At 39.3% G+C, this 72089-nt stretch overlaps 6 pseudogenes; 1 reads left to right on the forward strand and 5 right to left on the reverse strand.

Annotated features, from left to right (window-relative positions):
- Positions 1–7685: 7685 nt before the first annotated feature.
- Positions 7686–8228, reverse strand: LOC149234991 (alpha-dioxygenase PIOX pseudogene; annotated as a pseudogene).
- Positions 8229–8446: 218 nt separating this feature from the next.
- On the reverse strand, positions 8447–13477 carry LOC149234992 (uncharacterized; annotated as a pseudogene).
- Positions 13478–15678: 2201 nt separating this feature from the next.
- On the reverse strand, positions 15679–16221 carry LOC149234993 (alpha-dioxygenase PIOX pseudogene; annotated as a pseudogene).
- Positions 16222–16439: 218 nt separating this feature from the next.
- On the reverse strand, positions 16440–28348 carry LOC149234994 (uncharacterized; annotated as a pseudogene).
- Positions 28349–30553: 2205 nt separating this feature from the next.
- LOC149234995 (protein STAY-GREEN homolog, chloroplastic-like) lies at positions 30554–59372 on the reverse strand (annotated as a pseudogene).
- A 10305-nt stretch (positions 59373–69677) lies between these two features.
- Positions 69678–72089, forward strand: part of LOC149234996 (putative metal-nicotianamine transporter YSL7) — an 11286-nt pseudogene continuing 8874 nt past the window's right edge.

The following is a 72089-nucleotide window of genomic DNA, read 5'->3' on the forward strand; positions in this document are numbered from 1 at the left end:
TTTGTGGACAAGGTAACTATGGTTATGCTATAATATAGGGTTAATGGATTGGGATTTATGAATGTTTTGGTATATACTTAACATTAATTTCTATAATGGATATTCACGTCTAAAAATCCCTCCAAAAGATAAGCACAATATTTCTCTTCCTATGTGGGCCTACCAGGTGATATAATGGCTCATGTCAAATCATTCAAGAACACACGTCAATTCAGTGCTCATGACATCATAATATATATGGGCCAATCGCTATAAAGAGGGTGGAAACACTTCACATAAAACAGGGTTCACAATTTCAGATCCTTATATAGTTTTGGAGGGAAGTTACAATGAAGTATTTCAAATGTCTATTCAGATGTAAAATTCAGATAAGGGTAAGGACAATGAGGAGATCTAGGAATAGAACCTCATCGATATCTGTGATTTTTAGATGTATAGTAACAAAGGCAATTTCTGGAATATATCTCTAAAATTTTGGTGAATAGATACATCAAAGATTCAGATCATCTATATTCTCAGTGAAAGGACAAGACTACAATTATGTGGAAAGGTATTAGAATCCATATCTGAAGTAGAGAATAGCGGCAGTGAGGTAGTATATTGGTGGATATATAGACCATAGTCCAAAGCTCTTGAAGTAGTGACAAATTCATGTTATGCTACAATGATAGGGCACTATCTAGAATATATCATGAAATCACGCTTTTAACCAACATATAAGCAGAATAATAACAATGATAGAACAACCATTAAAGCCACATAATAACAATTATAAATACTCATGAAATACAAGAGGAAAATAGATCTTATTAACATATGAAAATCCAACCATGTCAGGGACTTCCACATAGCACTGACCATAGATTGGGATGAAATAAATATATATTTCAGTCAATCACCCTCGTGCCATATCTGAAGAATGAATGTGGGATCTCATGGAATAAACCAAGAAAAACTAAAACCACGGCTTCCATTGGAAAAACCACATCAACCCTAAACCAGTGATTCAAACTAAGGTTGGATATTACTAACCATCACCAAATCAATATCTACCCAAGTTGTTTAGGGCTCCAAACTGTTTGTTCCAACCCAGCTCCATGAGTAGTAACTCAACGCACAACGTTTGCAAGGCTTTAGAGGCCATTTATTCAATAATGGATCTAGGATTAGTAACTCAACCCACCAAGGGCTCCAAAGCATTTGTATAACAAAGGCTCCAAGAACTCATAACGCAACCCATAGCCATATGAACATGAGCACCAATTAGAAAACAATCATGTGGTAAACCCACCACACCATGGCTATCAACGAAATGCCAAGACTAGGAAAACCAATATCAATCTAGGAAATCCTCCATGTCCATGACACATCATAACCAAATAACCAAATGTGTATACCACACATGCCAAAACTAGCAAGGAAATCATACATGCAACTTGGTACCTATAAGGAAAACTAGTTATAATTGTTCATCGGGATGCCTCCTTGCAGTTTCATATTTTTCCTTTTCCTTCTTTCTCCAAATCCAAATTATGACAAAATCCTCCAAGAGTGGTCGAAGAAAAATATAAGTGTGTAAGAGTATGAGAGAGAGAGAATAGAATGAGAGTGCCAAAGACTAAACTGAAAAGAGCTCTAAACTGATGCTCATAATTCTTTTTATCATTGAGGCCTCTATTTGCTTCATTTTCTTTTGGTTTTACTTCAATTTACCTCACATGAAATTTTGCTGCCTTTCACCTTCCTTTTCTCCTGTTTTCCATTATTTTCATAAAGAAATGCCAATTAATGCCTCTTTTGCTTTTTCATTGCCTTTGCCAATTTTCATAACCATTTATTAATAAAAAATGATCCCCATCACTATGTTTTCGTCCAACATTAAGTTTGGAATACATGTCCCATGACCCTGGCATAATTTTTCTTTTATTAACTTTATTACATGGATTTTTAACAGGGGTTGTTAGATGGTTATTCAATGATTTTTATTGATGAGATGATATATTCAACGATATTATTTGATAACATTATTCAATGCTATTCCATGAACAAGAGATCATTTATGACAATTCATGGAAATATTGAATACATTATTCTCAAAATACTTTGATAATTATAGAATGTCTTTGAGTATATTAGTTATTGTCTTCTTATTTATTTAAAAATACTTAATGAAAATATGAAAGTATTTGTTGCTTGAAGATATTGGACCATATCACACCTTATTTTAATGGAGGTATGCATACCTGAACCAGTGCATGGTGTAGGATTTTACCAGACTACAAACCCATGGGGAGGTGCATTGATTTGAATTTAAGAGACATTGTAGCACATGGAAGGTGACATTTTTAAATTCTGGTGGAACTACAAAATTTCCACTACTAGGGATGTGGTAGTACCATGGCAAAAATGGGTAGAGTTCTTATGAACATTATAACCTTGTAGGGAGGTGCATTTGTATGAAGTTACTAATTTATCATTAGAGGAATTCACTAGTTAGCAAGCCACAATGTCCTACATTAGCCCATTCGAAGTGTTTTGATACTATAGCCAAGGGAGTGAATTATTCCTTATGACATTATAACCTTTTGGGGAGATGGTGATATTCCATTGGAGGTTGTGTTCTTGTACTTATTAAGGATTTATATTTGGGGGGGGGGGGGGGTATTATAACCTACTAGAGGTGAAGACCACCACAACTAGAAGATGTGGACCATTTATCATGCCATGATATTTCTTATGTTTCTCCATTGATAAGGAATTAGAACATATTGAACATTAGATTTGATAAATGTCATTCCTATACATATTCTTTCATCTAAAAATTTGGAATAATAAATATTTAAGATGTATACAAAAACAAAAAACAAAAAAAAACTGAATCTTAGAGAAGTATGAGAAATGATAGGGTTGATGTCAATTGTATTGACGGGGAACATAAGACCCCTTATGAGCACTATTTACCTTGCATATTACAACATCTCATTTATGATTATATTTATATGAATCCTTGAAAATTATTATATTACCTTCTTATACTATTAATGGGAAAATATGCTTGATGTATGTAAACTTCTCATTGCTTTGCACTAGGATATGCACTAACCAAAATTAATTTTCAATAGTATCTCAAAGAATTTGATAAGGAATTAATTTATGTCAATACTAACATTAACTACTAGAGTATGGTTTTCACTATCCACACTAACTTAAGCCAAAGGATGGGAGAAATATAAAAGGTTATTAATCTTGTTGTGGTTTGAAACCTAAAGGGAAGGACTTTAGTGAAACATAGATGACTTCACCTCTCTGCTATTAGTTATTTTTTTGGTATAAAGTTCAACTCAAGCTTTGATTTGGAAACAATATTTTTGTGATATGTTATTAGTATTTGTAGCCCGAAGGGAGATGGGATTTGAACAATAAGTGAATATCATGTGACGTATAAAAATTTGCACTAACCCTAGTTCTCCCTAAACCCTATTTATTATTTCTAATTAACATTTTATGGGGGTTAATTGGATTAGCTTATGAGACAAAAACAATTTTTCTTGATGTGCTATGGTGAAAAAAAAAGAAAGTACTATATTTTAGAGTCTATGTTTTCTGTAAAATCATACTTGTATGTTCTTAGAAAGAGTGGTGGTCTATTCGCTTGATTGTGGAATAATTATGATAGACTAAAGACCACTAAATTTTTTTTTGGTGATATAATAATTTTCCCCAAATTAATTACCAACTCTACAAATCATGGTGATTCATTAAATGGCTCATTATACGAGTTTGCCTGAAATTTTCAAGTATATGCAATTAGTAAAAACACCTAATTTCTCTAGATATATGTCCATAATTTTTTTAAATAAAAATATGAGTATGGAAGCAATACGAATCTCTACAAATCTTGTTTTTACTATAAAGCAAAATATTTTAACAACAATTTTTTTTCCAATTCCTTTTCTTGCATATCGTGTTTGTTAATCACTGTGTGGTCAAGTGAACTATGGTTATGTTATAATATAAGGTTAATGGATTGGGTTTCTGAATGTTTTGGTATGTATATAATGGATTGTATATTTGAAAGGAATATAATGAAAATTCAACCTCGTTTTCTCAATTTATTTTGTGGTCAAGGGAACTATGGTTATGCTATAATATAGGGTTAATGGATTGGGGTTTATGAATGTTTTGCTATGTATATAATGGTTTGTATCTTTGAAAGGAATATAATGAAGTCAATCTGGTTTTCTCAGTTTTGGGTTTGACCATAAATCTTTGTGCATATTTTTATGTTCTTGAAATTGTATATTTAATGTTTTTGTTGTATTTGTTACAAGTAATTTTGTATAGGGTTAAAACCTACAATATTGAACTATTTTTAAAACAAATAAGAATTATACATCTTCCTCAGTAAATAAATGAGGAAAAAAATCCTAGACTTTAAACTCTTATATGAAATTATGGAATTATTCCATGATTTCAATTAAGATATACTTAACATTAATTTCTATAATGGACATTCACATCTAAAAATCCCTCCATAAGATAATCACAATATTTCTCTTCCTATGTGGGCCTACAAGGTGATATAATGGCTCATTTCAAATCACTCAAGAACACACATCCATTCGGTGCTCATGACATCGTAATATATATGGGTCAATCGTTATAAATAGGGTGGAAACACTTCACATAAAACACAGTTCACAATTTTGGATCCTTATATAGTTTTGGAGGGAAGTTACAATGAACTATTTCAGATGTCTATTCACAGTGAAAAATTTGGATAAGGGTAAGGACAATGAGGAGATCTAGGGATAGAACCTCATCGGTATCTGCGATTTTCAGATGTGTAGTAACAGAGGCCATTTCTGGTATATATCTCTAAAATGTTGGTGAATAGATACATCAAAGATTCAGATCATCTATATTCTCGGTGAAAGGGCAAGATTACAATTCCAGGGTAGGGAATTAGAATCCATATCTGAAGTAGATCATAGTGGTAGTGAAGTAGTATATTGGTGGTGTTAGCGCTCGAATCTGCCTCAGGCTAAATGAAGGCGAGGTTCAAGGAAACATCAAACCAAGCTCAGTCTCGTAGCTAGCCCTACCAGAACAGGAGAGGGTTCTCTCTGAGTCTATCTCAATAAAACTATCAATAGAGTCTGAGATGACTTAAAATGGGAACTGATTTAGGCTAGTAAAATGAATAGGAAAGGGGTGATTTGACAAATGACTGGGTTTTTTTGGCAGCGTGGGATCAAGAATAGCATGAGCAGGGAGACTAAATCCGAGACACAGATTATCTCAAGAGTCAAGACAGGCAATAAATTTAGCATCCAATTTTGAAATTATATGGAATGAAAAGAATGCTGAGAGGTTGACAAGGGCAATAGATGAATCCTTATCAAACAGAAGAAAACAAAAAACATGAATACCTTCCCAAGGCAGAGCAACAAAATGGATTCTGCCTTTATCACTTAAGAGTATTCATTTAGAAATGATTATGAAATGAAATGGAAACATAACAAGCTACATATGAAACAAAGGAAAAGAAAAATGCTAAATTCACCCCACAAGAATCTCAGGAGTCAGAGCTGTATCTTTTCATTAAATCCCTGTGAAAACTGTATAGTGAAGTTTTCCTTCACAGCTCTCCCACTATTTGCCAGAACTCAGAACCGTTTACACATAATTTTCATACAATAAATAGATTTCATCTGAGGGAAAACAAATCGATGAAAAGTAGGGAGCTGAAAACCAATCGACGAAGATAGGGAAAGAGTTGTCCATCTGTGCTGGGGCAGAGCAGCGTTACATTATTCCATTTGAAAATTTTTGATGATCAATAAAAAGATGACAACTGTAGCTACATATCATAACTGAAGTGAAAAATAGGAAATTGAATCGTGTTTCCCTGCCCTGGTAGATGTCTCTGATTTAAATTTTGGCTTTTCGATTTCTAACTTTTTTCCTTCCATGTGCCTTTTTCACCACTTGGTTTTCGACCTTTTCACCTTTTGATTCTATTCCAGGGAGACCTTTTCTGTTTGTTAAAGTATGTCATTTTCTTTGCATGGGCAAAAGATGCAACCTTTATAAGTGAATGGTGCCTTGCAGCAGGCAGGCCAATCCAAGGCAAAGTCTCATATACATGGTCAAAAGATGCCTTTTAAAAACATCCAAGCAAATTAGGTTTGCTCCTTGTGATTTATGCATTCTCCTCCTTTGAACAGCTATTAGAATGAACACTGTACTTAGAATTAGTCTGACATACTATAGAAATATCTTTTAAAAAACCACAGTAATTCCTCTTTTCTCAGATATATGTCAAATTTGTGGGAAAATTCAGCAAACCAAATACAAGAAAATAGCCCTGCCAGATGTTCTTCTCACTCAATAATTATTAGTATTTGAATAAATATATGAAACACCAAGATGAAATGGCTCATTATTGAATTTCCTGTGAAAACCTACAGAATTGCTAGAAATCAGTCTTTTGGTAATCACAAGTATAGCTACTCCTCTTCTTACTGAGGTTGAAGCTACATATTAAAATGCCAAATGCCATGTGACCAGGCCAATTTCACAAGAACAACAAATATACTTGCAGCACTCTTTGCATCGTGGAATAGGCACCAAAGCCAATGTCAATCTTCCATCAAGATCAAAGTCTTTATGAAAAGATGATGTGTGAATATAAATATATAGGCATCTGTAAGGTATGAATCCTATAGTCTGGAAAGCCGCACCAAATTCTTCTGATGGGTTGGGTTTAAACTCAAACCACCAGATTTATCCCTGTCAGATTTTAATTGCACATCTATATCTTTGATGGTAGTTGACCTTTGTTTAGTTTCTTTACTCTTAATAGTACCTGAATTGAGCTGAGAACATATTAGTGATAAAGATTGCAACCATGGAACCAAAATGGGCTTCCTTACAGCATCATTCGAACCTGTATATCGACCCAAAAAATAAGATGCAAAAGAAGCCCTTGAAAGTTTTTGGCAGGCTCAGTTTCTCCCTCAACTTCAACATCATGGCCAATATTAGATGTGGAATTGGCATTATATAGACCGTGACTCTTTTTCACTAAGATACTTATGCAAAAATATATAGCTGGACTTCCTGCAAGAAGGTACCGTACCAAGGCCTGCACTCCCGAACTTAGGCCTTCAAAAGGAGTCAGGCGTGGATATGCCTCTAAAGCTCTTTGTATATAATTTACAACAAGTTGCTTTTTCAATGATATTGTATCATCCTTCTTATTATGCGAGGAATATTGGCTTTCTTTTTTGGTTTGATAATTTGGAAGTGAACCATGTCGTTGGTAATCACATTCCAAAAGATTACTGCGAGAAAAAATTTCTTTGTTTGTGGTATGCCATTATGGAATCGATTTTTGAATAACGCATTGTCACCTATATAGTGAGTCAGTTGTAGTTACCCCATAACTGCCTCCAACATTTGATAACTACCCAAATTCCTTAGTAAACTGCCCATTAAATTACTCATCGATAGGTCTATATATATGAGATTATTACCTTTCCAGATGATTGCCAAATAAGAAACAATAAAACGCCTTAAACTTCAAGAAGCGACACCTGTAGCGTAGATCCCATAACTGAAGATAAACATAAGCAATCGAATCATTTTTTTTCTGCCATGGTAGTTATCAACGTGTACATTCAGGCGTTTGGTGCTTTGACTGTTTCACTTTCCTTTAGCCGCTTGACCTGTTCTGTTTCCTTGTTAAAATCACTGGTGAAAAATCGATCTGCTTCCAATCGACGTGATGCCATGAGCACGAAGATAAAGAAAGTTGTTTCGCTGATTGCATAACCTTTAATCTTCTTTTCTGCCATCAGGCCCACCAACAGATCCAAGGCTTCAACATTGCTACCATAAACCTCTTGCAGGGTTTGGATAGCTTCCTTATCGTCTGTAAGGTCCTCCCATTTAGCAATGGGAATCATAAGCATATTGCGACGGAATTGATTGTACCTTGATACACTCCTCTCCCTGTCACGATAAATCTCAAGTGCAGGCATGTCTACATGATCAGGTTTCTCCTGGCCACTGGGGTCCTGAGGAATGACGTTTCTCATCCACACAGGGTAATTCCATAGATCGAGGGCACTACAGGCTTGGTGGCCCATTGATACAATTTTAGCTTCATTACCAATCTCTGATAACGTTTTTTCTCGAAAAATTCCAAGGAGCTTCCTCATGTCTATTTGTTTAAAAGGCAATTCTCAGCCTTACAAATCTATTTGAAGCAAGAAATTCAGGTTTTAGAGAGCAGAGGCAAAATTTCATTGTTCCAGTTCTGTGCATCGCGCACTTTGCCCAGTGCACCACGCCTAGTGAGTGCGCCACGCCAGTGTTAAAAATTCACTGTGTAAAAGCGCCCAGTGCGCCACGCTCCTTCAGTGCACCACACCACCTGTTATATGCGCCGTGCTACCTCCAAGTCAGTCAGAGAACTATTTACTTCACTTAAATTGATTTCTAATTTCCTCAATTCATCCTCATGCTTTTTAACTTTGGTCCCAAGTTGCTTCAAATCATTCTCCCATTTCGTCATCTCACTCATAAAAGTCTCAATGTACAATCTAACTTCATTCACCATAGTTTTATTACTTATTTGTGATTGACTTGCTATGCTCTCATCGTAAGCATGAAAGATTGCTCCATCATCGAAAGTTTGATCTAGAACATTAACAATCTCCAGCTGTGGATTTGGAAGAATATCAACCTTAATATGCACAAAGAGCTTGGTATGCCAGGGATGGAAAGCTTTAAATTGAAACAGTCTAATGTCTTTTGGAAGCATAATTTTGGGCACCGTACCTTTCCCTTACTGAATTTGTACTGAACATAACTCAGAGTATACAAATCAACTGTCAACGTATGCTGGAAACCATCCATTTTAGGAGTCACTTTCAAATGTACCATCATACTTTGACCTCCTTTCAGAGTAGAAGCCTCCCCAGATAAAACCAATGAAGAAGCACCATGATCATATATGTTCCCCTCTACATCGATGCATATTATTAGATAGTGCAATTTCAGATCCAATTTCTTTTTCTCCATGATGACCAACACTAACGTTCTCTAACATCATTTCAGGAATGAAATCACATATGAGGGAAACTACAGATATATTAATAGGGATATGAAGAGGATTCTTAAACTCAAGCCCCACATTTATAGCCTTTCCAGAAATACAAATATTGCTATCTTTTCCTTTCAAAGATTTGGAAGAAGACCTTGTTGTGGAATCTAACCAGTTACTTGATGTCAGGGATGTCAATGGAACTAATCCTTCCTCCAAATATTGCCATGTCCTTTCTGGTAAAAGAATAGCTCCAGCAGAGGCATATGTGTGGTGATCCTCAAATGAATTCTCAGTGATGTCATATTAATGGGAGGAAACGTCAGTTTGAACATTTCATGTTTTTTACCAACACTCTCAAAAACATGCAGGAAATATCCCAGAAACATTTCCTGAGTTACAGCTGATTGATGACTACATGCAAGTAACCTCATTAAATGTTGAATGGCCAGTTCTGACTTCCCGATAACAGCATATCATCTTCCAAGATTAAAGTGGACATGGTCTCTGATATAATTCCATCCATCACCTTTCAAATATAGGAAGAACACACATCTATGCTCTAATGGCATGTTTCCGCTGTCCACATATAGTGTAGCGATTTTCTGCAAGGACGAGATGGAATCCAAATTTCCTGAGCATGCGTGGATTTACACGCAAATACAATAGGCTACCTGCTCCAGCAATATACCTTCACGTAAGCTTGGTTCCTCAATAGAGATACGGAAGTAGACATTGGCAGCCTCCTTGAATTCCCCCCTAGCTTTGTGCAATTCCAATCACCAAAGTGCACATCTTGTGGCATATCTCTGACCTGAGGCACCTATTTTTTGATAAGTTGTAAAATCCATTTCCATGGAATACTCTGCTTCCTTTCTTGATTGATCCAGCATGAATAGTGAAATTCCAATCATTTCCCGAACACCAGCGTAACGCTTCCAAGCCTTGTCAATATTGTAGTCACTCGATAACGATCGATAATTTGAAAGAGCAAGTTCATAATCACGCAGCATAAAGGCATAGTCTCCCAAAATTCTGATCTGAGACTCTATCGAACTAAATGTGTAGATGGACCCATTCGAAACATCAGCAGTATCATCCTTCCCTTTATGCCACCAAAGGTTGTAAGCTGATTTTTCAACCCCTTCCTTGTCGCTGAAACCTGTTGATTCAAGGAGCGTATTTTCTGCTCCATGCATGGGATAATATTCTTTACAAAAAATTCTTGCATGAATTCATTAATCTGTTCCAAGTCATTTCTATTGAAACAATGGCCTAGAACATGGTCAGATGATGAATTATCAAATATGATGAAACAAAAGGAGTCAAGATATCTTCTGGTAAGATCTCTTCATTTGATTATGAAGAATTAATACATAGCAACCTACAGACATGTGGTCCAAAAGTTCCCTTCATTTCCAATAGTATTTCATTTGCTTTGTCTGCAGGTCCATCTTCAATAAAGGAAAACCAGTAGTGTATTGAGTAAATGAATTTTCTCGTACTTAATTTTGTCTAGGGGCTTTCAGTCATACACTTGTTGATATGAGATATAATTAGATTAGCTTTGAAAAATCCCGCTCCAACCCCTGTAGATCTTGCTTTGTCTCTTTGTGCTGATGATGTCTGTCTGTTTGTGCTTTTGTACGGACAGGGGCTACTGAACCTAGCAAGATGGGCAGGGCTACTTGAAGAGCTGTAAAAACTTATCAACCATGTATTGAACAAACTTAATAATTTATTCTTTAAAACAGAGTTTTGAAGAAGAACTGTCCTTCAGCATTATTAATAATGTGGATCTTGAAGCGAAACCTTATTGAAGCTTTCTTTGGCCTACAGGCGTTAGTGAACACTTCTGGAGACAAAACCCTGGACTTAAGGATTAAAGTGAACCTTTTTGCCCAAAATGGTATTTGATGATTGAAAATGACGAGAAATGAACCTTGGTGAATTCGACTCTGACAGAAGACTGACAAGACTGAGTCTAACATTGGCTCCAATTGGGATGGCGGCTGACGCTCCGTGGAGGTGCCAAGAACATCAGATCTCTGGGAGAGCTAGACAGTGCCTTCGTCCATTGGGCTATGGAGTCCATTATTCTGACAAACCAACATGACTCAATTTATTGACTGAAACTTGACTCAAACTGACTCAATGCAAACTGAAATGACTGAAAAACTTGACTCTAACAAACTAACTCAAAATAGTAAAGACCTGGACATAAAACTTAAAGCTTGGTGGCAGTACATAGCCACCTGTGTTTCTTACAGGGCCATATACGATCAAACTATATCAAAATTCCAATGCAACCAATCAAGAAGATGGCTTCTTGACTGATTCTTCCTATCAGATCTGCTGGTCAACAATACAAATTGATCACTGGGCATCCAAAAACATAGTTGACCATGATCTCCCTCATCACTGAATACTGCAATAAACACTTTCACAGTTGACTGCAACAAATTGTCTATTGGATCCTGAAAAACATGAAGATTTTCCATTGCCACCTTCTGCAGAGAAAATGAGATGTCTTTTTCTCTTGCTTCTGATTTTTCTTCATAAATAAGAGCACTTTCCTGGTCTTCAAAAAATTCTGAACAAGTAGATGAGCAGATTTCTTCTACAAAGAACATTTCAAAACACGAAACATATGAAGGAGAATCTGAAATGGAATCCATAATGGTCTGGTCGGCTATAGTCTGAATATATTTCTGATCATCTTGGCATGATACGGCCGCCAGATTCTCATTACATTCATCAATCATGAGAAAAGAAACTTTAGATGATTCTTGAAACTCAAGCATGACATCTCTATCACCTATCATAAATTCATCCAGAAAAACTTCTTCACCTACTTGAACAAAGATATCCTCTTGCTATTTGTGAATTGATTGGATTACCATGGTAGGAAGGCTTTGTTGTGATGAGATGAGGGCAGTTAGGCTTGTAACTTTGCATTCTTCATTTGAGGCAGCCTCAACAATGCAATTCTCTTCTAGGAGATCTGGAACAACATGTTTTTCCTCATCACAATCTGTCTCTTGATATGGCTTATCATCATCATTTTTGGAGATTGGAACATCATTTTCCTGTGTATCCTCATTTATTTCAACCAGATCTAAAATAGTACTTCTTTTTTCATCATTTTCAGTCATAGGGAAATCTTTAACCTGCTGATTTTGATTCTGCTGCAAAGTTTCCTCTAAGAGTTCTGTGGACTACTGAAATGGATTTTCATATAATTCTTCCATGATTTCTTCATCCATAAAATTATCATCCTCATATTATTTTTCAAGGCTCTCAATAAAACCATAAGCATGCTTGCAACAATCCTAAACTAAATTTAATGACAGATAAGATTCTTTATACTTCTCAAAGAATATTGAATGAAAATCCTTTAGACAATAAATGGAAGTAGGTGGCAAGCTTTCATGCCAAGATTAGGCTTCGTCTTCCAGAGTAGCCATAAACATTTTCATCAAACAGTCCTCAGGAAAATTGATCTTTAATCTATGCACATGAATTTGAAATTTCACCAGATGAAGAGCAGCATCGTTACCTTCCACATTTCTGAACACAGGCAAATTCTTTGACCAATCTACCTTGGGAGTTTTATTTGGAAAACCTGGGATGTGATCTCGGCTCATGGGAGAGTATCTTCTTACAATCCGATCCATCTTGAAAATCTTACCACTACTGATATTTCTGCAGTGGAGTCACCATGAAGGATTGATTGCTGGATTCTTTAGTGAATGGAGTCGCCAGGTGAATGATTGTAGTCGTCTTATGTCTGATCGCTGTTCACCATCAACAATCATCTCTGAACTTGAGATATGTACTAAGGCAGAACAATCTACAAGTAAACCATTTCCATCCCCAGTATGGTCGCCACTATGTTAGTGCTCGAATCTGCCTCAAGCTGAATGAAGGCGAGGTTCAAGGCAACATCAAACCAAGCTCATTCTGGTAGCTAGCCCTACCAGAACAGGAGAGGGCTCTCTCCAAGTCTATCTCGATAAAACGATCAATAGAGTCTGAGATGACTTAAATTGGGAACTAATTTAGGCTAGTAAAATGAATAGGAAAGGGGTGATTTGATAAATGACTAGGTTTTTTGGGCAGTGTGGGATAGAGAATAGCATGAGCAGGGAGACTAAATCCGAGACACATATTATCTCAGGAGGTAAGACAGGCAATAAATTTAGCATTCAATTTTGAAATTATATGGAATGAAAAGAATGTTGAGAGGTTGACAAGGGCAATAGATGAATCCTTATCAAACAGAAGATAACACAAAACATGAATACCTTCCCAAGGCAGAGCAGCAAACTGGATTCTGCCTTTATCACTTAAAGTATTCATTTAGAAATGACTATGAAATTAAATGGGAACATAACAAGCTACGTATGAAACAAAGGAAAAGAAAAATGCTAAATTCACCCCACAAGAATCTCAAGAGTCAGAGTTGTAACTTTTCATTAAATCCCTGTCAAAACTGTGTACAGTGAAGTTTTCCTTCACAGCTCTCCCACTGTTTGCCAGAACTCAGTACCATTTACACATAGTTTTCATACAATAAATAGATTTCATCTGAGGGAAAACAAATCGATGAAAAGTAGGGAGGTGAAAACCAATCGACGAAGATAGGGAAAGAGCTGTCCATTTGTGCTGGGGATAGAGCAGCACTACATTATTCTGTTTGAAAGTTTTTGATGATCAATAAAAAGACAACAACTGTAGCTGCATATCATAACTGAAGTGAAAAATAGGAAATTGAATCCTGTTTCTCTGCCCTGGTAAATGTCTCTGATTTAAATTTTGGCTTTTCGGTTTCTGACTTTTTGCCTTCCCTGTGCCTTTTTCACCGCTTGGTTTTCGACCTTTTCACCTTTTGATTCTATTCCAAGGATACATTTTTCGTTTGTTAAAGTATGTCATTTTCTTTGCATGGGCAGAAGATGCAAACTTTATAAGTGAATGGTGCCTTGCAGCATGCAGGCCAATCCAAGGCAGAGTCTCATATACACGGTCAAAAGATGCCTTTTAAAAACATCCAAGCAAATTAGGTTTGCATCCTTGTGATTTATGCATTCTCCTCCTTTGAACAACTATTAAAATGAACATTGTACTTACAATTAGTATGACATACTATAGAAATATCTTTTAAAAAACCACAATAATTCCTCTTTTCTCAGATATATGTCAAATTTGTGGGAAAATTCAGCAAACCAAATACAAGAAAACAGCCCTGCCAGATGTTCTTCTCACTCAATAATTATTAGTATTTGAATAAATATATGAAGCACCAAGATGAAATTGCTCATTATTGAATTTCTTGTGAAAACCTACAGAACTGCCAAAAATCAGTCTTTTGGTAATCACATGTACAACTGATCCTCTTCTTACCGAGGTTGAAGCTACATATTAAAATGCCAAATGCCATGTGACCAGGCCAATTTCACAAGAACAACAAATATACTTGCAACACTCTTTGCATCGCGGAATAGGCACCAAAGCCAATGTCAATATTCCATCAAGATCAAAGTCTTTATGAAAAGATGATGTGTGAATATAAATATATAGGCATCTGTAAGGTCTGAATCCTATAGTCTGGAAAGCCGCACCAAACGCTTCTGACGGGTTGGGTTCAAACTCAAACCACCAGATTTATCCCTGTCAGATTTTAATTGCACATCTATATCTTTGATGGCTGTTGACCTTTGTTTAGTTTCTTTACTTTTACTAGTACCTGAATTGAGCTGAGAAATTATTAGTGATAAAGATTGCAACCATGGAACCAAAATGGGCTTCCTTACAGCATCATCTGAACCTGTATATTGACCCAAAAAATAAGATGCAGAAGAAGCCCTTACAAATTTTTGGCAGGCTTTGTTTCTCCCTCAACTTCAGCATCATGGCCAATGTTAGAAGTGGAATTGGCATTATATAGACCGTGACTCTTTTGCACTAAGCTACTTATGCAAAAAACTATAGATAGACTTCTTGCAGGAAGGTACCGTACCAAGGCCTTTACTCCCAAACTTAGGCCTTCAAAAGGAATCAGGCGTGGATATGCCTCTAAAGCTCTTTGTATATAATTTACAGCAAGTTGCTCTTTCAATGATATTGTATCATATTTCTTATTATGCGAGGAATCTTGGCTTTCGTTTTTGGCTTGATAATTTGGAAGTGAACCATGTCGTTGGTAATCACATTCCAAAAGATTACTACGAGAAAAAATGCCTTTGTTTGTGGTATGCCATTATGGAATCGATTTTTGAATAACGCATTGTCACCTGTATAGTGAGCCAGTTGTAGTTACCCCATCACCGCCTCCAGCATTTGATAACTGCCCAAATTCCTTGGTAAACTGCCCATTAAATTACTCATCGATAGGTCTATATATTTGAGATTATTACCTTTCCAGATGATTGCCAAATAAGAAACAATAAAACGCCTTAAACTTCAAGAAGCGACACCTGTAACGTAGATCCCATAATTGAAGATAAACATAAGCAATTGAATCAATTTTTTTTTGCCACGGTAGTTATAGACGTGTGCATTCATGCGTTTAGTGCTTTGACCATTTCACTTTCCTTTAGCCGCTTGACCTGTTCTGTTTCCTTGTTAAAATCACTGGTGAAAAATCGATCTGCTTCCAATCGATGTGATGCCATGAGCACAGAGGTAAAGAAAGTTGTTTCACTGATTGCATAACCTTTAATCTTCTTTTCTGCCATCAGGTCCACCAACAGATCCAAGGTTTCAACGTTACTACCATAAACCTCTTGCAGGGTTTGGATAGCTTCCTTATCATCTGTAAGGTCCTCCCATTTAGCAATGGGAATCATAAGCATATTGCGACGATATTGATTGTATCTTGATACACTCATCTCCCTGTCATGATAAATCTCAAGTGCAGGCATGTCTACATGATCAGGTCTGTCCTGGCCACTGGGGTCCTGAGGAATGAGGTTTCTCATCCACACAGGGTAATTCCACAGATCGAGGGCACCACAAGCTTGATGGCCGATTGGTACAATTTGAGCTTCATTACCAATCTCTGATAACGTTTTTTCTCTAGAAATTCCAAGGAGCTTCCTCATGTCTATCTGTTTAAAAATAAATTCTCAGCCTTACAAATCTATTTGGAGCAAGAAATTCGGGCTTTAGAGAGCAGAGGCGAAATTTCATTGTTCTAGTTCTGTGCGTCGCGCACTCTGCCCATTGCGTCGTGCCTGGTGAGTGCGCCGCGCCAGTGTTAAAAATGCAATGTGTAAAAGCGCCCAGTGCGTTGTGCTCCTTCAGTGCATCGCGCCACCTGTTATATGCGCCGCGCTGCCTCCAAGTCACTCAGAGAACTATTCACTTCACTTAAATTGGTTTCTAATTTCCTCAATTCATCCTCACGCTTTTTAACTTTGGTGTGAAGTTGCTTCAAATCATTCTCCCATTTCGTCATCTTACTCATAAAAGTCTCAATGTACAATCTGACTTCATTCACCATAGTTTGATTACTTATTTGTGATTGATTTGCTGTGCTCTCATCGTAAGCATGACAGATTGCTCCATCATCGAAAGTTTGATCTGGAACACTAACAATCTCTAGCTGTGGGTTTGGAATAATTTCAACCTTAATATGCACAAAGAGCTCGATATGCCAGGGATGGAAAGATTTAAATTGCAATAGTCTAATGTCTTCTAGAAGCATAATTTTGGGCACCGTACCTTTCCCTCACTGAATTTGTATTGAACAGAACTCAAAGTATACAAATCAATTGTCAACGTATGTTGGAAACCATCCATTTTAGGAGTCACTTTCAAATGTACCATCATACTTTGACCTCCTTTCAGACTAGAAGCCTCCTCAGATAAAACCAATGAAGAAGCACCACGATCATATATGTTCCCCTCTTCATCGATGCATATGATTAGATAGTGCAATTTCAGATCCAATTTCTTTTTCTCCATGATGACCAACACCAACGTTCTCTGACATCATTTCAGGAATGAAATCACATATGAGGGAAACTGCAGATATATTAATAGGGATATGAAGAGGATTCTTAAACTCAAGCCCCACATTTATAGCCTTTCCAGCAATACAAATATTGCTATCTTTTCCTTTCAAAGATTTGGAAGAAGACCTTGCTGCAGAATCTAACCAGTTACTTGATGTCGGGGATGTCGATGGAACTAATCCTTCCTCCAAATATTGCCATGTCTTTTCTGGTAAAAGAATAGCTCCAGCACAGGCATATGTGCGGTGATCCTCAAATGAATTCTCAGTGATGTCATATTAATGGAAGACAACTTCAGTTTGAACATTTCATCTTTTTTACCAACACTCTCAAAAACACGCGTGAAATCTCACAGAAGCATTTCCTGAGTTACAGATGATTGATGACTACATGAAAGTAACCTTATTAAATGTCGAATTTCCAGTTCTGACTTCCCGATAATAGCATACCATCTTCCAAGATTAAAGTGCACATGGTCTCTGATATAATTCCATCCATCGCCTTTCAAATACAGGAAGAACACACACATATGCTCTAATAGCATGTTTCCGCTGTCCACATACAGTGTAGCGATTTTCTGCAAGGACAAGATTGAATCCAATTTTCCTAAGCATGCGTGGATTTGCACGCAGATACAATAGGCTGCTTGCTCCAACAATATACCTGCACGTAAGTTTGGTTCCTCAATAGAGATACGAAAGTAGACATTGGCAGCCTCCTTGAATTGCCCCCTAGCTTTGCGCAATTCCGATCACCAAAGTGCACATCTTGTGGCATATCTCTTACCTGAGCACCTATTTTCTGATACGTTGTAAAAGCCTTTTCCATGGAATACTCTGCTTCCTTTCTTGATTAATCCAGCATGAATAGTGAAATTCCAATCATTTCCTGAACACCAGCGTAACGCTTCCAAGCCTTGTCAATATCGTAGTCACTGTATAACAATCGATAATTTGAAAGGGCAAGTTCATAATCATCCAGCATAAAGGCATTGTCTCCCAAAATTCTGATCTGAGACTCTATCGAACTAAATGTGTAGATGGACCCATTCGAAACATCAGCAGTATCATCCTTCCCTTTATGCCACCAAAGGTTTTAAACTGATTTTTCAACCCCTTCCTTGTGTCTGAAACCTGTTGATTCAAGGAGCGTATTTTCTGCTCCATGCATGGGATAATATTCTTTACTGAAAATTCTTGCATGAATTCATTAATATGTTCCAAGTCATTTCTGTTGAAACAGCGGCCTAGAACATGGTCAGATGATGAATTATCAAAGATGATGAAACAAAAGGAGTCAAGATATCTTCTGGTAAGATCTCTTCATTTGATTGTGAAGAATTAATACATAGCAGCCTACAGTCATGTGGTCCAAAAGTTCCCTTCATTTCCAATAGTATTTCATTTGCTTTGTTTGCAGGTCCATCTTCAATAAAGGAAAACCGGTACTGTATCGATTAAATGAATTTTCTCGTACTTAATGTTGTCTAGGGGCTTCCAGTCATACACTTGTTGATATGAGATATAATTAGATTAACTTTGAAAAATCCCGCTCCAACCCCTGCAGATCTTGCTTTGTCTCTTTGTGCTGATGATTTTCTGTCTGTTTGTGCTTTTGCAGGGATAGGGGCTGCTGAACCTAGCAAGATGGGCAGGGCTGCCTGAAGAGCTGTAAAACCTTATCAACCATGTATTGAACAAACTTAATAATTTCTTCTTTAAAACAGAGTTTTGAAGAAGAATTGTCCTTCAGCATTATTAATAATGTGGATCTTGAAGCGAAACCTTATTGAAGCTTTCTTTGGCCTACAGGCGTTAGTGAACACTTCTGGAGACAAAAACCTGGACTTAAGGATTAAAGTGACCCTTTTTGACCAAACTGGTATTTGATGACTGCAAATGACGAGAAATGAACCTTGGTGAATTCGACTCTGACAGAAGACTGACAAGACTGAGTCTAACATGCGGATGTATAGACCATAGTCCAAAGCTCTTGAAGTAGTGATGAATTCATGTTATGATACATTGATAGGGCACTATCACTGCTGGAAGAATTTGATCTCTCATAGAGGAAAGGTCACAATAGATCTCATTGTTGTTATAAGGAAGGAATGGTTTGTTGGTATATTAGAAGGCAACAGATATGGTCCAATGTCTAAAGTTTAAGGAACCCAGAAAAAGTAATCAAGAAGGAGGAGGGGGACTTTTACTTGATAAGGGAGTGGCTAATAAGTAAGGGGTCTTGGTATTGGTATTGGTCAATTGGAATATCTATAAGAAGAATTTGTGTGGCTTTTCCTCTCAAAGGATAATATTGTGTCTCTTGTCGATTTATGTTCTTTCATTCATCATTGTTTGATGAAGAAGAAAATTAATAATCTAACATAAAGAATATCCTAATCTAATCAAGTAAACATAATTCACCAGCAGTCACCAAGAAGAGAGAACAACTAATACTAATGCCCTAGATTTCTCAACAAAAAGAAGTAATCATTTTCCTCCTAACCAATGTAGAACCATGTAAAAATGATTTTTAGGCTTCTTATACATATTTCATTTACACAACCCCTTAGTAGCTTTCAATCTCCCATTACTTGAATCTTTTGTAGTGTTTTTCAATAAAAAAATTTAAAACAATCCAAATAGCATAAAAATCAACACTATTATTTGATCCATAACTAGCAACATATTTAAGAGTTTAAACATGTAACAAAAATTCATATAAAGAAAGGTCCCAACACCAATTTTACCTAGGGTTCATTGGATTATCCTAGCATAAAATTCATAGGTACTATCATGGTTGATGGAGATATCTTTTATTGCCATTAAAGATTTGGAAATATGAGGCTTCTAAACATTCTCATATGAAATCCTAATTTTGTGAGAATTGATTAATGGAAAGACATTATCCTTTGAAAATCATTTTGGATATGGAAATATAATTATGAGAGTGCAAAGAATGATAAGATTGTAAATAATTTTGTAGTAATGATATATGTCCAAAAAATAATTGTTTCCTACGTTACATGACAATTGATTACATAAGTTTTTCTATGTTCAAGTATGGTTATGCAATGATTTTTTTTAATGAGATTGTATGATTGATTACATAGATTATTCTATGTTCATATGTGGTTATTCAATGATTTTTGTTGATGAGATGGTATATTCAATAATATTGTTTGATAAGATTATTCAATGTTATTCCATGAACTAGAGATCATGTATGATAATTGATGGGAATATTGAATACATTATTGTGAAATTACTTTGATAATTATAGAATGTCTTTGAATATATCAGCTATTGACTTCTTATTTATTTAAAAATATTTAATGAAAATAGGAAAATATTTGTTGCTCACAGATATTAGACTGTATCACACCTTAGTTTAATGGAGGTATGCATACCCCAACTAGTCGATGGTGTAGGATTTTACCACACTATAAACCGATCAGGAGGTGCATTGATATGAACTTAGGAGGCATTGTAGACCATGGAAGGTGGCATTTTTAAATTTTTGGGGTACTGCAAACTTCCACTACTTAGGTGTTGTAGTACCATGGTCATAATGGGTAGAGTTATTATGCACATTCTAACCCTATAGAGAAGTGTATTTGTATGAAGGTCTTTATTTATCACTAGAGGTATTCACTAGTTTGAAAGAAACAATGTCCTACATTAGCCCATTGGAAGTGTTTTGATACCATATCCAAGGGAGTGAATTATTCCTTATGACATTTGCTGACGCCTAATCATCAGTATTGGGTGAATATAATGTAAATAAATAATAAATAATATGAACAGTCATCGAGAGATGAAATGAACAGTCTCTCCCTCATGTATATAATAAAGACCGACCTGAAATAATGGAATATACGAATGAATTTTGCTTTGAGGAGTTACTACCTGGTCTGACGTGGTATTAGACCAAGTTCCAAAAAATAGTTGTAACTCCCTTTTGCCTACTGCGCTCTCCATCCACTGCCCTTGTGTGCTCTGTCTGCCATAAGTGATTCTGACCCATTGTGCACCCATTGCACAATTATATTGCTACATAATTTTTCTGCGCCCACTGCATAATTGTATTATGAGTGGACTAAAGGCCATCTCTGTCATGTGTCAGGATGGAGTGTTGAACTGTTGCTCATTCCACGCTACTGCCTTGAGAGCATTAGCGTTACTACGTTGAGTGCATGAATCGTCTCCATGACCAATTTTATTGTGTGAAACGCTGCTGGTGTGTGAATCAAAGCCTCTCAAGATCTACGAGGACACATCAAGGAAGGCAGTACAATGACTGTCATGGGTGGTGTTCAACGTCATGAGACTGTTTTGATGAACGGGTATCCATTGATTGTCAATTGAGCAAATTGCTCCTCGTGAACGGGTATCCACTGATTTTCAATTGAGCAAATTCCTCTTGCCATGGAATGTTGAAGGATTGATTATTGCATGTAATGAGACCACAAAGTTTGATGGAATACCGCTTTGATAATGGAGTGCTAGGAAACATTGCAGTGTTCACTAATACATTGTCTTCTTACCTTTGTAATATTAAAATAGGAATCCATTATTTGTACTGAAGAATATTATGAGGATTCCTTTTCCATTTATTTAGGTAGAATTAGGTTTGTTATTACATACTTTCGAGGATGTGATGGGTGTGTTAAATTTTTTTGTAAGGCTGCATTAGGTGATCAATGTAAAAATAAACCCATATATATTTTGAATAGTGCATATTACCAAAAAAAAGGCCAATGTATATCGGGTATTGACATTTGATGTCAATTTGAGTTTGCTGTCTAGTCATATCAGAACTATATTTTTTTCCGATTAAGAGTAAAAGTTTTGCAGTAGATTTTTTTTTGTTATAGTATGCATTCAATCATATTCATCATGGGAATAGTTCTCACTGGAAAAGAGAACTATCCTGAGTGGTCCCGAATGATAAAACGCGTGCTCATTTTCAATGAGTTGTGGAAAGGAGTGTGTGTTGGAGACGGAGATAAAGAGCCAGAACAACCTCCCTCAGACAAAGAGCTCGTCATTTGGGAAAACTAGAACAACAAAGCTTATGCATTAATCGTAGAATCTATAAATGAAGAGGTGAATCACCATATTTCGTCATTTTCAACTGCTTTTGAAGCCCTAAAAAAGCTGAAAGAACTCCATGACTCACATTCTGCACTTGAAGTTGTTCAACTCATGATTAAACTCTTCACTCTTGAACTGCAAAATAATGATCCTCTTACTCTTGCATCTGAAGTAAAGTCTATAATCCATGATATCAAATTCACTAAGGTTGAATTGGATATTCCTCTTATCGCTTTTCTCAAGGCACTTTATCCTACCTACTCCAATTATCTTGATTCATTGTAAGCAAATGGAATTCTGAAAGATATCACCTTTGACTCTCTTGTGAAAAAGTTTGTTGAAAGAGAGAAAGATTTTGGAAAGAAGACAGCCCCTGGATCTTCTGAAGAGGCTATGTGCCTTGCTCATAAAGAAAAGAATTATGCTCGAGATTATTCCAGAGGAAGAGGTGGTCTAAGAGGAAGAGGAAGATATTTCAGAGGTAGGGGGGGTAGACACTCTCAAGGAGAAAAGACAGATTTTCACTGCATACGCTGCAAGAGAAATGGATCACATGATGCCTCTACATGCAAGTTACCATGGGACAAAATTGAGCAACAAAGAAACCAACAGAAAGGTAAAATTGATGATACAGACAAAGGTAAAGCACCTGAATCCGCTCACTATGTTTTGGCACAATGTAATATTGGAGTAAATGAATATTTATTTAATGCTTCACTTGCTTCTTGGAAAAATGATTGGTGGCTTGATTTAGGAGCAACCTTCCACATGACGCATAGAAAATATTTTTTTGAAGAATTTACTGACAATGTTGATGGAGTAGTATACTTCGCAGACCAATAAAAAATCAAGCCATCAGGGCTTGGCAAAATCAGGCTTAAACTGCCTGGTCTTCTAGACTTTCTTCTGCATCATGTTCTATATCTCCCACAGCTTAAGAGAAACTTGTTTTCCTTGGTCCACTTCCACCAGCAAGGTCACTCCATTCATATGTTTGATGGCAAGCTTGAGGTAAGAAAATCATCTGACCACTCACTTCTCATGAGGGGAGTAGAAGAAGAAAGACTTCTCAAGTTGCAACGAACCTCTGCTCGTGCACAACATTTCTCATAAAATTATCATTATGAAGAAGGTACACTTCCATCATGTTTATTATGGCATGCTATATTTGGACATTTGGACTATGACAACCTCTGCTTGTTGAAGAAAAATGGTGTTGCTGGTTTGCCTACAATTCCTAGGAAACTCAAGCAATGTGATACTTGCATTCTGAGAAAGCATAGCGAACAATCTTTTCATGATTCACATTCAAGAGCACATAGAAAACTTGAACTCATTCATTTAGATTTATGTGGTCCAATTCTCGTTCCTTCTACAAATGGAAACAAATATATGATGACATTTATTGATGACTACACTAGAATGTGTTGGGTTTATTTATTGAAGAACAAATCTGATGCTTTTCAAACATTCAAGAACTTTAATAAATGGATTGAAAATGATGCACAATCTCATATTGGATCTATTTGCACTGATAATGGAAAATAATACACATCAAATGAATTTGAAAGCTATCTTTGCCAACATGGGATCAAACATCAAATAACTGTGCCTTATAATCCCCAACAGAATGGTGTCACTGAAAGAATGAATAGGATAATCTTAAATATGGTACGATCCATACTCTTCTTCAAAAATGTAAAGATAATGTTTTGGGCTGATGTTTTTATATGTGTTGCATATATAAAGAATAGATGTCCATCTAATGCTATTAGAAACAAGACTCCATATGAAATGTGGTATGGACATGTTCCTTCGGTAAAGCATCTCAAGGTCTTTGGTTCCACCTGTTATGCCTTGATACCAAAGGTACATAGAAACAAACTTGGTGCTAGAAGTCGTAAATGTATCTTCCTGGGGCATTCAAACACCTCCAAAGCATATCGTCTCTATGATGAAGTAAATAAAAATTTTGTTGTATCTAAAGATGTAATTTTTCTCAAATCATCCAAAACTAACAATGTTGTTTAGCGGAAACTTGATCGCTTGGATAGATTCGCAAAAACAAAATCATTTCAAGAATTTGATAATTAGATTCCACATCTTGAAGGGGGGATTTGTATACTAGATCAACATGTGGAATCTTCTTCTGAAGAACACTCTCCCCTGCATGAAACTCCAAAATCGGATGATGCTTTAAGTGATGTGATTGACATAATTGGGAGACTCAACCTTGATTCAATCCCAACTCAATCAGCGGAGCAGCTAGGACCATCTGAGAAAGGTCCCCCAAAGTGGCTGACAAAGATGCATGAAAGTGTTCATCTTGATGAGGTTGGAAAGACATGAACTAGAAATTCAAACCGGCAAAATGGAGGTGATGTAGATGACTCTAATTCACCTATTGATATGGATCTTTCTTAAGATTGTGAATTGAACTTGTCTACAGATTTTGAACCAACTTCCTTCAAAGAAGATCCTTCTCATGATGAATGGAAAGAAGGGATGCAAAAGGAGTATGATGCCCTCATAAATAATGGCACTTGGAAGCTAGTTGATCCTCCATTAGGAACCAAACCAATTGGCTGCAAGTGGGTCTACAAGAACAAGTATAAAGCGGATGGCTCACTTGACAAGCACAAAGCTAGGCTTGTGGAAAAAGGTTTTGCACAGAAGGAAGGGGTCGATTATGAGGAGACTTTTGCTCCCATAGTAAAATGGGCTACCATCAAGATACTCTTTTCCCTAGCAGCTCAAAACGGTTAGAAAGTCCATCAAATGGATGTAAAAGTTGATTTCTTGAATGGACATCTAAAAGAGAATGTTTTTATGTCCCAACCTGAAGGATTTGCTGAGAAAGGACATGAACATAAAGTATGCAAACTTGTGAAGTCCTTGTATGGCCTCAAACAAGCGCCGCGAGCCTGGTATGAAAAACTAATCATCTTTTGAAACTCAATTTCAAACATTATGATCTTGATGATGCAACTTTATTTGTCAAGAAGGCTGGCAAAACAGTTGTATATCTTGTGGTATATGTAGATGATCTTTTGATGAAAGGGAACAATGAAAGCTACATTGCATCCATAAATAAGGAATTGGGAAAAATTTTGAAATGACTGATTTGGGCTATGTTCATTACTATCTTCGTATTGAAGTAACCCAACATCCGAAGTCCATATTTATTTCTCAAAAGAAATACATTGGAGATTTGTTGAACAGGTTTGGCATGACAGAATGCAATCCTCTTACTACTCCAATGGAACAAAACTTAAAGCTCACATCTGTTGAAGGAAAAGAATTTGAGGATGCAACAAAGTATAGACAGCTTGTAGGAAGTCTCAACTACCTAACTACTACCAAACCAGACATTTTGTTTGTTATTGGAATCCTCTCCAGGTTTATGAAAAAGCCTTGTGAGGTACATTGGTCTACTGCAAAAAGAGTTCTAAGGTACTTGAAGGGAACTCAAGACTTTGGAATCAAGTATACACAGATGGACAACTTCAGCTTGATTGGATACTCTGATTCAGACTTCGATGGAGACAAAGAAACTGGGGTATCTACTTCAGGATATGGTATGAGTCTTGGATCAGGAGCTGTCTCCTGGAGATCACGCTAACAATCGGTTCCAGTAGATTCCACAATAGAAGCAAAATATGTGGCAGCAACTGAAGCAAGAAAATAAATTGTGTGGCTCAGGAAAATTCTTAAAGATTTGCAGGTAAAACAAGTACAATCAACTCCACTCATGATTGACAATACCTCTGCAATAAAGTTGGCTAAGAACTCAAATTTCCATGATCGAATGAAGCACATCAATACCAAATATCATCTGATTCGACATCATGTTGAGGCTAAAACAATCCATCTATGTCATTGTTCCACTAATGAGAAAATTTCCGACATCTTCACCAAAGAACTTGGAAGAAAAAAGCTTGAATGATTCAGAATGATGCTTGGAATCACCAACATCCCTTTAGATTAAGGGGGGAAATGTTGACACCTAATCATCAAGATTGGGTGAATATAATGTAAATAAATAATAAGTAATATGAATAGTCATCGGGAGATGAAATGAATAGTCTCTCCCTCATGTATATTGTTATCACAAAATCAGGTACTAAGGGCTGCCACTTAGCAAGATCTTATGTAACTATTTCAAACCAGGCTTTAGACTAAGGCTTAGCCTCCTTAGTCAGAGAGGGCTCTCTCAAACAAACTATTGATTATGATTAACACTAAGAGGGCTAACTCTTGAAATGAAAACTTAATAAACATGCTGGTTGGACAGACAACATAAGATTTCTTCCATTGGGCTCATGGAGTCAAACACCATTTCAGTAAACCATAAAACTACTCATTCATGGAAGTCAGGGCATGTAATGTTTAAACACTCAAAACATTTCTCAAATGAACCTCAACTCATAAATACACACAGGAAGTCTGAGCAGCTAGGTGAATTCAGAGTGATTGTGTATCTATAAAGCTGTAAAACATCAAGGGTAAGACAAAGCCACATACATCTTGAGCATCTGAACAAAGTATGAATCCTGAGAAGAAAAAGTAGTCTCTTATATTACTGTAACAAGTCTTTACATAAGCCAATATAAACTCTGTTTTTTCAAAAACATCCAACCCTAATTACATCCAAGTCTGATCCATATATAAGAATACATGCTTAACCACCTCGAGCTTCCTCCTCCAGCATGAGGGGAGCATCGAAGGCTGCTATTAACTATCCCTATCTGCTGTTTAACTAATTTATTAATTACATAAGGAACTAACTATAGTGTTTAAGAATCCTAAACCAACTACAACTCTAACTCTATCTTCTTCATAAATTGCTTTCTCCTTGCAGCTTTGACACCTGGCTTTCTCTTTGCTTGGCTGAGATGGCATGAAATGAGCAATTACTGTCCCATGTTGGCTTTGAACACCGAAGGCTTTGATCTGTTCTGTGTTGGTGGAGAATAACCCTAAATTTTCGGTTCTGGTCCCCCATCACCGAGTATGCAGCCGTAGTTACCTTAAGCCTTTAATAACCCAAGAATATAGGATATTACCATGTTACTGATATGTTTACTGACATGCTGGAAGCTTCTTTGATGAACAGGTGTGCCAACCGAAACTTTTCATATGCAGCTCCCTCCAAACCCTAATCACCGAGATTAAAGTGACTTTATGACCAAAAATTCCAAACTTAGGTTAAAATCTTTCACCTTTTGTTAAAGGTACACATGGCGTATGTTGAATGGCTGTAGCAGCTTCCTTTGATCCCTTTCATGTCACTGAGGTGTTTCCTTTGCAAATTTTTGATTCTGCCATCAAACTGTTATATGCGTTTCAAAACAACACCTACAGCAGTTTCGCAGTTTCGTAGCGCGCTACGAAACTGCTGTTCTGGCTGAAAAATATGTCTTGGGACAGAGCTGATAATTTCTCACAGAAAACGTATTTGGAAAAACTGAAGGAGGTTTTTGTGAATCAATCCGTGCTTAACAAAAACCTCTTTTGGTTTTTTGAAAAACTACTCCAGCTGCCCAGAATCGATCCTTGAAGAAGATGTGTAAAACAGGAAATTAAAAACTGCACCTACAGCAGTTTTGTAATGCAACTTTTAGTCACTCGTTTCTCCCAGCTCATAATCAATTTGAAGAAACTGAAAGAGGTTTTTCTAGTTCAGTATGTTAGGAATAAAAACCTCTTTCAATTTTCGAAAATATTCTTTCAGCTGCTCTAAATACCTCCTGGAAGTTGACTACTTAAAACAGAGAAATATGCCTGCCTTGAAACTATGCATAAACCAAAGCATCTGCCAATGTCAACCTGCCTTCAGCATCCGTGTTATTTACCTCAATTGTCTTCCCGTTTGAAGCTGTAACTATGTCACCAGGCCGCATACTAGTGCCACTAATCATGTTTTCACCTGCAGCAACAATGAAATGGACCTCCCCGGGAGGCTTAATTCGACCAATAGCCTTTGCTGCACCAAGAATTGCTGCAGAACCTCCCATGTCAAACTTCATGAGTTCAATAAGACATCTTGGTCCTGTCTTGATGTTGTAACCTCCACTATCAAATGTCAATCCTTCAACTTTGATGGGGCTGTACATTCTCTCGCATAATGACATGTTCACTTTTGTTTCTATCTTTGCATAAGATTGCATCTCTTTGACTATGATTTGAATCACCACGCGCTCTTTTAATGTTTTGCTGTTGTGGTGCACCTCCTTGAATTGTATGATCTGTAGTATCTTTTCCATCCTTGTTAATATCAATTGCAGTCTTTTGGCCATGATTTGGATCATCTGACCGACATTCCCAACTCTGCTCAACTAGTTCACCTTCTTCTAATTCAATTTGATTGGTGAATCTTTCCTCCATCAGTCAAACCAAATAAAGCATTTATCATCACACACTAACTGAACATATAGATGAATGGGTTCCAAGACCTTTTTCATGTAGCTTTCAATTGACAATTTACTTATGAATGGCTTAATCCGGATCATGTCTGATGGTTTGGCAAGGTAGCCATAAATTGTCCGCTTTCCATCATCTTCTATTATACACCTGTGTGCTTTCCTTCTTATGATTGGCACCTTATTCAAAAGCCACCTTTCTATTAACATCAGCTGTCATTGACAGTGGAGCTGATTGAGGACTTTTATCCTGGTTAGCAAACTTTAAACTCTCACTAGAAGGCAAGCAAACCTGTAGCCATAACTCAGATGAATTACAAACTTCACCATCAATTTGCAGAAACAGGCTTTTCTATGCATATATCATATTCTCACAAAACCCATAGGTGACAAAGGTGATATGGGTGAGATATTGGCTATGGTTTTGAACAATTCCCCAATTTCGTAGCGCAGTTAGTTATAAATTGGCAAAATGCGCTGCGAAATGGCTGGATGCTGACGCGCTGCGAAATGGCTAAATAATAATTGCGCTGCAAAATTAACCAATAAGACTGCGCTGCGAAAATACGGAAAGGACCAGTGACATGTACAAGATAAGACATGGCTTATGCAATCATGATGGAGGATGACCAACGGTATTTGAGAATGATTCACATCAAAACCCTTTAGAAACATGACCCCTAAGTAAGAACATAGGACAAAAACCATTTGACACCCATTTTTGACAGTGAACTTAGGACAAAAATTATATACATGTGACTGTAGTTCTAGGTGATAACATATATAATAAATACCAACCTGGACATGAAAATAATAATCACAAGAGAAGGGAATCGGAGCGATGGAGGCGGTGCACGGAGTCAGGGTTTTAGGCAATTTGATCTGCGCCGCCGCGGCCACTGTAGATCTGAGATGTTTCAGAACAGATGGAAGCTGGAACGTGGAAGACCCAAAGCAAGATGCCTCTCTGTGGGATCTGCTAACGGCCGAAGCTGGCCCAACGATTGTTGCATGGGCTGAAGGCAAACTAGGGCTTGGAATCACGGTAAGAGCTGACCCCTACGACGCTGGAAAGGAATACTCCGTGGCACGGTGCAGACAATCGACCCAAACCTTTCCAGATCAATGTGGCAGTGTATCTGTGGAGTTTATAGTCTCAAGGATTTTTGAGATTTGGCAAAATGACATAATGCTCTTAGAGATCAGGGTGCGCCAGCCACAGATCGCATGGAGCAAAGGCAAGAGGGGTTTGCAGGATGTATATCTGCGCCCTCTTTCAGATCTGGTTTTATTTGTTGTAGATCCTGTTGGAAATGCGTCTCTCTGCCCAGATCGAGCTTTATTCCCCCAGAGCCATGGAAAGGAGCCTGAAGGCACACCAGATCTATTGCGCATGCATCCGGATCCGTTACGGAAGCAGCTGGAAAAAGAAAGAAACACGCTTGTAGACCATGGCGACCAACCTGCAGCGGCAGATAGGAAATGTTTAGAGAATTTCGAGGCTGAGGTTAGGGGTTACAGCTCACCTACAATCAGATTTGCACAAGATAAAATGCCCAGATTGGGAACGGTTGCTACAACAAATGCCGCAGAGCACGACAAGCCTCACAACCGACCAAACCTTGCAAAGGCAGGGTTCCACAGGAGTGATCCAATGCGCAGGGGTACGGATTTGACTCAACAAAGGCTCCACAGCATCGACCTAACCCATTCAGATGCATATCTGATTCAAATCTTCATCAAAATGCTTGAAGGAAAACACTACTGCATGCGGCTCAGGAAGACAACAAGTATTTAGGAATTAAAAAAGGAAATACAGGGCCGCCATGGAATCCCAGAACGATTACAAAACCTCATTTATTCAGGGTTCAGTCTGCAAGACAACAAAACCCTGCAACATTATCGCATAGCTAATGATTCAACCATTAATCTAACCCTCCGACTGCGTGGCAGAAGCTCTGGAACCAGCTCTAAAAATGCAGGTTCCTTTCGAGATGCAGTAAAAGGAAAAGAAGAAAAAAGGGGAAGCAAAGCAACACCAACAACAGAATTTCCAGGACCCTACATCGTCGAACAAAAGCTAGAATCGCCAACTCTTTAGGTATCAATACCAGAGGTAATTAATCTATATACTGATTTATCAAATACTGCAGTCATATGTAGATTCAATGGATTCTGGCTGAAATCAGATGCTTTGCATCAATGGATCTACACAACGTGGACATCTAACTGTGAAATTTACCTCTGCCCTAAGGGGTTTTTCATAGTTAGTTTTGATACAGAACAGGAAAGGGACAGCATTATTAAACAGGGGCCATGGTTTTGGGGCAGTGCTGGACTCTTCACAACCCCCTGGTTTCTGGGATTTGATGCTACTACAATGAAGGTCTCAACCATGCCTGTATGGGTGAGGCTTCACGGGCTCCCACTGCATTTTTGGCATCATAAAGTGCTAACCGCCATTGGGAATTCTCTCGGGAAATTCCTAAAAATGGATGAAGACAGAGCAGTTAGGGGTATCTTTACATTCGCCAGAATATGCGTAGAAGTGGATCTGAGTCAGGGGCTACCAGACCACATCACGCTAAACTTCAACAATACCCAATGGATACAACAGCTCGACTATGAAAACACAGCATTCCGGTGCAGGAACTGTTTGCAGACAGGGCATCTACAAAATGAGTGTCCATCAGCATGAAAGGACTCTAGGAAAACTAAGAAACAACAAAAAAAACCCAAAGGCTGGCAACACACAGAGCCATTGGAAGAAGAGGACGTCAAGGAGGACCCTCCAGAGGACCACATGGAACCAGAACCTCCAATGGGACAGAAACATACTCAGGAAGCAAAAAACCTTTCTTCTCATAAGGGGCTGATCATTACAGATCTACATCAAGAATTGCAATTGGAAGTAAGTGGCATAAAGAGAACCCACAGCTCGGAGGGCTCAGAATTAGAAAAAGAACAACAAATGATCACCATGGGAAACCAGCTAGCTACAACTACACCCGCAGCTGATTCGGGAGGATGGCGCCGGGTAGAGAAGAAGAAGGGAAGAAAAGAATAGGCTTGCTGGAACATTTTTTATTTTTTTTCTGTTTTTTCTGAGTGGATCCTGTCCTTACAGGAATTTTCATCTGCTATTCAGTGTTATTTTCTTTGTTATGCTGCCTGTTATTACAGGATCAGCCATCTGCATATGCCTATGGCATCTACAAAATGTAATTTTATCAACATATGAGTAAAATTACGACTTTTTCCTAGGGGAAAAAAATAAATACCAACCTGAAAGAATGGAATATACGAACGAATTTTTCTTCGAGGAGTTACTGCGTGGCCTGACAACATTATATTCCATTGGATTTTTTGGTCTTGTACTTATTAAGTAATTATACTTTGGGGCTATGTTGTAACCTAATAGAGGTGATGACCACCACAACTAGAAGAGGGTCAAGCCTTTCTCATGTTATGATATTTCATATGATTCTTGATTGATAAGGAACTAGACCATATTGGACACTGTATTTGATAAATATCATTCTTATACATATTCCTTCTTTCAAAAATTCAGAATAGTATGTGTTTAATATGAATACAAAAGAAATAAAAAAATCTTAGAGAATTATGAGAAATGTTGGGGTTGATGTCACTTATAGTGAGGGAGGACATAACGCCCTTCATGAGCACTACTTATAAATATAGTGCATATTACAACATCTCATTTATGATTATATTTATATAAATCTTTGAAAATGATTATATCAACCTCTCATATTATTAATGGAAAAATATTTGAAAGAATTTGATAAAGAATTAATTTATGTCAATACTAACATTAATTGTACAATTATGGCTTTGAATATCTACACTAACTTAATCCAAAGGTTGGGAGAAGCCTGAAAGGTTATTAATCTTGTTCTAGTTTGACACCTAAAAGGGAGGATTTTAGTACAACATAGATGACTTCTCCTCTATGTTATTAGTTATTTTTTAGGTATAAAATGCAATTCAAGCTTTGGGAAATAATATTTTTGTGATATGTTATTAATATATGTAGCCCAGAGGGGGATGGGATTAGAATAATAATCAAATATCATATGACATATGTAAATTTACCCTAACCATAGTTCTCCCTAAATCCCATTTATGACTTCTCATCAACATTTTATGAGGTATTAATTGGATTAGCTTTGAGGCAAAAATATATTTTCTTGATGTGATACGGTGGAAAAGAAGGAAACTACTATTTTAGCGAGTCCTATTTTTCTATACAAATTCATAGAAAAAGTGGTGGTATGTTCACTTGATTGTGGAATAATTATGATAGACTAAAGACCACTAAAAAACTTTGTGGTGGTATAATATTTTTCCCCAAATGAAATCCCCAACCCTAAAGGTCATGGTGATTAGTTAAATGACTCACTATACAAGTTTCTATAAAAATTTCGAGTAGGTTATCATGGTGATTAGTTAAATGACACAAATGAAGGAAATATCTGATGAAGCAAGTAGGTTTTCTTCTTTTTTTTAACCAGCTTTGTACTTGGTGGGCTCTGGACATGAAGCTAAATAGTTTTTCTAGCTACTTTTAGTTCTCTTTTGTATGTATCCAATGGCTAACAAATCTGGATTGAGTGAGGCCTTGTCTCTCTGTTTGATGAATTCATCTTAATGTATCATTTTCTTGAATTATCAAAACATGTTATATATATATATATATATATATATATATATATATATATATATATATATATATATATATATATATATATATCTAGAGAGAGAGAGAGAGAGAGAGAGAGAGAGAGAGAGAGAGAGAGAGATAAGAAATTACGAATTATTTCATGATTTTGATTAAAATATACTTAACATTAATTTCTATAATTGACATTTAAAATTTTGTAAAACATTAGAATTTCTACATTTAAAATACAAATTTTAGAATCATGTTTGTCTCAATATTTTTGAAAAAATGCTTTTAGGCTAATAAATTATCTTAATATTTAACATTATTTTTCATATAAATTTTATAATTTAATGTTTTTTATTACAATATACTTTACATTAATAAAATATATACATTTTAAATTTAGGTATTTTAATTAATATATATTTAACATTAACTTTCGTCATCAACATTTTAGTTTAGTTTAGTTAATATTGTATAACATTCCCTTTCAGCCTACAACACAGATTCAAATTGTCCTCGCGTATAAAAAACAATTAATTGTTTTAGTATTTGTGTAAACTAATATTTTATTATCCAAATACTTTTAGGTTGATTCGACGACATTGAACTACACACCTCAAGAACAGTGGGAGTTGCATGGAACTAATTCCAAAGTATGAGGTGCATGCATGGAAGTAATTCGAAAGTATCAGTTGAAATTCGAATATGCATGCATGAAATTAATTCATTCAAAATATGCTCCAAATTAATTCAAAGCATGCTCCGAATAGAAGCTTAATTCCATCCACAGCACGTAGTTCCACATCAGCATAAGTTGGAATTGCTCTCGACTGGAGTTCATTTAGTCTTGATAGTGCATTCATGACATTATGTCAAATTAACTAAAATTATACTCCAAATAGCAGGTAGTAGAGGGAGAGTTAACTGGGGTGCTGAATCAACAACTGCAACTATATATGAAATATCACAATAAGAAGAGGAGCGTTAGCTTGAGTTAACTTTGCGCGCTGAATCAACTAAAACTATGAAATATTGCAATAAAAAGAGCGTTGCAACTCCACTAAGCAAGAAAGGCAAGACGTTCATGGGATTGGGAAGCAAAAGTGGGATGGGTGGTAACTCTTGCAGAGAATTTTTGTTTTCCCATAATCTGAAGCCTCATGATCGACAACTGCAATCTGCCCTTAATCACATCTGAAATATTCATTCACTCATTATTATTGTTGAAATTGTAATTTCAACTGCCGTAATAGTTGGACAGTGCCGTGTCATTTATTTCCGAAAAACCGCCAGTATAGTTCCCCGCACCGCCTTTTGAAATTTGTGGTTTTACCTCCGAGGGCTCCGATCACAACGACCAGTTGACGCGTGTCCACTATACGATTTCAAAACCACCAATCCCCAGGAACGTAAAGTTCGATTAAAAGGGGCTCCCGAGGAATTAATGACAGTCGTTCGATTAAAATTAAGGCTTGAAACCATTGATTGAAGTCAAAGATGCATACAAGCCTGAACATGATGTGACGTGAAAGTTTTTGTGTTTCGACCGACAGTTCTGTCAGCAAAGAAATTAAATGAAATGTAATTGTGATTAGTAGACAGTAGGTAGAAGTTTTAATTATATTGTTTTTTATTATCATGTGAGTATAGCATAGGTAAAAAACATGTAATGTTTGTTTTATTATGTATTGTATACGCAATGTAATATGCACAGAAGTGCGAAGAAGAAAACAAGGGCAACGCAGAATCATTTTTGTGGAGAATGAAAACCCAATTCACACAGTAGTGTGAGGGTAATGTTGTTTTTTTTTTAATATGTAATGTATGCAGTATAATACGCAGAGCGAAAATGGGCATTGTAATGCAAACATGCAGCAACATATGAATTTTTTTTTGGTTGGTTGAAATGTAATGTAAAGAAAATGAAGCAACATATGTAAGGAATTACATTTACAGCAGTAAATGTAAGAAATTTTTACACAGCAGTGTAGAGAATGAAAGAAAACAGATTTGTTCAGTGATTTTGTTTTGGAATTTACTAGAAAATTCCCAACATGGTATCGGAGCTTGTTCAGGCTCTTTGAAGGTGTCAAAGAAGCTGAAGGAAGGTTCTTTTGCTACAGCAACTTCTCCAGCAGAGTGAAGACTCAGTCAAGAAAGGATCCAAATATTTCTCAAAGTTTTTTGTGTAGCTGTTGAAGAGACTCGGAGTTTTTTTAAATACACAGTCAAATATTTGAAGCATAGTTGAGAGTGCAAGGAATGGCTGGCTCTAGCACTAGCATGGGTATTTTTAATACTCACTCCCACAGTTTAATGAGAAAAACTATGACTATTGGGCAATAACCATGAGAGCCCTGTTTGCCTCACAAGACTTATGGGAATTTGTTGAATATGGGCTTGAAGAACCAGGAGATGAAGATGAGTTTAATAGATTAACTCAGGCAGAGAAAGATCTGTTAAAGAGAAATGAGAAGAAGGATTCAAAACCCCTCGTATTCTTGTATCAAGCAGTGCATGAGAGTGTGTTTCCAAGGATAGCAGCAGCCAAGACATCCAAAGAAGCATGGCAAACTCTTAATACATCCTATCAAGGCATGGAGAAAGTGAAGACAACAAAACTACAGCTGTTGAGGAGAGATTTTGAGAACCTGTGCATGAAGGAGTCAGACAATATTGACTCATTCTTTACACATGTGATTGGTCTGGTCACACAGATAAGTACTCATGGAGAAGTTCTTGAAGAAAGGAGGATTGTGGAGAAACTGTTGAGGGTCCTACCCTCAAAGTTCGATGTGATTGTCACCACCTTAGAAGAGACAAAGGATCTCACAAATTTCTCAGTTGATGAACTACATGCATCACTGATAACACATGAGCAGAGATTGAGTAGAAATGAAAACTCATCTCTAGAGCAAGCCTTCAAGACCCAGATGTCCTTTGGAAGAGGAAGTGGTCAAGGCAGAGGAAGCAAGAGAGGAAGAGGCAGAAGCCAAAACAAAGGTGGAAGGAACAGTCCAGCAAATGCTCAAGGAAGAGGTAGCAATCCAAATCAGAACCAAGGCCAAGGCAGCAGTCAACAAAGTGGACAACATCATGCTCAAGGACAAAGGTATGAAAAATCCAATGTCCAATGTTATTATTTTAAAAATATGGGCATTATGCAAATGAATGTAGGAAGAAGAAGCATGATATGAATAATAGATCTAGTGCAAATATCAGTAGAGAAAATATCAGCCAAGATAATGTGCTTTTAGCTTGTAACATGGCTGAAACAAACAGTGATGATATATGATTTCTAGACTCCAGTTGTAACAACCATATGACAAGAAACATAGCCCTGTTTTCTGCTTTAGATCAAAATGTGAAATCATAAGTCACACTTGGGACTGATAGTAAAATTTCTGTTAGGGAAAAAGGAGAAGTAAAAATATTTACAAAGAAAGGTGAAAATAAAACCATAGCATATGTCTATTATGTTCCTAGAATGAAGTGTAACCTCTTAAGTATTTGACAGCTTGTTCAAAAGGGTTACAATGTTTTATTTGAGAATGATATATGCACCATCATGGATAGAGCACCCAGCAAAAGATGTATTGTTGAATTGAGACTTATGTGATCCATAATAGTTATAAGAAGAGCTTCAGTGTAAATCACATATAAAAAGACCTTTGTCGACGCGTTTCGAGCCAGCAAGTGTGGCTCATCGTTAGGACAAGTTGAAGAAACAGATCCAGCTTTGCATGTTAAATAGTTTGAGAAGAGCCTCCAACAGCTATCTAGATTAACGGCTAGCTATGACTTAGGGACAGTCAAAAAGTCAAATTGATTATTTCAAGGAAGATAGTAATGACCATACCTATATATAAATATATAATTATATAAATGAAATAATTTAAGAAGGGGTTTACTTTAATAATTAGTTAAAATGTATAATTTAATAATTAAAATTTTTTATTAAATGGGAATTAGTTAAATCGAAGACCTAACTTATTTATAAACAAGGCAATAATAATAATACAAATCAGCAAATAAATAAATAATAATAATATATATTTGCTAGATAAATAAATAAATAGATAAAAATCTATATAAAAATAAAGAATAATAATAATATATTAGTTATGAAAGAAATAATAAAGTAAATAATAATAAGAAAATAACAATGATAATAATACTAATATATATCCGTTAATAAATAGATAAATTACCAATACTAACAATATATAAAAATTAGTGATGAAAAAATAATAAAATAATAATAATAATAATATATATTCTTTAATAGATGAATAAAATTAGTATATAATAAAATAATAATAATATATATATAAATTAGTTACGAAGAACTAATAAATAAATAAATAAATAATAATAATAAAAACATAAGTAAATAAATATTTGTTATAACAATAATAATTAGGGAAAAGGGGATGACTTAACAATAAAAATAAGAATAATAATAATAATAATAATAATATATATTCGTTAATAGATAAATAAATAATTAATCTATATCTATATATATATAATATAAGATTAAAATAATAATAATAATAATAATAAGTAAATAAATAGATACCAAAATCAATCCGGGAAAAATGAGTGACACAAAATAAAGAGAAGAAGGCCTGGAAAGAGTCCAGAGCCAAAAAGGATAAACCCTAGGAGATAGGAAGGCTCTAGGGGAACGACGAAAGCGAAAAAGATGAAAGAAGGGGGGGGGGGGGAGACTAAGAAGAAAGGGCAGGGATCCAACATCTACTGATCTTCCAGCCGTCATCTCTATTGAGATTGTTAGGCCTTCTTTCGATCTCAATAGCTTCCCTGAGTTTCCGATGATGGAACTGGGCAACCTTGGCAATAACCTTAGCCTCCTCAATACAAACGTGATGCTTGGTCTTATCCACATGCTCTGCCAGCGCTGAAGACTTGGTTCTCCCATGTCTTAGGTCAGCTGCATGTTCGCAAATCCTCTGATGGATGGAGCGCCCTGTTTCCCCGATGTAGGGGGTCCCACAAGAACAAGGGATCAAGTAGACACCCTTCATGTCCTTGGGGTTAACGGGATCTTTAACCGATCAGAGGGAATTACGAATAGTTTTGAGGGGTCTAAATGAAGAGGGAATATTATGCCTCTCAAGGATCCGAGCAATCATGTCTGTGGTTCCTTGGACATATGGAAGATGGACACCTAGTTGGCATTCCTTAGGTTCTTTCCTAATAACTACATTTCTAGATGCTTTAAGGAACGCCTTCTGACCTAGGCGTCTACTATATCCATTTTCCACAAAGACATCAAGGAGATGTGATCTCTCCTTATCAAAGCTCTCATTATCAGAAATCCTGAGGGCACGAGTAGTGAGGGTGTTAAGGACACCCATCTTCTGAGCAGGGAAATGATGGGAATCGACATGAAGATACTGCTCAGTATGCGTTTTCTTCCGGAACACAAAGATGTATTGCTGAAGTGAAGATGACAAGGAATAGGCTATTCCCTCTCAGAATAAAAGTAGATTTGGAAAATAAAGAAGAAATTACAACAGTCACACAAGAGGCTTTCCAAATCGTACCAAAGGATGAAAATTGGTTGTGGCACTTGAGATTTGGACATCTCAACTTTGGAGGCCTTAACTTGTTGAGTAGAAAAGGAATGGTAAGAGGAATATCATTGATAGAGAAACCGGACAGCCTTTGTGAAGGTTGTATCTTGGGGAAACAACACAGAGAAAGTTTTCCATCAGGGAAAGGCATAAGGGCAAAAGCACCCTTAGAGATTGTTCACTCAAATGTATGTGGACTGATGAAAACTCCATCACTAGCAGGCAGCCAATATTTTCTAACATTCATTGACGATTTCACCAGAAAGACTTGGGTTTATTTCTTGAAGAACAAAAGTGAAGTGATTGAAAAATTTCGGAATTTCAAGGCACTTGTGGAAAATCAAAGTGGGCTGTATATCAAAGTTCTAAGAACTGATAGAGGAGGTGAGTATATCTCCAAGGAATTCTTATGGTTTTGTAGAGAAAAAGGAATACACAAACAGTTTACCACAAGGTACACTCCGTAGCAAAACAGAGTAGCTGAAAGAAAGAATAGGACCATCATGGATATGGCGAGGAGCATGTTAAAGGCAAAGTATTTGTTAAATGATTATTGGGCTGAAGTTGTACACTGTGTAGTATATATTTTGAATAGGTGTCCTACAAAAGCAGTCATGAACAAAGTGCTGATAGAAGCATGGAGTGGGAGAAAGCAAGGAGTCACACACATGAAAGTTTTTGGATGTGTGTCTTATGAACACATTCCAGATCAGCTAAGGAAGAAGTTGGACAGCAAAGGGGAGAAATGTATTTTCATTGGATACAATGAGGAATCTAAAGCTTATAGGTTGTATACCCTATCCACCAAGAAGCTTTGTGTGAGCAGAGATGTTCAGTTCATTGAGGAGGAAGCTTGGGATGGAAGCATAGAGAAAACAATAAATGTTAAAAATTATTTGTCTCATGATGAAGATGATGGGGAGATGGCTGAAATACATCCCCAAACAGAAGCACCAACACAAGGACAATAGGGGACACCCTTGAAGAGAAATGAAAGTGCTTCTCCAAGTACATCACAAGGAGGAAATTCAAGTGTGTCTTCAAGCACTTGTACACCAAATGAAAGAGCTAAGAAGTTCAGAAATTTAAGTGACATTTATGATGAAGGTACGAATTCTTTGTTTGCTTTATATTGTCATGTTGATGACCCTATTCATTTTGAAAGATGCAATTAAGTATAAGAAATGGATAGAAGCTATGGATGACGGGATCATTGCCATAGAAAGAAACAATACATGGGATTTAGTTGAACTACCAAAAGGAAAAGAAGTCATTGGAGTCAAATGGGTCTACAAGACCAAGAGTAATGCTGAAGGCAAAATAGGAAGGCACGAGGCAAGGCTTGTTGTCAAAGGATATAAGCAGCAGTATGGGAGAGACTATGAAGAAACGTTTGCACCGGTTGCTAGAATGGAAACCGTGAGAGCAGTGTTGTCCATAGCAACACAAAACAAGTGGAAAGTTTACCAAATGGACATGAAGTCAACATTCCTAAATGGAGTGTTAATGGAAGAGGTTTACATTGAACAACCTCTAGGCTATGAAAAGAAAGGCCAAGAGCACAAAGTATGCAGATTGAAAAAAGCTCTTTATGGGATGAAGCAAGCACCAAAAGCATGGTATAGTAGGATAGATTCCTATCTACTGGAAAATGAATTTGCAAAGTGTGAGGGAGAACCCACCCTCTACATCAAAGAAAAGGATGGTAAAATGCTAATTGTTGTGTTGTATGTTGATGATGTTATTTTCACAGGTAATGATGATCATCTCATTGAAAATTTCAAACAGTCATGAAAGAAGAATTTGAAATGACTGACATGGGTTTGCTAAGATACTTCTTAGGAATAGAAGTAGATCAAAATGAAAATGGGATTTTTATCTCACAAGCAAAATATGTTAATGAAGTGTTGGAAAGATTTAATATGCAAGACAACAAGGCAGCAATCACTCCCACAGTGACGGGATTAAAACTCAGCAAAGAGGACAGCATCAAGGATTTTGATCCTAGTTTGTGCAAGAGCATAGTTGGCAGCCTCATGTATTTAACTGCAACTAAACCAGATATAATGTTTGTTGTTAGTTTAATTTCCAGATTCATGGAGAGGCCAAAAGAAGCACATTGATAGGTAGCAAAAATAATTCTGAGGTATGTCAAAGGCACTAAAAGGTTTGGCATTTTATATACTACTTCAGAATGTTCAGATTTAATTGGTTACACTGATAGTGATTGGGCTGGAAGTGTAGATGATTGGAAAAGCACATCCGGTTATGTTTTTCACATGGGTTCAGGAGCCATTTCATGGGCTTCTAAGAAACAGTCTATTGTAGTGTTGTCAACAGCAGAGGTAGAATATGTGGCAGCTACAGCAGCAGCATGTCAAGTAGTTTGGATGAGAATGATATTAAGAAGTTTATGCCAAGAGCAAGCAAAAGGAACTGTGATTTTTTGTGACAATAGCTCAGCTATTGCATTATCCAAGTTATGTGTTTCATAAGAGAACGAAGCAGATTGACACAAAGTTTCACTACATCAAGGAATTGGTAAACAATGGTGAAATTGTTTTACAACATTGCAGGACTCAGGAGCAGGTTGCAGACATTCTGACCAAGCCATTGGGCCAGAAAATTTTTGAATTTTTGAGGAAATGTCTGGGTATGATTGATAACCCAGCAGATGAAATTAAATTAGAGTGTTGAAATTGTAATTTCAACTGCCGTAATAGTTGGACAATGCCGCGTCATTTATTTCTGGAAAACTGCCAGTACAGTTCCCCGCACCGCCTTTTGCAATTTGTGGTTTTACCTCCGAGGGCTCCGATCACACCGACTAGTTGACACGTGTCCACTATACGGTTTCAAAACCACCAATCCTCAGAATGTAAAGTTCGATTAAAAGGGGCTCCCAGGGAATTAATGACAGTCGTTCGATTAAAATGAAGGCTTGAAACCGTTAATTGAATTCAAAGATGCATACAGGCCTGAACATGACGTGACGTGACGTGAAAGCTTTTGTGTTTTGACCACCGGTTCTGTCAACAAAGAAATTAAATGAAATGTAATTGTGATTGGTAGACAGTAGGTAAAAGTTTTAATTATATTGTTTTTAATTCTCACGTGAGTATAGCATAGGTAAAAAACATGTAATGTTTGTTTTATTATGTATTGTATATGCAATGTAATATGCACAGAAGTGCGAAGAAGAAAACAGGGGCAGCGCAGAATCATTTTTGTGGAGAATGAAAACCCAATTCGCACAGCAGCTTGAGGGTAATGTTGTTTTTTTTTTTAATATGTAATGTATGTAGTGTAATACGCAGAGGGAAAATGGGCATTGTAATGCAAATACGCAGCAGCATATGAATTTTTTTTTGGTTGGTTGAAATGCAATGTAAAGAAAATGAAGCAACATATGTAAGGAATTACATTTACAACAGTAAATGTAAGAAATTTTTACACAACAGTGTAAAGAATGAAAGGAAATAGAGCATTGTTCTCTGTTCAGTGATTTTGTTTCACAATTTACCAGAAAATTCCCAACAATTCATTCACTCATTATTATTATTGAAATGAGTAAATAAATGTTTGAGACTATGATATGGGAGAGATATGCGAGTTGAAAAGTATGACGGGTAATGGGAAATTTGCAGAGAATTTTCCCATGATCGTCGACAACTGCAATTTGCCCCTGATCACATCTAAAACATTCATTCACTCATTATTATTATTGGAATGAATAAATAAATGTTTGAGACTGTGATCGGGGAGAGATATGCGAGTTGAAAAGTATGACCGGTAAGGGGGAATTTGCAGAGAGTTTTACCATGATCGTCGACAACTGCAATCTGCCCATGATCACATCTGAAACATTCATTCACTTATTATTATTGGAATGAATAAATAAATGTTTGAGACTGTGATTTGGGAGAGATATACGAGTTGAAAAGTATGACAGGTAATGGGGAATTTGTAGAGAGTTTTCCCATGATCGTCGACAACTGCAATCTGCCCCTGATCACATCTGAAACATTCATTCACTCATTATTATTATTGGAATGAATAAATAAATGTTTGAAACTGTGATCTGGGAGAGATACGCGAGTTCAAAAGTATGACTGGTAATGGGGAATTTGCAGAGAGTTTTCCCATGATCGTGGACAACTGCAATCTGCCCCTAATCATATCTGAAACATTCATTCACTCATTATTAGTCCTTGCCTTTGATCACATCTGAAACATTCATTCACTCATTATTAGTCCCTGCCTCCGGCAATGCAGAGACTCTAGCAATCGATACGTCGTTGACCAACCATTAATCAGTCCTTTGACCAACAAAAATTGTGCGCTATCAAAATTTAACCAAAGTTTATCCCTGGAAATTTTGGTGTAAGAAACTTATAACCAAACTTTTGAATTGAAGGTCTTATTACAAGCTTCACTAACTTATAACCTAACTTTTGAATTCAAGGTCTTATTACAAGCTTCACTTGCCCCGATGTTATTTTAGCAGGGACAAGTTATTTTATCGTAAGTTTGCGCATGTTAAGTATTATATGTAGGACATTTGTTTATATCAAAGCTTTTGTAGCCAGCCAATATACTTTGAAGCCCTTTCAGCCGGGACAAGTTATTTTATCGTAAGTTTGCACAGGTAAAGTATTTTATGCAGGTAGTTTATTTATATCAAAGCTTTGGTAGCCAACCAATATACTTTGAGGCCTTTTCAGGGCCCTTTCCACATGTCTATCAAGGCCCCTTCCACATGGCTATTACCATGCAACTCTGGCATGGTAAAAGATAGTCGGCGTAGAAGGCTTAGGCAGAAACTAGGGCCACCTCCTTCACTATTTCATTGTCGTTTTGTCGCCACCTACCCAGAAGAGTCTGCAAGTTTTCAATTCCAACCTTTGGACGTGCTCCAAATCCTTGGTATGCATGTTTCGTTCCTTGGTATATCTGTTTTCAAAATGGTATATATGTTTTCATTTTGAAAGGTTATACAAAAAGCTAATAAAATTTCTTGCAAATATACCTTGAAATCTTTTTAAAAAAACAAAGAAATGAAGCACAGGCAGTTCCTTGCGGAAGATGTAAAATCTAATTCTGGCAATGGCATCCAGGAGCCAATGCCCTCCACTTATATGACAGTGAACATGCAGAGACATTTTTTGCTGACAATTCTTCCACTGCGCAAGAACTTTGTCTCTTTGTAACCTGTTATACCATCCCTGCAACTGTGCTCATATATAAAGAAATAACAGGCTTTAAACTTCTGAGCCATATATAAAGGTAAGGCCTACTGGCTCCTGGCAAAAAGGTAAGGCAAAAGGTAAGCAACCCTCGGCAGCCAAGTTGGTATGGAAGAATTGCTGAAAGCATCTAAGCGGATGCCGGGAATGGGTGCAATACAATGGGAAACACCTGATCCAGATTTAAGCAGGAATGCAACAAATTACAGAGATAACCATATACACAAAGATGCAGCGGAAATAATACTTCATTTCATTAATGGAAAATACTGACATATGCTTACAAATAGAAATGGCAATAAACTAGCTAGGGCGATGGTAGCTTATCTCTGAGAAGAGATGTGATGGCTACATGCCTCTGAACTGTTCTGAACTGTATTACAATGAGGCTCGAAGGCCTATTTATTGTTGAGAAACAATGGAAAACCCTTCACATACCGAAACCTAACCCTAGAAGATGAAACGCCAAATTGTGGGCCCCGTTTGGGTAAATTGGTACATCAATTTCCCGGGGTCGTAACTTTGGCATACGATCTCCGTTTGACGCGTACGATAGCTCGTTAGAAAGATCTATCCGAGTACTACCACTTTGGGAGGCAACATAGGGCTCGGTTGCCCCAGAATTCCAAAAAAACGTCGTTTAGGGCCTCAAAATGGCTCCGGAAGTTCAGGACCCGAAAAACTGCTAAAAATAGTAAACTGTGCTACAATTAAGGAAACTGAAAATGCTGAGAAAGACAATGGTGGGGGTCCAGGTGGACCTGGCAGGTGGCCACCAATATCCACCTGGATCATTCCTCCCCCCTTAGGAAGCAATGGTCCCCATTGCGTTGAGCTCCTCCATGAGATGAGGAAACCTCTGTTGAACTTGTTCCCTGGTGAGCCACTTGCCCTGCTGAAGGAGTTGGCCTGCTTTGACAACTCGATACAGTTGGATATGCTGTTGGCGAGTGTTCTTGATCTGTGTGTCCATGATCCGATCAGTTGCAGCTTGTTCCATGCAATCTGGATTTAATTCTGTGGGTTTGAGCTGTTCTGCAATGTCGGATGTGTCTAGCAATGGTGGAAAGTATGGCCGAAGGCGGTCCACATTGAACACTGGGTGCAGGCCAAGGAATGGGGGAATGCTGAGCTCAAATGCATTGTCTCCCATAGCCTTAGTAATGGTGTAAGGACCATATCGAAGTGGTCTCAATTTCCGATAGGCTCCAGTAAGGCGTTCCTTTTGCAAATGCAACCAGACTTTGTCGCCCACCTGAAACTTGTGTGGCACCCGGTGTTGATCATGTCGCTGCTTGTACTTGGCATTTGATTTCTCAAGAATGTCATGGACCTACTGGCGAATATGTTGGATGCGCTCAATGAAGCTGGTGGCCTTATCTGTTTCGGACTGGACATGAGCTGAATTCATGTGAGTAGCTGCAAGTGGCATGGCCACATCAATGGGGCATAGTGGCTGGAATCCTAAACCCACCTGAAAAGGGCTATGGCCAGTGGAGCTGTGAAGAGCTCGGTTGTAGCTGTGCTGAACATAGGGGAGGCTCTCGTCCCATGTGCGTGGATGCTTTGAGTTATACATGCGCAGAATGTGCACAATCATCCTGTTGACAACCTCTGTCTGGCCATCAGTTTGAGGATGGAAGGCTGTGGACTTCGTGAGTTTGGTGTCCAGCATTGACCAGAGACTGGACCAAAATGTGCTGAGAAACCGACTGTCCCGATCTGAGATGATAGACTGTGGGATCCCAAAGTGCACCCACACTCGTTCAAAGAAGAGTTTAGCAGTGGCTTCTGCTGTGATATTCTTCTTGCAGGCCATCATAATGGCCATCTTTGAGAACCTGTCGACGACCACAAAAACACAGTCATTTCCATGCTTAGTGGAAGGAAGGCCTGACATGTAATCCATGGAGATGGATTCCCAAGGTCGACTAGGGGTAGGCAACGGGGTATAGAGGCCTTGCTTCTTAATGGTCGGTTTGGCAATGGCACAGGCAGTACATGATCGGATGTACTTCCCAACATCCTGTCGAAGATTCGGCCAATAGAAATAGTTTTGCAGTACTGCCACTGTTTTCTCGACCCCGAAATGCCCAGCAGCCCGACTGTAGTGTGCTTCCCAAATCATCTTGGCACGCTCGCTTGAAGGAACACAAAGGTGACCGAGGTGGCATAATAGGGCATCCTGGAGGTGAAAATCTGCAACCTGCCGACCCTCCAAGAGTGTCTGGTATGTGTGGCCGAATTCTGGGTCGCTTTTGTAGAGAAGTGGCCAATCAGAAGTCTCGTGCCCGCAAGAGTTGAGCACGGTGGTTAGCGCCATGATCGGTGGTCGACTGAGGCAATCTGCAACATTATTGGTGCTGCCCTTTTTATACTTGATATTCAAGTGAAACTGTTGCAGGTATGTAGACCACTTCTGATGGCGATCATTCTGCAATTTCCCTTGGGTCTGTATGAATTGCAGAGGTCGGTGGTCTGTGTGGATGACCGTTTCCTTCCCCAAATTGTAATGCTTCCATTGTCGGCAGGCTTGTACAATGGAATACATCTCTTTATCATAAGTGGGGTACTTCCGGACTGTGTCTGAAAGTGTTTCACTGTGATATGCCACTGGATGTCCATGTTGAGTAAGGACTGCCCCAATAGCATAGTCAGAGGCATCTGTCTCGACCTCAAATGGTTGTTGTAAATCTGGTAACGCGAGCACTGGTGCCGTGCAGAGGCGATCCTTCAACTCCCTGAATGCCTTCTGTTGAGATTCAGACCAAAAGAATTTTGCTTTCGCCCCGCCCTTGGTGACTTGACTCAAGGGCCAAGAAATATGAGAAAATCCCAACACAAACCTGCGGTAGAAGTTGGCAAGACCTAGAAAGCTGCGGAGCTCTGTTAGAGTGGTTGGAGAGGGCCAATCCCGAATGACTTGGACCTTGGCTGGATCGACATGCACCCCCTGTTCATCAATGATGTATCCCAGATACTGGACCTCGGTCATGCCAAAAGTGCATTTCTCCAAATTGGCACATAGCTTGTGTTGCCGCAGTGTTTGGAGAACCTGTCGGATGTGGTGGAGGTGCTCTTCCCAACTCTGGCTGAAGATCAGAATGTCATCCAAGTATACTACTACAAAGGAGTTGGTGAATGGCCGCAAGATGTCATCCATTAGCCTCATAAAGGTTGCAGGAGCATTCGTCAATCCGAAAGGCATGACCAACCATTCGAAGAGGCCCTCCTTGGATTTGAAGGCAGTCTTCCACACATCTGAGGGTTCAATTGGTACCTGGTGATATCCTGACTTCAGATCGATCTTGCTGAAATATTTCGCCCCCTTTAGTTGGTCTAGGAGGTCATCAATCCGCGGGATCGGGTACCTATTACGGACAGTGATCTTGTTCAGCGCCCGATAGTCAATACAGAGTCTCCACGTCCCATCCTTCTTCTGTACCAACACTATCGGGCTCCCACAGGGCGAAGAACTCGGACGGATGTGACCTTTCTGTAGGAGCTCCTGAATCTGCCTCTTGATTTCATTGTTCTCCAGAACGGAGCGCCGATAAATTGGTCCATTGGGTAGCGGCGCACCTGGGGTCAGATCAATGGAGTGCTTGACTTGACAGTGCAGAGGAACCCCTGCCGGGGAGGTGAAGATGTCTTTGTACTCCTCCACAATCTTGTCCATTTGTAGCTGCCGTGCAGAGGGACCTCGTTTGGAGGCCGCGGCCACTGTCTTCTTCTTCCCTTGAGGGCGTATCATCAGGAAAACAAATTTCCTGGTTTTGGAAATGATCTTACTGCATTGTTTTGCAGTAATCAAAGAGATGGCGGCAGGTGGTGGTACCTCTGGTATCCTGAACAACTTATTTCCCAATGTAATAATAACAGCACGGGGCCTTGATTCATACACAGCATGTCGCTTCCACAAGTATGGTTGTCCTAGTAATACATCACAAACTTCAAGGGGAGCAATGTCACACAATACCTCATCCGTGAAGGGCTTGATGTTGTATGGAAGGCGACACTGCTGGCTCACGCGAAGATCTTGCCCTTGGTAAAGCCACCCAATGGTGTATGGTTGTGGATGTGCTGTGGTCGGTAAGCCCAACCGCTTCACGACCTCTGCCGAAATGAGGTTCTTTTGACTCCCGCTATCAACAATGAACTGTATCGGGGAGCCCTTGACCCACATCTGGGAGTGGAAGAGACGCTCCTCCTCCTCTGGATCTTCGGGTTCATTTTTCTGGATCTTTGCGGTAGCAACAGTGGCGCTGGGATCCGCATCAATGATCTGCTTCCCTTTTTCATACCCCTTATCGGGTTCTGACTCAGAGTCGGAACATGCATCTGATTCTGAAACCTTTAGCTCAGCCACCAGTGACTGTTTGGCCCGACACTCACTTGTGTTGTGAGTGGAGCTCTTATGGAACTCGCACCATTTTCCAGTGTCCTTTCTCGGCTTCGCGGCGTTGCTCTTTGCTTGCAGCTTCAGCTGGTTGTCTTGGGCTGTCCCGCCTTGGCTTTGTCCTTTGTTCTGTGGTTTAGGGGCACCTTTCCCCTGCTTTGGATTCGCTGATCCAAAGTCTCGCTTCTTTTGTTTAAACTTCTGCTCGACTTTGACGGCATACCGGTATGCTGCGCCGAGCGAGGGGATGTTTAGGAACTGTATTTCTTCCTGGATGTATGTTATATACATTTTTGTGCCTCGCGTCAAGGAGCAGGAAATGTCGATAATTACAGGGATCCTCAGTCCCTAAACATGTTGTTCTTACCCCTAAAAGAACAAGGTCATCAATCAACAGCACTTCCAATCAGTTCTCCACCTGAAAACACTTCAGAACAGGCTTATTTTGGATCATGTCAGCTGCTTAACTGAGCTTCTGCATTGTATTGCAACTGTCCCACTCTGTACCTGCGCTGGAAGTCAAAAACAATGAAGGCTACCTGCGCTGGGCGAGATTGGCCAAGTGGCACAGTCCTCCTGCAAGGTGTCAATTGCCCAGGAAGCTTCCAAACTGACACTTGGGTCATGAGATTCGCCCTGTGATGAGTAAGAGGTACTTGATCACCATGTGTAAGCAAGGATCTCCAAGTGGACACAGGAACTGAAGATTAACTGGAGATGGAGAGGACACAAGGCAGCTTCATGTCAGTCTCAAGCTGACTCATCCTTTTCTCTTCTCTCCTATATATAGAGCTCTTCTATGAGGTCTATGGAGGCTGGAATTTTGGTATAAGCAAGGAGGTGCTGTTGGTATACTGCCAGGATTATTGGGTGATTGTTTTACTAGAGGTGAAGAAGAGAGTTCTTGCTGCCGAGGAGGTGTTGCTGGATTGGGGCCAACATCATTGGTTGTAACTTCCTCTGGAACCCTGTTACTTTCTATCAATAAAGTTTGCATGTTCTTCTATATACTTGTTTTACATAGATGCTTTTGTGTTTACATGTATATTTGATGCAACCTAATCCATGCTTCAATTATGATTGCTTGTATCTCGTAGTTTGCTCCCTTTTGTTGTGCAGATTCTGTGTGTAGCTGGATCGGCTTGGAGAGTAAAGAGCTGGGAACGGGATACAAAGCGAGAAGGACAAGGATCGACTAAGCGCAAGACACCAGGTTGGTTGATTTTCTTTCTATTCTCTCTGTGCTTTCATAAAGATGAACATGAAAACTTTGTCATTCAATTGTTGCTAAAGTCTGTCACCTTTAGAAAGGGTTAGTGTCATCCGCATCGGATACTTTTCCCCACAACAAACTGGCGACTCCACTGGGGAGATCCTAGTATCTTGTTGTTGTAGTATTTTGCTATTCATTTCTTGAAGAAAGGAGTACCGAATCGAAAAGCTTTTGACTCTATCAAAAGCGAAGTAGAGGGTTTTTGCTACTCTTGCTCCTTCGCTGAGCAAATTCAAGATTTAAAGAGCTAATCTACAGATGAATCCTTACTCTTTGTGATAGATCTTTATCCTCTTGATAATCCCTTAGCCTGTACTTAACCCATAGCATTTTATTTCAGTCAAAACAGTACATTTTTGAGCTTTTTATGACCCGGAATTCTTAGCAGACGTAACTCTCGTAAGTCAGTGCAGGCTGTCCACAGGCAGTCTGCATTACAGTGCAGGTGCTCCCTTCGGGAACTGCGCTGAGAGTGAAACTGGAAGACCAGTGCCTGCGCTGGTCCAGTTGGCCTTAGTCTAGCTCAGCTCTTCCTTTGTGTCTTGGCCCTGTTTGCACTTGTTTTGACTGATTGCTTGCTGGTTATTGTATTTGCTGTAGACCACTTCTCCTTGACATTATTCCGCCTCAGTTGTGTGATGAAATTGTAAACGTTCTTTCAGTATTTCTTGTTTCAGTTACAATTTCCCATTGTGAAAAGCGAACCTAGTAGCTGTGGCCTCTTAGATTGCGATCTTATGAGTTAGTGTTATTGCTGTTCATAGCTGTTTTGGATTGGTTTGCTTCTCACTTTATGGTTTGAATCTATACTTTTCCTGTATTTAAAACAAGTCTTTCATAAGGTGTTCTTTTGATTATGGACAAGCTTGTTTATTTCTACTTGAAAGTTGATTCAAAAATCATACAACAGTTTCCTTTTGTTAAGCATCAACATTAAGGATAACGAAAAGAAATACATGCATTGTGCATTTTGCATTTGACTGTATGCTTGACGATTTAGGAAAATGTGCATTTTAGTGTGTGTTCTTTGATCTGTGGAAAAAGTTGTGTCTTGCTCTTTCCTCAAGTAGATTAAGGTTTTCAAAGTTGAAAGATTGAAAAGATTTTGCTTCTCATTCTTAGATTGCATATAGGAAGTTGTATATATACATCTCGTGGCGAACCTGAAAGGCAAACTGTTAAGAAAGATCAACATTAAAATAAACTCAATTTACATAACAACGCTTTGGAATTTAACGCAAACATCTAGAGGTCTAGGTAGAGACGTGTTCCGGCGTCGTTAAACATAGTGACTGTCGATCTCTACGAAGGTGGGTGATTCCTCCTGAGAGTCGGTGGCACTAACACGGATTTGAGCTCCCGCGTACCGTCGCGTATATTGGGAGACCCCTATAGGCTTTTATCCTTTATCCTTAGGAAACCGTGTCGGCCGCCCTACTGATCGCGATGCAGTGAACACAGCATTCACGAAGATCGACCACCCGTACCGTAAAACGTATTCTGTGGTTTCGCGAAAGGTTTGGCACACCCTCTGCCTAGATCTCCAGAGCAGTTTCTTTTGGCCCTTTTCAAACTCTATAACTGAAAAGGTCCAACCGAGCATTTGTCACTTCGGGCTCGTTAATACATCGAAGGCGACTAGAGTCATCTTTAGCTTTTTCTCGACTCTTAAAACATGAAAAAGCAAGTTTGTGTCTAAAAGCGTCGTAAATAAAACTTATTTTAAAGCGGAACATAATCACCTGTTATTCCCACGTTGATCTTTCAGTTGAAAAGTATGGAGCCCACCAACCAAGGAAGTAACCTTGGCGGAAGTCCAAATCCCTTCTCCTCTTAGGGAGATGTTGGTGCGCCTCATATGGCTACATTGTCACTTCCAGGATTGACAATCGGCCTTCCTGTTTGGCTCTTTTCAACTAATGTTGTCCAAATCGCCACTAATCCTGAGCAGTCGAATCAACTGTCAGAACAATCTAGAACTACCCACCAGCCTTCTACCACTTGTGATACTTCCTCTGATCCTTCATCTTCGCAGGGTAGAGCCGGCAAAAGTCAGCCTCCCAAGGAGAAGAAAGAAAAGAAGAAGAAAGGGAAGAAGCAGAAGGAGCCTCTGGCGAAGGCGACTGGGGGCAAGCAGAAGAAAACTGACAAAAACCCACACACTGCACCGACCGGGCCTAAATCGCCATGTGTCATTTGCAAAGGGATCCATTTCCATCATGATTGTCCTTGTATTCCCCGGATACTAAGGGACTGGTCCCCGAGGTTGCACAATCCGGTAGCATCAACCTCTGGTTGTCAAGTTGATTGCATTCCCTCAACTAGCGAGAGTGAAGGACGAAGAAGGGGACCAAGATCACCCTGTCTATTGTGTGAAGGTCACCATGCCATCCACAAATGTCCATTCTTAGATGAGGCAAAGAGAGTTTTGGAAGATCGCCCGGTGTCACCGGTGCAACTTCCGCCTGGATACCGAAAACTCGCGCCTAATCCCTCGATAGTTGAAAATCCAGTTGAACCACTCAAGTGGTCAGCTGATGTGTCAGTCATTGAGAATGAACCTACCGAATCTAGACCAGACGAAAATCTAAAGGTCGAAACGGCAGTTGACCCGGTTCTTCCTTCAAAGGTTCTATCGTCCAATGACTCCGTCATTGAAGACCTGTCTTCAAATGACACCGTCACCGAAGTGTCGTCTTCATGTGACACCCTCACTGATGAGAACAAGGATGACACCATCCAGGTTCTCTTTATCAGCACCGACTCCGACGAGCATCCGGGCAATGCGCCCATTCCTTTATCGCAGGAAGGAACATCATCTGAGTCGTATCCGGCCGTATATTCGGTCCCACCACCAAGCAACCTGGTTGTATCCTTTGATTGGAATCAACTAGGCAGACCCCGGTTACCAGCCAGTACACCATTTAGAATCATTGTCCAGATCTATAGAATGGTTATGGCTGGTACTATCATTGATGAAGGGGCGTCTGTGAGTATCCTTTCCTCTATTGCTTGGAAAGCACTGGGTTCCCCAGCGCTTTTACCTGAGTTGAGAAATCTCTCAGGTTTTGATAAAGGAACCAGTCGACCATTAGGAATCCTCCCCGATGTACCTGTTACATTGAAGGGGAAGACCGTCAGGATGAACGTGTTGGTAGTTCAAGGACCCTTGGATTATAACCTACTCCTTGGACGCGACTATATTTATTGCATGGGAGCGATAGTCTCCTCACTCTTTAGAGTAATGTGTTTTCCACACGAAGGAAGGGTGGTCAAGCTCGTAGACCAGCTTTCATTTCCGGGATCTCGCATCGCAAATAGTCAAATACCAATCCTAAATGGTCTGTTCACTCAAGATTCGCCTCCGCCCCCAGTCCTCCTTCCCGATGAGCGCGAGTAATTCGGAAAGAAAGACTAGGACCCAGGGGGCATGCACCCTGGTCTGCTTCGGGCAGAAGAAACTCCGGGTACAAGGAAGAATTTCCGCAAGAGAACATGACTAGTCCGTACCCCGTCCGAAGGAAGTGGGGTTGTTCTGGAATAATGATCTTTTGTTAAAGTTATGTGTTTGGGAATCATTCACCTTTGTCTAAAAAAGTGGGCAATGCCCAAGTAGGAATTCCCTTATTGTAACAAGTAGTCACCATCTTTAAATTCAAGCCTCGCCCATCGAAACATATGTTTTGAAGGATAAGCAGGGGCAGTAAACTAAGAAGGAGACCGTATTGTTGTGACAGAGGGTAACCATCTTTGGACAACCCAATGATAGACACCGCCGAAGAAAGAGATTGATTTGCGGCAGCGAATAGAACCACTCTTCGGATAATAAGAAAGAGGCAAGCCTCCCTCGATAATACAAATGTTTTATCTTTGAGTAGTGTTCTTCTATTGTCACAATAGCTGTTTGTTAAAAGTGGGAAGACAGGAAGTCTGAGTACTGCGTAAGACCCCTTAAAATAACGAGAAGACAAGTATCGTTAGCATTAGATTAGCAAGATGACAAATAACTGTGAACACCCAAAGAAAAGCAGAAGTAGGAGAGAGGAGGGGCAACCTCGAAATTCTATCCTATACCTGGGGGCATGCAAACTTTCTGGAGTGCAAGCTAGGGGCAGTTATTTATCTGGTTTTAAGATTAACCGTTTCCAAACTTGCATGAAAGAAAGCCTGTGGGGCAGAAGCGAAATTTGCCAAAATAAGAGCATAGCTGTAGTAAGGCATAAGCTCTATAAAAATTGGTCCTTATAGGAGGCGTTCTTATGACTGGTATATCGAGCAGTTTTAGCATATAGTTCATGCTCGTTAAAAAATAAACGCGAAATTCGAGCAGTTTTAGGCCTGAATTTATGCTCGTTAAAAAATAGAAAAGTGTGAGCAAATGTTTCCCCCAGAGTTCAAGCTCATGGAAAAAATGAACCGGTAAATAACCTTTTGAGATCGTAAATTCATTAGCCATAAGAACCTTGATCGTGTTTTCATCCACCACCTCCACCGTTCATTTGGCCGATCATTCACTTCCATTTGTGTGTTTACCTCTTTTGAGAAACAGCTGCGAAGAGTGATTTCACCTAGCCATCCTTGTGACACTGCCGTGATTGGAAATTCCAACCTGTACCTGGAATCTGTAGCTATCCCTGTTTATCACTCGTTCCTCAAAAGACGAGTCTTCTTTCAGCTCTTTTCACTGACTCGTAAAATATGAAAATTTTGCCGAGTTTTGGCCTTCCAGCTCGTTAAAATGACTGGAACGCTATCCCTCCTCTAAATTTTAATCTTTTTGGACTTGAGGGATTATTGCACAAAAGGATCGAGCGCTTGCCTGGTTCAGCTCGTTAAAAATACCGAACAGCCATCCCTTCTGTATTGTTTTATACTTTTTCGGACTTAAGGGATTAGCTGACGAAAAAGGAATTATGGAGTTGACTTTCTGTACCTTTTTAGACTCTCTAAAAATGAAAAGGACCGAGTTTTCTTTGTCGTTAGACTCGTTAAAATGATTAAATAGCGACAAACTTGTCTTTAGACGAGAACGAGTTTCCCTATCGCTAGGCTCGTTAAATCTTAGCGATGGGCTTGCCCGAAGGGCAGGTTATAGAACAAGCATATGTTATCCTCCTCAAGCTTGACAAAAATAAAGAGGTACTGGTCAGAAATGACTGGGGAAAAATTGGGAGAACATCAAAGTTTAGAGGTAGCAAGTCACTCTTGAACATGACACTTTTCTTCCGTATCACATCGGGTTGGGTTGTCTCATTCACCGGTTTCATCACCATGGTCCTCGCCACACCATCCATTCGGGGTAATGCTACCGATCCATCACATCAGTGTCGTTATATGTTCAAGAGGGGTCATTCAGAAAGTGTCAACCGTGTCCCATCCACTACCATACATTTTCCTTCATCCATTTCATGATCGCCACCCTGAATCATATGTCACAGTTTGTTTCACCTCCACTAAATCATTAGCTCCGTTCCGTGTCATTGATGTGGGATTCATCAAGGCCCTCCTTTGACGGATCACTTCTTGTCGACTTCATCTCATTATCCAAGAAGTCGATCTAGGAACACCCCCATCAGTACTTTGAAGCTTGCATGCCTCAATGGCAAGTTTCTCACTTCCGGCGACAGGTATACATCAATGACCTTCGACCAGAAGATTTTGCGTGGCGTTCGACGCCAAGTCCTTTATTCACGCCACGTGAATTGTACTGCCGTACCTTGAGGGTCATCGTCATTATTGGTGATTCCTCTCGCGCTTGTTAACGGTTTTCATTATTGACCGGTAATCAAGCGATGTCTTTCCATGTTCGACTTCAGCGTAATTCTCACATGGATCGACTTGTACTTAGAGTGAAGATCGAACAAGTTTGAAGACCCCGGATCTAGTTTCATCCATCCGGGCTGCGATATATATTCAGGAAATATAAAAGCATTTGCCATGTACATCATTGCAGCAAATGATCATCCTCCTCAAAGGATGATAATTTTAGCGGAAGATTATCAGTCTGTCTTCAGACGATCGTCTGTCATATGTACCAAAATGTATTTATAGAAAGCTGAGCATGGGAATACCCGCCTCAGCTAGATCATGAGAATAATGATGAATGAAAGATAATGTATTGTATTGTATTGTATTACAGGGCACTCTCCTCAGCACTGGAACGAACTTCGGACCCTCTAGCTAAAGCATTTCACCCGATTAACGGCCTCATACTTTAGGGGGCAACTGTTATAGACATTTTTGTGCCTCGCGTCAAGGAGCAGGAAATGTCGATAATTACAGGGATCCTCAGTCCCTAAACATGTTGTTCTTACCCCTAAAAGAACAAGGTCATCAATCAACAACACTTCCAATCAGTTCTCCACCTGAAAACACTTTAGAACAGGCTTATTTTGGATCATGTCAGCTGCTTAACTGAGCTTCTGCGCTGTATTGCAACTGTCCCACTCTGTACCTGCGCTGGAAGTCAAAAACAATGAAGGCTACCTGCGCTGGGCGAGATTGGCCAAGTGGCACAGTCCTCCTGCAAGGTGTCAATTGCCCAGGAAGCTTCCAAACTGACACTTGGGTCATGAGATTCGCCCTGTGATGAGTAAGAGGTACTTGATCACCATGTGTAAGCAAGGATCTCCAAGTGGACACAGGAACTGAAGATTAACTGGAGATGGAGAGGACACAAGGCAGCTTCATGTCAATCTCAAGCTGACTCATCCTTTTCTCTTCTCTCCTATATATAGAGCTCTTCTATGAGGTCTATGGAGGCTGGAATTTTGGTATAAGCAAGGAGGTGCTGTTGGTATACTGCCAGGATTATTGGGTGATTGTTTTACTAGAGGTGAAGAAGAGAGTTCTTGCTGCCGAGGAGGTGCTGCTGGATTGGGGCCAACATCATTGGTTGTAACTTCCTCTGGAACCCTGTTACTTTCTATCAATAAAGTTTGCATGTTCTTCTATATACTTGTTTTACATAGATGCTTTTGTGTTTACATGTATATTTGATGCAACCTAATCCATGCTTCAATTATGATTGCTTGTATCTCGTAGTTTGCTCCCTTTTGTTGTGCAGATTCTGTGTGTAGCTGGATCGGCTTGGAGAGTAAAGAGCTGGGAACGGGATACAAAGCGAGAAGGACAAGGATCGACTAAGCGCAAGACACCAGGTTGGTTGATTTTCTTTTTATTCTCTCTGTGCTTTCATAAAGATGAACATGAAAACTTTGTCATTCAGTTGTTGCTAAAGTCTGTCACCTTTAGAAAGGGTTAGTGTCATCCGCATCGGATACTTTTCCCCACAACAATGTACTTGTGCAGGCAGCCACGGTATTTGAGTATCAAATGTTGCTCCGAATCCTTGATACCCAACTTTGTGCGAAGGGTATGGAAAAGATTGGTGAACTCCGGCACATCTTGGTCCCTTCCCTACCGCAGCGTGGTCCACTTTATGTATTCATCCTCATAGCTTCCGACAGGGTAGTACTGCTCCTTGATGGCATCCCGGAACGAATCCCAGGTGGGTGCGGCTGAAAATAGTGAGCCAGTACTTTCATCCTTCTGCTCGCAGTAGGTTTCCCACCAGTCCTTGACGTGGGGGGCTACTTTAAGAAGAGCAAAAACAATCTTTTCCCGACTCGAAAATTCATGAACAAAAAAATAACCCTCTAGCAGATTTAACCATTTATCTACGGCATCGGCGTCTATCTGACCCTCGAATATGGGGATTTCAAAATTAACTTGTACCTTAAAGGGTGTGGCGTTTCCAGAGGAGCTGCTGGAAGCCGATGCGGCGCTTCTGGGTAGCCGCTGAAGGATCTGCGCAAAGCTGTCCATCATCGCGTTCCGTTGTCGCTCGAGCGCTTCTTCGAGCAAGATTTTGATGGGATCTCCTGCCCCCTCGTCTTTCTTCTCGTCCGCCATGGGAGGCCGTCGGGATTTGCGAGGCTGGTCTTGCAAAGGTTCAACCAGTTCAAGCCCTAACTCCTTATATCCCGACCTTGTTGGGGACATGCAAAGAAAAACAGAGAAAAAGCAGACCGCTCTAATACCACTGATCCAGATTTAAGCAGGAACGCAACAAATTACAGAGATAACCATATACACAAAGATGCAGCGGAAATAATACTTCATTTCATTAATGGAAAATACTGACATATGCTTACAAACAGAAATGGCAATAAACTAGCTAGGGCGATGGTAGCTTATCTCTGAGAAGAGATGTGATGGCTACATGCCTCTGAACTGTTCTGAACTGTATTACAATGAGGCTCGAAGGCCTATTTATTGTTGAGAAACAATGGAAAACCCTTCACATACCGAAACCTAACCCTAGAAGATGAAACGCCAAATTGTGGGCCCCGTTTGGGTAAATTGGTACATCAATTTCCCGGGGTCGTAACTTTGGCATACGATCTCCGTTTGACACGTACGATAGCTCGTTAGAAAGATCTATCCGAGTACTACCACTTTGGGAGCCAACATCAGGCTCGGTTGCCCCAGAATTCCAAAAAAACGTCATTTAGGGCCTCAAAACGGCTCCGGAAGTTCAGGACCCGAAAAACTGCTAAAAATAGTAAACTGTGCTACAATTAAGGAAACTGAAAATGCTGAGAAAGACAATGGTGGGGGTCCAGGTGGACCTGGCAGGTGGCCACCAATATCCGCCTGGATCAACACCATATCAATGGACCCCTAATCTCTCGCATGGTCAGGCATCTTTAGATAAGATAATAAGCTCCCGCATTGGTTTTTTAGAAAGCCTTATAGCCAAGACCGAGCAAGGCGAGTTCTTGGTCGAAGCCAATAAAAGGTTTAAGGCTTTAAACTTCCAAGCCATAAAAATCCTATTTTGTGCACATATATAAAGAACTCATAGGCTTTAAACTTCTGAGCCATAAAATCATATTTTGGGCACATATATAAAGAAATCACAGGCTATAAACTTCTAAGCTATAAAAATCCTATTTTCAAAATATTCAGCAAAACAAAACATGGGTCGGCCTGATATTTATTGATTTTTTGAGAAATAGCCAATGTTAACTTGGCCGTGATGTCGCTGTGTGTGAGCGTATAAATCCTCGGAAAATGCCCCAGCTGATTCTCTTCCTGTGCTCTAAGAAATAGGACCTTGAGCTTCGATGCCTAGAAGACTGTAGGCCCAAACAATCTCGCGCCTTACCAAACCAATGCCAAGGGTCAGTCCTCATAATCAATGAATTAACAGAGCATAATGGAAAAATATCTGCCGTGGTGAATCACTAAGATTACCATACGAGTACTATTAGGTCGGGGTAAGCTGCTATTAATTCGATGTCTGTTATTGGACCGTAATTGATAGTCAACCAGAGCATTCCAAGGGCTCCCGCTATCCAGAAATCTAAAGGAGAACTTTACCTTCGATTTCCTTGTGAACTAAGATTGTGGATTCTGTGGTGCAGACGAAATCTGCCCACCGGAATGGGGAAAGGAGTAACATTGTTGTGTTTTTACAACAAATAATGTTGATACCACCATGGCTAGGGTTTCTGATTATATTTCTGAAGTTGAAGTTGTTGTTGTAGCCAGGTCATCGGTCATATGCATAGACAACACGAGAGACAACACCTGTTGTTGGGACTCACAATTGACCTATTTTTGACCTTATCTTTTGCCGTATTATTACCCTTTTGCAGTCATAAGTTGAAAGCTTTTATTTTATAATGACATATTAACCCCAAGGTATGAAGTAACCTTCCGCATATCTATGTTTAATTGTTTATTTCATATTCGTGAATATCTTTATACTTATCCTTGGAAACGCTGACTAAATTGTCAAATAATCGTCTTAAGCTTGCAGGAGTTATAATGTATAGTTGCTGTAACACCAAAAACAGCAACTACGCAGTTGCTGCAACACCAGAAACAGCAACTACGCAGTTGCTGCAACACCAGAAGCAGCAACTCCGTAGTTGCTACAGTTAGCAACAGCAATTACCTAAAGCAAGCTATTTTGTAACAGCCACGAACAACAGATGGCAGCTATCTAAAGAATCTTGACGTGGCATAATCAAGCGGAAGTCTAAAGAAAGAAGAACACAGTTAGCATGAACAAGCATGGGGAAATGGCGAAGGAATATGAAGATCCCGAGAAGACGGTCAAAGTCAGTTACCCGCTGTGTAACAGCTAAAGCTCAAGAAAAGAATGTATTATCATACTGTTGTAACAACACTCTGAATTGCTTATTTTTGACAAGATGGGTTAACTGAATAGGCTGTAATACTCTATTGTAATAGATGTCTCCTCTATAAAGAGGAGACATCTACATGAAACAAGAGGGAGTCGGTGTCTACGGTCAGTTTGTAATCGAGATTCTGAGAACATCAGCAAGTCTGAACTCTATTGTATTTAATCTTCTTGGCAGATGAATATAATATTGTTTTGAGCACTTAATCCCGTCTTTGTTTTCCTGGGGAATCTTGTGAGAGGGACTGGGCCCACCTTCCTCACAAGATTCACCCATTTACTTTCTTGTCAAGTGTGTAAGTGTGCAGTAATTTCTTTCTGGTACTCTGTTTGGATTTGATAGCATTACCTCTGGTATTCTTTGTTTTGCTAGTACTCTGTTTCATTAATCACTTGAGTTTGTTTCTCACCGGTGAATGAGAGTGCAGTGTGCGTTAGTAAATCTGATTACAGGGGCAGGTGCTGAACGTCCCCATCTGGAGGATAGGGTCCTGATCCTCTGCCAACAGAGCATCCATTATTTTGCTTTCCAGATTCATAGTTTTAATTAATTGCTTTCATCTTAACAAGTACTGTAATGACATAGCGTAAGAATTACATATACTACAGCTTTTCGATGCTTTTAGACTTCAAGTACATACAGTACGCAGTAGCCTTTGAAATAAAAAGACTTTCCCTGGTTGACAATTAATGTGGTACTTGAATGTTTAATTCATAAACAATTCAACTAGCCAACATTTTGGTGCCGTTGCCGGGGAAGGCAACTAAAGAATTCTAAAAGCATTAATGGTTTCTTTGTGAAAATAACAGGTGTATGAGAGGATGCAAGAAACCTAATTTTACAGGCGGCAAAGGAGGAAGGAAGACTTACATCGATGAAATCATCTCTAAGGTCGAAGCGTCACAGAGGACGAGTTCCCTGAGACCCCAGATCCAATACTCCTCACAAACAGACCAACAGACGGAGGAAGTGATAGGACCTGAGAGGAAGCTGGAAGCACCAGAGTACACCGAGGAACCGGTAGAGGAACCTGAAGAAACAGAAGACACAGAAGACAAAGCGAGTGATTCAGGGAAAATACCGATGGAAGATAACAGAATAGAAGGGAGAGGGGAAAACTCACTCTCTACCCTGGAATTCCCTATTGGGGAACTTCCGAGAGGAACAACCCCCATGAAGAATATTCCACTCTCGGCATTACCCAATTTCCATGGGTTGTCCTCCGAAGATCCGGACGAATTCCTCTTCGAATTCGACATACTGTGTAGAAGCTATGATTACATAAGTCCTAATCAGAAGCTGAAATTGTTTCCAGCAACACTAAAAGGGAACGCACTGAGGTGGTTTATGAGCTTGGGAGCTCAGGCAATCACCACCTGGGACCAAATGAAAGAGGGATTTCTGGCTAAGTATCAAGACTACTGCCGGACAAGAGAAAGAAAGGAAGAATTGTTTAAAATGGTCTAGAAAGAGGACGAGAATTTGGAAGATTTCGTGGAAAGATTACAGTATAATCTGCAGCGGTCTGATCATCCTAATATGAGCAAAGACATTTTGAAGACCATACTGCTGAAAGGGGTAAGAGATGATTGCCTGGACATGCTGAACATGCTTGGGAAAGGGGACATTTCTAAAGAACCCTTTGATGAAATTATTAACCTCTGTATGCGGTGTTCAAGGGGAGCGGCAGGCAGATCGAAAAGCAGAGATAATGTGTATTCAAGGGTTCAGAAGTCAGCCAGTGGAGGAGCAACAAGAGCTGAGATAGGTAACTTATTAGAAGAATTTAAAACTGAAATGGTAAGTTCTTTTGCTTCACAGATTGATGCTCTGCAGGTCAAGAAGAAACAGGCAGAAGTAGAAGCTGCTCTGGCAATTTTCTGTTCAAAATGTAGAGAAAAACATCCACTTAGAGAATGCCCACTGGATAGGATGCCTATATGCACAATCTGCGAAAAGGATCATGAAACACAACAATGCCCCTCTCTGCCTGGAATCAAAGCAGCACTGCAGACAACTGAAGAAGAAGCTGAAGCGGTGTACCTAATGACTCAGAGGAGGAAATGGCTGCAGAGACAAGGTACGAGCTCTAATACAACATTCAATCGTTGGAATAATAATTCTCCTTTTTACGCACCCATGAATCAAATGCAATACCCACCCTTCAACACAATGAACTTTCCACTTATGCAGCAACCAAATATCCCTTTTCCTGACCCTACTATGTGGAATCCTTGGGCCCCCAGCAACCATACTTTAATCAATGGAACCCAAACTGGGCAGCCCAACAGATACCCTTTCCTCAACAACAACAATCTCTTTCCTTACCATCTAATAATCCTCCGAATAATCAGGCAATGAGACCATAGCTACCTGTACAACCTAACCCCAATCCGAATAATAATAAGGCCTTGCAAGTTATTGACATTCAAAATCAGTATATTTCTCCCCTGCAATGTAATGATATCCATCTTCGCTCAGGGAGAATAGTTGAACCTATTATAGATGATATCACGGACTCTGACAAAGAAGAGACTAGAAAAGAGAAACCAGCTAACCATAGTACTGAAACAGTAGAAACAACACCTAACAATAACAACCAAACGGTAGATCCACCATTCCCTGAAAGACTGGCTCTCACTAAAACACCTGAACAACCTACCTTCAATCTTTTAGGAGAGTTACAGAACTTGTATGTCAAAATCCCATTATTGCAAGCACTAAGGGATGTTCCTATATACGCTAGAACTATTAGAGACATCTGTGTAAAGAAACCTGGAAGGAGGGCTAAGGACCCCCTCACAGTTCATGTGATGGGGGAATTAACCGCCTTAATGACTGAAAAAGATTACCCTGTCAAGTATGGTGACCCTGGTCACCCTACAGTAACAGTCCAGGTCGGAAAAACCTTTATCTCTAAAGTCTTAGTAGACTTAGGAGCTGCAATAAATATCATGACTCTCGAAACAGCTCAATTGCTCCAGCTGAAAAATTTTATCAGGGAAACTCCTACTATCTTAGAATTAGCTGACCGTTATACTATCAAACTTGAAGGGGTCATTGAAGACCTTATAATCTCTATAGAATCCTGGAACTACCCAGTTGACTTTGTGGTTTTACAAACCAAAACAAAGTTGGGGGGTCATCCGTTGATTCTAGGGAGACCTTTGTTGGCTACAGCAGATGCTTTTATCAGCTGTAGATCTGGATCAATGACCATCTCCAATGGACAAGAAACTAAACAGCTGACCCTCTATCCCCATGCCACTCCCATGATTAACAATGACAACTCTATATGGGTAGACTATGAGGATGAGGAAACCCAACCGATATTAACTATTGGGCAAGCTTTGACCTTTAAAGATTCCACCGAAGATGAACTAATTAGCAGTTTTATTTCTGAACCCTCTTCGGTTAATCCAGAAACATCTAATCACTTCGCTGCAATCCTAGAACCTGAATCCCAGTAGAATATGAATGATGAAAACTTATGCCAGACAGCATTAGGCAACTCTTCCAAGAGCACAACAGTTGAAATTGAGCCTGGTAAAATGCTGAATATAAATCCTGATTTGACTGATGATGAAAGGTAGAAATTAATAAAGTTACTCCAAGCAAACAAAGAGGCATTCGCATGGGACTACACAGACATGAAAGGAATCTCCCCTGAATTATGTACTCATCGTATATACATTAAGGAGGGATCCAGACCAGTCTGTCAACCCCAACGAAGAATGAACCCTAACCTCAGAGAAATTGTAAAGGAGGAACTCCAAAAACTTTTAAATGCAGGATTCATATATCCAATATCTGACAGCGAGTGGGTTTCTCCACTCGTAATTGTACCAAAGAAGAATGGGAAATGGTGAGTATGTGTAGACTATAGAGCATTAAATAAAGCAACCCAAAAAGATCATTTCCCTTTACCTTTTATTGATCAAGTATTGGATAACTTAGCAGGTAAGAAATTCTTCTCATTCTTGGATGGGTTTAGTGGATACAACCAAATCAGGATTGCACCCCAAGATCAGGACAAAACCACATTTACCAGCCCATGGGGAACCTTTGCCTATAGAGTACTGCCATTTGGGTTGTGTAATGCTCCAGCGACATTTCAGAGAGCGGTGATAGGAATCTTTTCTGATATGTTAAACGATTCATTAGAAATATTCATGGACGAATTCACTCCTTATGGAGTGACCTTTGAAGATGCCCTGCAAAACCTTGAAAAAGTACTCAAGAGGTGTATTGAAGCACACCTCGCTTTAAGCACTGAAAAGTGCCACATGATGATGAACCAGGGCATTGTATTAGGTCATTTCATTTCATTTTTAGGAATCCAAGTCGACCCAGCTAAGATTCAAGTGATTCAGAACCTTCCTATCCCCAAAACACAAACAGAGGTGAGAAGTTTTTTAGGACATGCCGAATATTACAGAAGATTTATTAAGGATTTTTCTAAAATAGCTTCTCCTTTGTTTGTGTTATTAATGAAAAATGCTGAATTCAAGTGGACTGATGACTGTGAGACTGCATTCAATAAACTTAAGCATCAGTTGTCCACAGCTCCTATTTTGAGAGGACCCGACTGGACATTACCCTTTCACATTTCCTCTGATGCCTCAAACACGGCAATTGGAGCTGTCCTGGGTCAGGAAGAAAACAATCTCCCCTATGCTATCTATTTCATTAGCAAAAACACGACATCAGCTGAGTTAAATTATACAGTAACTGAGAAAGAATTTTTAGCAGTTATTTATGCTATTAATAAATTTCGGCATTATATTACTAGCTATACTACCTTTGTGCATACAGACCACTCGGCCATCAAGTATTTAATGAATAAATCAATTACTAATGCTCGAGTCACCAGGTGGTTATTACTATTACAGGAATTTGATATCACAATCGTAGATAGGCCAGGAAAAGAAAATGTAGTTGCTGATTTTCTTTCTCATTTAAAAACCAATGAAAATGTTCCAGTAGATGATTCTTTTCCTGATGAGTATCTATTTGCAGTATCTGCTCACTCACCTTGGTATGCAGACATTGCTAATTACCTAGTTGCAGGAAAATTACCATCACACCTATCACACAGGGAAAGAAGGAAGATCATTCAGCAAAGTGCTAGGTACAGCTGGATAAGCGGGTGTCTGTTCCATACAGGAATAGATCAAGAAATCAGGAGATGCGTTGGGGAAGATGAGATTTATGACATATTTAAAGCTTGTCACGATGGTCCTTGTGGAGGACATTTTGCAGATAAAAGAACAGCTCACAAGGTACTTAGAATGGGTTATTACTGGCCATCACTTTTTAAAGATGCAAAAAAATATGTGAAGGCTTGTAACAGCTGCCAAAGAATGGGCCAGCCCAACCATAGGGATGAAATGCCACTCAACCCTCAGGTAACTCTCGAACCCTTTGAGAAATGGGCATTAGATTTTGTAGGTCCCATTAATCCTCCATCCAATCAAAGAGTTTACATTTTAGTATGCACAGATTACATGACTAAATGGGTAGAGGCCAAAGCACTCATTAAAGCTAATGAAGAAGCAGTACTAACATTCCTATTTGAAGAAATCTTTGTTAGATTTGGACTACCCAGAGAATTAGTCACTGATGGAGGACCTCCTTTTAATTCTCACGGTTTCAAAGATACGCTTCAGAAATATCATATCAAGCATAAGATGACCACACCGTACCACCCCCAAGCAAATGGGCAGGTGGAAAGCACAAATAAGGTCATAGAAGCTATCTTAAAAAAAACAATAAAGGAGAATAGAAGGGACTGGTTTCAGCGTTTGCCTGAGGCTCTTTGGGCCTACAGAACCACTTGGAGGAACACAACAGGATTTTCACCCTATGAATTGGTTTTTGGAAAGAATGCTATTTTTCCTGTAGAATTTGAAATTATAACCTTAAGAACTGCCTTAGCTGTTAACCTTGATTTAACTGATGCACAGACAGCCAGGTTGCAGCAGTTGCAGGAACTGGACGAGAAAAGACTGGATGCCGTTCACCAAACAACTATGATACAGCAACAAAGGAGCAGATGGCATGACAGAACCATTAAGCAAAAGTAGTTCCAGAAAGGTAACTGGGCTCTTCTTTATGACTCACGTTTCGAGAACTTTCAAGGGAAGCTGAGAAAAAGATGGCTGGGATCGTACGAAGTGGATACTGTTTTCCCAAATGGAACAGTTAGACTATTAACAATCGATGGAAGCAGAACACCACTGTTAGTGAATGGCTACCGACTTCGGTTGTATCAGCGGCCGGTTTCCAAAGATGACTTTAAAGCCACTTGCATGGCAATAAAACAGTATTCTTTTCCAGGGGAACTTGCTGTCCCTCAGAGCACTTGAATTTCTATTATTTATGTAATTTTTAGGATTAGACATTTTTTTTTTAGGAACTAATAAATCCTGCCAAGGATTGCAATATTATATTTCGAGATTTTGCAGATGTAGCATGGGAAGTAGCTGAGAGCAAAGGGTTCAAAAGGAATTACTGGGCGGACTCCGAATTCCTGTTGCTGCAACATCATTTCCTGTTGCTGCAACACCATTTCCTGTTGCTGCAACACCATTTCCTCTTGATGCAACACCATTTCCTGTTGCTGCAACACCATTTCCTGTTGCTGCAACACCATTTCCTGTTGCTGCAACACCATTTCCTGTTGATGCAACACCATTTCCTGTTGCTGCAACACCATTTCCTGTTGCTGCAACACCATTTCCCGTGGCTGCAACACCATGTCGCTGTGGCATTATCCCCGTTGCTGCAACACCACTTCCCGTTGTCTCAACATTATTCCTGTTGCTGTAACACAAGTTCCATTATTCCAGCACATTCCCCGTCTTTACAAACGTTTCCCCCTAATCCCGGTTGCCTCAACGGTAATTCTCTGTTGCTGCAACACCAATCTCGGTGCCACGACAACGCTTCCTGATCCGAAATATCCTTTCCACACGAAATATACCACCTTTCGTGATGATTACAGTACCTCACCATCACTTCCCGTCATTATCATTATAAATCACCCATATTCCCGTGCTTTCAGATCCGCGGTAATGATTATAATTTGACAGCAGACGAGAAAAGACTTTTTGACGCAGCGATCCAAAAAGGTAAAGGATGAAGGTACGCACATTTATGAATAAGCATTAAATAATAAGATAAGCGGAAAAAGGCTGATAGGTCCACCAAATGATTGCATTTCCCAATCATATCATTCACACGTAGGAAGGGGGGGGGTTACCAAAGCAATTTCCATAATGGTAAACCACGCCAACCACTGCCACCCTTAATTCTCCCGGTTGTATGTAAAAACTACAGCATGTTACCATTTGTGATGTATACTCTGAGTTGAAATCGGTAGCTCGGCCCCGAATTCTGAAGATTTACCGAGACAACAGCCATGGGAGGAACCCTTATCACTCATGAACCAGGCACGACAGCAGTTCTGGAGCTCTTTCCGGAAATTTACCAAATTTTCCTGCAAGCTGGATGGATAGAATATTTCAGGAGACTTCCGGACTTTGACGAACAGCAAGTCCTGGAATTCACATGCAATTTGACAGAAGGATTCTCTGTCGTCCAAGGAATTCAAGTTCCGGTTACGGAAGAATTCATCGCCGAAGTCACCGGACTCCCAGCCACTGGTACAAGGTGGTTCAGCAGGAAGCACTTGATTCTGAACGCGCAGCAAGACTTTCTTCGTCCGGGCGAGGAAGTAGAAACAAAGGGCAGAGGTGTAGCATTGCGGTCGTTACCTCAACCATGGCCAAGAGTCGTTGAATTCGTCAAGCAGTATCTGACATGTGAAGGTCTTTACCAGGTAATCTACTAGCACGACTTCGTTCTGTTAAATCACTTAAGAAATGGTCAATTATTGAACATGCCATATTATTTGCTGGGTTGTCTTAAAAATATGGCACGATATGCTATGAAAGCGAAGAATCCAGCCCTCTCCCTAAAACACCATCGCCTAATCCAACTGCTGATTAACAGAGCTCTTCCTCTGAACATCCCTCCACCCCCCATTAATCCCCATCCAGAGGAAAGAATTCCACAGCCTGTGCAGGGTAGTCCTCATCAAGAAGAGGAAACTCCTCGTCAAGCTGAGGACACACCTCAGCGAGACCAGGAGCCTCCTCAACAAACGGACGACACCCCTGAGCAAACCCCTTCGAAAAACCCTCAGCAGACAGAGCATATTCCCGAACAACCCCAGCAAACACCTCTGCATGTTACAGAAAATGAACAAGCAGTAGCGGAATTAACTGTGTCTCCCAAAAGAACCAATTCTCCCGCCCCCATACTTAGTATCTCTACTGATAATTCCGACGATAATATCCCAATTACGCAGCTTAAAAGAAAAATGCAGCAGGCAAAGAAAACCCCAGTAAAAAGAAGAAGAACGAGGGTTTCAACCAAAGCACCCACCACCCCGACTACTGTTCCGACCTCAAGAGCCAGCAGGAAGAGAAAAACACCTCAATTCCCTGCCTTTTTACCAAAAAGAAAATCGGCAGTAGTTGGACCCCCTGATTCCTCCAGCCCACCATCCATTGCTTTAAAACCCCGCACTCTAGCCACTTCTCGAAACCCTTCTCCCTCACCCACAGAGGCTGAGATGCAGAGCGTTCATAGCTTCGTGGCATCATATCTTAAGACAGTTGATACACAAGAACCAGCTGCCGACACCCAGAATGATAGTGAGCAAGTGGCTGCAACACAAGAACCAGCCACTACCCCAGGTGACACACAAGAACCACCTGTGGGAAATATTGATCAAATTGACGTAGCAGAACCTCTGCCTCCACTGGAATCTACTGTCTCACAGGATCAACCTACTATACCCGCCCTGCAAGAAGAAATTGAGTTTCTGAAAGCTCAGATTCAGGATTACCAGGAAGAGATAATAAGAATCAGGGAATCATATCAAGAAGAATTCAGCCTGCATGTTTTAGCAAGAGCAGTGTCGGCAGCAGAGAAAAGCAAAGATATCAAATATCTGTGTACAAGTTGTGGTGAGATATATGCTCAGGCAGGATATAGGTTAGTGCAAGAACCAATAAAGGAAGCCCCCGAGGCTGAAAATGAAACAAAGGAGTCTGCTGATGCTGAAATAAAAATTTCACAATCAGAAAGACCTGTTGTTACACAAGAACCAACAGGATCTGTAGAAAAAGCACAGTCAGAAAGCCCTGTTGTTACACAAGAACCAACAGGAGCTTTAAAGGATGTGCAGACAGAAGAACCTGTTTCAGAGGAAGTGCAGATAGAGAAGCCTGTTGTTACACAAGAACCAACAGGATCCTTAGAAGAAATGCAGTCGGTGAGACCTGTTGATACACAAGAACCAACAGGTCATCCAGAGAACATGCAAGACCAAGACCAGGAACTTACTGACACACAAGAACCAGTAAGTTCACCTGAAGCTGCACAAGATCAAGAACTTACTGACACACAAGAACCAGTAAGTTCCTCAGAGGCTGCACAGGAACAAACAAAGGAGCTTCCCGACGCTATGCAGGAAGAAAAGGAAGAAGAAAACAAGGACTCACCCCGGCCTACCCAGACTATCATGGAAGAAAAGGAAAAAGATACAGATTCATCCCGGACCACCAAAATCAATCTGGAGAACAATGAATTAGCCCAACAGGAGGAAGAAGCTCTGGTCAAAGATGAAGAGAGAGATGCTGGATCATCTCAGCCCACTCTGGTTGATGCCTGTATGCAAACAGAGCTTCCCACTGTTAGTCATGCATGTGTAGAAATAGAAAGTTTTTCAGGAATTGAAACGCATATGGTGGAGAGAATATCACCAGTCTCAAGGCAAAGCATTTGAACAACAGAAAGGGACCTGGTTTGACCATGCTTATAGGAACTGGGAAGCACTGGAACAGTGCAGGGCCCAGTATAAAGAAATTAAGGAACTGAAACACAGGATGTCCCTGATGTTTGAGTTATGCCAAAGGATGCTCGCCACAAGGAAACCCTCCTTCAACTATGCCACATTCTTAAGGGAAAGGCTTGCATTTATTCAGCTGAAGGCCATCAAAGAGGGGAGGCCTCATCAAGTGGTCATAGCAGATCAGTTTATGAAGACTTTTGTAGAGGCACCCAAGAGCGACCAAAATCTGCTATGTGAATTGTACCTCCATAATGAAGCTGTTTCTGAAGAAAGAAACATGAATATGACACCTGTAGTAGGTGACATACAATTGAGAGCGTTCATCTCCTTTTTGGCGAATCAGCTTACCTGGAAAAATGCCTATGTCTCAGGCCTCCAAAATGAACAGAATTGCCTTTTGTGGATTCGGTCTGAACCACAGAACGCTGCCACTTTCATTTTACAACACTTAAAAATGATAGACAATGATGATATGAAGGATCATGTTATGAGACTGCGAACAGAGGTCCTAACAGACTGTCAGCAGTATGTAAAGACCAAAGCATTATTGGCTGTGAAAGCAAATAAGCTATTTTGGGATAACTGCCCCGCAGAAAGGAAAGAATATCACCCGTATAACCCATCAAATCTGCAAGTAGCATTATCAAGGGTACCTTGGTATGCTGAATGCATGCAACATTGTGCTGAGAACTGGATAGGTTACAAATTCAAGTTCCCTCTTTTATGGTTGTCGGGTGATCAGTATAAGGGTCAGTTTGGGCTTTCTAACAGAGAAGAGGCAGCAGTATGGAAACATATACGAGTTGTTTGTGGTTTCAGAGACAAGTTTGATGTTACTCCCTACAGTTATTGTCTTAGTAATCTGCATTGTTCGTCCCAGTTCTCCGACTCAGACTCAGAGTAGACATTGCATGGGGACATGCAATCTTTTGCCGTATTATTACCCTTTTGCAGTCACAAGTTGAAAGCTTTTATTTTATAATGACATATTAACCCCAAGGTATGAAGTAACCTTCCGCATATCTATGTTTAATTGTTTATTTCATATTCGTGAATATCTTTATTCTTATCCTTGGAAACGCTGACTAAATTGTCAAATAATCGTCTTAAGCTTGCAGGAGTTATAATGTATAGTTGCTGTAACACCAAAAACAGCAACTACGCAGTTGCTGCAACACCAGAAACAGCAACTACGCAGTTGCTGCAACACCAGAAGTAGCAACTCCATAGTTGCTACAGTCAGCAACAGCAATTACCTAAAGCAAGCTATTTTGTAACAGCCACGAACAACAGATGGCAGCTATCTAAAGAATCTTGACGTGGCATAATCAAGCGGAAGTCTAAAGAAAGAAGAACACAGTCAGCATGAACAAGCATGGGGAAATGGCGAAGGAATATGAAGATCCCGAGAAGACGGTCAAAGTCAGTTACCCGTTGTGTAACAGCTAAAGCTCAAGAAAAGAATGTATTATCATACTGTTGTAACAGCACTCTGAATTGCTTATTTTTGACAAGATGGGTTAACTGAATAGGCTGTAATACTCTATTGTAATAGATGTCTCCTCTATAAAGAGGAGACATCTACATGAAACAAGAGGGAGTCGGTGTCTACGGTCAGTTTGTAATCGAGATTCTGAGAACATCAGCAAGTCTGAACTCTATTGTATTTAATCTTCTTGGCAGATGAATATAATACTGTTTTGAGCACTTAATCCCGTCTTCATTTTCCTGGGGAATCTTGTGAGAGGGACTGGGCCCACCTTCCTCACAAGATTCACCCATTTACTTTCTTGTCAAGTGTGTAAGTGTGCAGTAATTTCTTTCTGGTACTCTGTTTGGATTTGATAGCATTACCTCTGGTATTCTTTGTTTTGGTAGTACTCTGTTTCATTAATCACTTGAGTTTGTTTCTCACCGGTGAATGAGAGTGCAGTGTGCGTTAGTAAATCTGATTACAGGGGCAGGTGCTGAACGTCCCCATCTGGAGGATAGGGTCCTGATCCTCTGCCAACAGAGCATCCATTATTTTGCTTTCCAGATTCATAGTTTTAATTAATTGCTTTCATCTTAACAAGTACTGTA

This window comes from Pinus tabuliformis, chromosome 8, assembly GCF_031772625.1.
Source record: "Pinus tabuliformis cultivar Carrire ecotype Pingquan chromosome 8, CPIR1, whole genome shotgun sequence".
Taxonomy (NCBI): domain Eukaryota; kingdom Viridiplantae; phylum Streptophyta; class Pinopsida; order Pinales; family Pinaceae; genus Pinus; species Pinus tabuliformis.